Genomic DNA, 72,089 nt, shown 5'->3' with positions numbered 1-72,089 from the left:
CCACACTCGGTCCATACCGGCCCCCTCCGCACGGACCCGGTTCGGTCAGACCGGATGGCAGCGTGAGAATAATAATACTTTAAGGCCTGCATTCAATAGTGGGGAACTGCTACCATCCTTGGGACAGGGCATTAAAAGTGGAGCTGATTAAATATTGCATTATTTTAAGAGAAATAGGATGATTAGTGTCAGTTTTTTGGGTTAGTAGTTGTTCAAAAAAGTAGGTTTGAAGTGTACTTATGTGGATTTGTGAGAATGATTGGATGCTCCTCTGATACAATTATTGCTCGTCTAGCGAATAAAAATGATACCTTTTAGTGTCTAGCTCATAGGCATTAGGGGATGGGGGAGGGTCATCCATGGCTGTCTCTTTTGGTGGTGCTAGTGTGGACGTGATGATCTCCAATAATGGAGGCAAAAAATTTGTAGGGTTTCTAACTTGAGTTATGATGCAGTTGGTGCAAAAGGTAACTCAAGTTTGATGAGGTTGAACCCAATGAAAGGTTGTTTAATTCCTTGATTGGAGAGAAGCTTGGCCTATAATGAGTAAAGGGTGCTCATTATCATACAAGCTACACAAAGTGATTGGTATTGGAACTTGCTTAACTTTAGATTAAATAAGTATCCTTGTTGTTGAGCCATATTTCTCTTAGCCACCCAAGTAGCTCTCTTTAATAGTGTAGAAATTGCATGCTACTTAAATTGGATTTCTATCGTGCATTTCCATGGGGGATTTATTTCAAATAAATAGACTATTAATCAGTTGTTAAAAGGTAAACTACATGTAGAACCATGCTTGCAAAGGCATCGCCTATGTTTCTATCAAAAAAAAAAAAAAAGAGCATCGCCTATGGTCCTGGTCCCCAATAAATGGTACTTGCATCTAAACCAAGCAAGGCCAAAAAATATTATTTAAATTTATATTTTTATATTTTCTCAAAAAATAATTTGTATTATGATGTAACAATGAATAAATGAGGGTGCATTTGGTTAGCCGTAATATATATATATATATATATATATATATATATATATATATATATATATATATATATATATATATATATATATTTACTTTTTAATTTTTAAAGAATAAAAATCAAAAAATAATATTTGGTAACACCATAAAAAAGTAAAAATTAAAAATCAAAATAATCAAAATAATTACTTTATATGCAAAATAAAAATTTTTTACTTTTCAAAACTTAATTTTTTACTTTTTTTGCTTCCGCGCATCTAAAATAACAAACGAAAAGGTAAAAAGCCCGAACTTTTCTCCCTCATCGAGCTCTTCACCTCTTCTTCTCCTTCTCCCTCCTTTCCTGAATCCTTTTTCCTCATCGAACTCTTCACTTATTATCTCCGGACGTTGTTTTTTGCTTTATAGCAATATAGTTATCAAATATATTTTTTATTTTTTACTTTTACTTAATAGCAAAAATCAAAAAAAATATTTTTTAAAAATTAAAATTCAAAAAGTGTAACCAAATGCACCCTAATTAAGCCTATTGTTGAATCTATTTAGATACTAAAATAACAACTTAGTTGCATCCCATGTAAACATAATAAAGCTTTTTTTCTCCATATTCAATATAAATATCAATATTTATCCATATTTGATGCACAAGCTTACACTTTTTTACACAACCTACGTCATGATTTCAAAGTCTGAAAATTTTGATCTATTATTGCTGCATGAACACAAACCAGATAATTCATTTGCATCAAATCTTTCATAGTTATCTCATGATCCTAGTAATTTAAACCTTAAATTATGTGTACACATCATGGAACACTTTATTAAATGCCTAAAAATGAGTGATGATAATATTTACCTCTAGTGTATGCTTGATGTCCGTGTTTTGTAGTATTATATCTATATTTAACTCCTATTTGAAAAATATTCCTTTTTGATGTCACAGTTTTAACACAAGAACCCAATCTAATGTGAAAATTATATTGAGGTTTTGCTCGCAGTTGTAATGTGGATGTGGTGATTCTAATATGTTAAATAAATTTAATATTTATTAATCTACATCTGGGGTGATTTCATATAAGTCGAAGATATAGACAAATGAATTCAGGTCCAATCTTCAGTCGATCTTAGGTCCCCCTTGTCGGATCTGACCTAATTTGAAAATTCTACATCTCTTTCAAAATTCAAACGACCATGATATAATAACTAATGACAGGTGGATAAGGAAGAAGATAACAACTAAATCTCTCAAGATAAGTCAAGACTAACCGCCTGATTCTCCTTCCTCCTCAAGATTCTTCAACCTCAGCCTATAAATAAAGACTCACAGGAGACCCCCATGGTATGCAATCTTCTCTTTCCCAATATGCTCACTCCTTCCCTCTATTGTTTAGAATTTTAACTTAAGCATCGAAGGATCTCCGTCAGAACCATATTCGGTTGGAGATTTTTCTTGTAGGTCCTGTCATCACCGACCTGCCGTTGCCGTCTAACTCCAGTTAATTCAATCTTGAGATGAAATTCTGCCACAACAGAATGGCATTAGAGGAAGGGCTCAGGCCCCTTTATAGAAAGGAATAAGTATTCAATGAGAGAAGTTTCATCACACTGCTCTGACATCGATCGGATTTGATTATCCACAGGACGATCAAATACAAATTAGATCCGACAATCTACAGATCGGCCAATGTCGATCGAATCTGACTGCCTTCAAATCAACTAAATACCAATCGGATCCTCTCCAAATTGGTCATATACTGATCAGATCAGATCTTATCAGTTAACAGCCCCCGAATACTATCATAATTGGACTTGAAGTTGGGGGGCTTCGGACGAAAAAGGAGATCGCAATCAGAGAGAAAATATTGAGGATCTCTTGATTTCTAAATTGTTCACACTTTCTCATTTTAAAATTTAAATTTTGAATTTTTGATAGGATCCAAACGGAGAAAGAGATCATAGTAGCCAAGCAAGGAAGGAGATCGCAATATTCAAATAAAGAAGGTTGCAAAAATCCTTCAATTTTTGCTCCCTAAAATTAATATGAATCCATGCTCCCTCACCCATATTTTGAAATTTGAATTCTTGTGAGAATCAAAATAAGAAGACTACAATTAGGAAGGAGGTTATGGGAATCTCTGTACTTCGATGTTCAAATCACGGACCAAGAAGATTCCAAGAAAACAAGCTCTAAGAGAAAAAAGAACTCTTAAAAAATTCTTACGATAAAAGGCTGCCAGACCCCCATCCATTATTTTATTTGCTCTCTCTCGTACGGGACCATAAGTTTATAAGCATCCAAGGTCGAGGTAAAAAAATTTCCCAGTTTGAGAATGCCATGGACAAGAGCCAGCCCGATGCCTAGTCGGAGCTCTTCATTCACTTTGTCTAAGGACCAAAGATTTTATGGAGGCACTTTATGGCCGAAGCCAATGTAAGCATAATTAAGCCGCTTCGAAGTGGTATTCTACTATACATACTTTGTAATTGAGAAGGTGGTAGAGACCATAAAGCATGATGATGAGCAGCACACGCGGGAGTCCCTAGTTGCAGCATGGCCTCCAGTTTCATTGTTGCAATCAGTCTGCCAAGGAGGAGAAGCCTGAGACACCAATCGGCACCATAGAGAATGATCTTCGATCGAAGTAGCAGCAGCCGATGGATCCCTGATGGTAACCCATCCCACTACCTTCAGTAAAGAATTCCTCAGCACTGGCAATAACTGCTGATTGGCCAACATACAGCCATTTGCCCCAGCGACCCTCATAGGCACCAAAACCTCCCGACCTCTCGCTCTCGAACATCGACAAAACCTACCTCCACCTTTGCTATGGTGAATCCGGACTTTCCCCTACCACCAATTCGAAACCACCACCAACCCAAGATCCTTTGGAGCATCCACGCATGCCTCTGATGCGGCCAAAGCCGCTTCCATCGAAGCCAAGGCAACCAGCTATCAGTCCCAAAGCCTTCAGGCATACCTAGCTTGCTGACGGGACCAACCCTTGCCGGATCTATGGACCCAACATCTTCCTCATGCGTGCCCTCGCATCTGTCAGTGTTGAGGCCGTCTGCAAGTGGCCTCGAACTCCCCGTATGCTCTCTATGACCGATCTCTCCTTTGCAAGCTATCGCAGCCGATCTTGCTCCCACAAACTCAGCACCGCCAATTTTACCCTCCATGGACGACATCATGCTCCTCCTACAAGCCCGACTAAAGTAGGCCCGATAGAAGTAGATCCAATCGAAACAGATCTTCATACTGAAACAACCCATTGGTGACCCTAAGATCACCCCTACGCATGCATCACATCCTCTGCTGGAGCCGAAGCCACCACACCTGCTGAAGTCACCAATCTCACCCAGGTTCAAGCCTTTGAAGCCGTCATGCCCATCGATGTCGTCGATCTTGCCAGCTAGGAAGACCACGGATCTCATTACCCAGCATGTGATCATAGTGAAGGAGTCAGAGAAGATGCCCAGGCTTGAAAAGCTACTCGGTGACCTCGATGATAAGACAGCCATTGTGTTCTATAACACGAAAAGACTGTGGATGTAAAGGCCAAGGACTTGGACAGATTGGGCTATAGGGTGACAATCGTTCATAGAGGGAAGTCGTAGGATCAACCTTGAGGAATTCAGGAGTAGGCGGTTCAATATTCTTGTAGCAATGGATGTGCTAGGTTGTGGGATTGATATCCTGGATATTGCTTATGTTATTAAGTATGATATGCCAACGTTGATTGACATGTACACTCACCGCATTGGAAGGATAAGATGTGTTGGAAAGATAGGAGTTACGATGATATTTTCTATAATCTGAAACACATGTTTATATAGAAACCAGAATCAAGGCCTGATTCGAAGCAAGATTTAGGTCAGTCTGAAGCCAAATCCAAATCGATCCAAAGCTCAGATCAAGCCCATCTAAAGTCAAAATAAAGATCAGTCCGAAGCCAGATCCAGACCTATCCGAAGTCCATACTGAGCTAGTCCGAAGTCAAAATCAAGCTGATTCAAAGTCAAAAATAAATCTGAAGTTAAAATCAAGATTGAACCAAGGCATAAAACAAGGCAAAATCGAAGCACAAATAAAGCCAAACTGGAGCAAAGCTCAAGATGAAACAAACCAAAACAAATAACAATAGGAATTAAGTGTAACTTAAGGGCTCTCAAACAGAACTCTAACTCTCATAATAAGAGGATCCTAAGCCCCTTCCACTATTCTATTTTTTTCTTGCAGGACAACAGGTCCTTGAGTACATGAGTTGAGGCAAAAATTAAACAAGACCACGGTAGATATCAAACCCAAAGATGAGGTGAAAATCAAGCTGAAGTAAAGACCGCCCAAGGCCTAGGTTATCAGAAGGTCAACCTCAAAAGGTCATCAAAAGGCTGAAGTCATCAGAAAAAAAATCTGAGCAAGATCAGGCTATCAAGCAAAGAGCCAACGGCCCATGACGAAGGCCCCTTACTTTTCAGCGAGTCAACGATTCATGATAGAGGCCACTCATTTTTCAGCGAGCCAATGGCCCATGGCAGAGGCCCCTCACTTTTTAGCGAGCAGAGCCAACGAAGATCTCAGTGATCAAAACTGAGATAAAAGAATGTGCCCCACATCTTCAGCAGCTTCGACTCGATATACTCCTTTCGTCCGAATCAATTTTGGCTCGAACTTAAGAGTAGGGCTTATATTGAGGATGATTTTGTCCAAGCCGAAGATATAGATAAATGAATTCGGATCCGATCTTCAGCCGATCCTAGATCACCCTTGTCGGACCTGACTTGATTTGAAAATTCTACGTCTCTTTCAAAATTCAAACGATCATGATATAATAGCTAACGATAGGCAGATAAGGAAGAAGATAACAACCAAATCTTTCCAGGTAAGTCAAGGCTAACCATCTGATTCTACTTTCTTTTCAAGACTTTTCAGTCTCTGCTTATAAATAAAGGCTCACAAAGGACTCGCATGGTATGAAATCTCTTCTCTTTCAACACACTCATTCCTTTCCTCTGTTGTCAAGAATTCTATCTTGAGTGTCGGAGGATTTCTGTTAAAATTACATCCGATCGAAAATTTTTCTTGCAGGTTCTGTCGTCACCGATCTACCGTCGCTACCCAACTCCAGTCAATCAAATCTTGAGACGAAATTCTACCACAACAATCTCTAAGGACAAAATAGGCATTGTTCATATTAACTTATATTTAGGATTAGGCAATATTATTAATTTATCAATGCTGTGCTTCTTAAAAGACATTTTTACTGATTCAATTATCATACCGGTGCCATCACTACTTTGATGCATATTTTATCACATCATTTTCAAATAAAGCTCTACAATTCATATTAGTTTGTTCAAAGTGTGTTGTAGTACTTTGAATTTATTTCCAAATTATTTGTCATCTCTATTTCCATCTAGAAAACCTTATGAAGTCAATTCGGTGACTTATAGTCAACTAAATTATCATTGAATTGCATAATGAATTCCACTCATGTAGAACTTTTATAATTATCTTGTAGTTTAATGCATGATTTTATTTTTAATTTTTTTATTTTTTTAGTCTTGACTCGGCCAGGCGTTCCAGTTCTGAATGGCACAGTATTGAGTTTTGTTTTTTAGTTACAGACTGAGATGAGGACAAGGATGCTCCTCTAGAATCCAATGCTTACTATAAATTATTATTATTATATTTGCAGTAAGAAAAGAAAATGGCCAGTAATGAGTTGATATAGGATCATTTGAAAGGAAAAGAACATGTCTAAACAATATAAGCCATGCTTAGTCGTCTTTTGGAAGGAGGCTTGGTGTGGGGGGGCGGGGGGGGGGGGGGTTAAGGTACACATGAGACAGTGTTCAGATAAGATGTAAGAAAGGTAAACCTGTCACCCATCACCAATCGGGGCATTGTTTGTCCACTTTTAAAGTGTGGGCCTCAACCCTAATCAGGGGAAGGGGGCATGAAACTTGGTTGGTTAGGAGGGTCAATACGACCATTATAACATGCAGATTAAAATATTCAAGGAACAGACTAAGCATGACAACATCTAGTTAGGAAAGTGAGGGCAAAAGTAGTCAAGAGATGGGAAACATGTCATCATGATGACTGCAAATGGGTGGGACCTACTTGTCATGGGGCCAACTGAAATAGCTTGTGGGTCTTAACTCGACTTTTGGCCCCATTAATATAGTCGAGTTGGGTGAAACCTGCACTGATGCATTCAGCTTAATCAAACTCATACACTATAATATTAAACCTAGATTTTAGATTCTCATGGAACCTATGAATCTAATTTTAAGTCTAGTTGGAGCCTGAATCAGGTTGGATGCTAATCGGATACCTGTCTACAAGACTAACCGCAATTCTAGTTGTCATCATGGGTCGCATATCATTGCTGCATTAGATGGAGTAAGTGGGCTTAGCACTTGCATTTCATCATCATGATTGCTTGAGGGAATCCATTCACAATGGAGTAATTAGAAAGTCATATGAGCCTCAACGCTTTGGTGAATGACAACTGAGATAGAGATGGGCAGGAGGACCCCCTGTCCCCTCCAATTTGGTATCTTTTCTCCAAGGTTCAAATTTTTCGGGCTTAATCTTTCCGGAGGGGCTGATGGGCTTTCTAATCAAGCAAAAGTGTGGCCCATCATGGACCACTTCAGATTGATGGCCATGTTATCTTAAATAATGAAGGATGATAGATGGGTCCACAATTTGTAAGAATAATGTGAAATTGAGTCAGTTAACATGCACAAGCACTCTATAAAGCTCATACGGCCGGCTCCCGAGCTTAAAAAAGTAGAGGAAAACCTCCTATAGCGACAAGTTTGCAATTGCATGGCCCCTCTCTTTTTGTTTGAGTAATGTAAATCTATTTGAAGAAGTTACCAATTATTCTGGTTCTCTTTTAGACACAATTTGCGTTATAATATAGGTTATAATTTCATTCAATTGATTTCTAAATATCTTTATTATACTTTTGAGTAGTAGTGCAAGAAAAAGCTTGAGCTCATTACCGAAGAGAAGAAATGCTCATGCATATGCATTGTGATACAAAACACACGCATAAAAAAAAAAAAAAAAAAAAAAAAAAAGGGCTATCTGTTTTTTTTTTTCTTTGTTTAAATAGAAATATGGAATATAATCTAGAAAATATATTTGGTTATCTTGTTTTTGCTTTTTATTTTTTAAATAACTTTTATTATTTTTGAAAAAAATAGAAGTGAAAAATTTTCACTTCCACTATTTTTAAGGGCATGTCAGCAGGTCTTTTTCTTTCTATGGGATTTGGGCTGGTTTGCTCCAAAGGCCCTTAGATTTTTATAACCCTAGCATAAATAGCATACTTACATATGCTTATTTTAATTCGGATAAGTGGCTTTGTTTACTCCCTCTCAAAACATAAAGAGTGCCATTGCCTAATCTTTCATGCAAATTGTGGTTACTTAATTTCCCCTAATTGACCCTAAAGGCCCACACTTCCTCTTTTCAAAAGGAAAAAAGAAACGGATAGCTAGGGTTCCTCCTTTTTTTGATGGTGCCTATAAACAACCTGCTCTAATAGTCAGTAGATAGGTGCTACAGACTCTTGCCTTTTCATGTACATTGATGCTTTGAGAATTTACTTAGTGCTCATTTCCTCACATAAAAATCCCAAGATTTTCCTCACCTATGTTTGCATGATTCCCTCCTAATTCCATTGTTGCACATAATATTTTTATGGTGTCCAATTCCATGGGTGCTATGTTTGTCTGGTAGGTGGTTGCCACCATGCTTCTTTTGTCTCATATAATCACATCAATTTCCAATAGGAAAAGGCTACTGCCCCCTGGTGTGGTGCCTAATGTCCTTGAAAGACTAAAACCGGCTTCCTCTATCAGCTTCATGTGAGCTCATAGAAAGTCTCCTCTCATTCAATAATATGCCTGAGCTTGAGCTACTCCATCTCCATGCTCCTTTATCTTTATCCTGTTCAATTGAAGCCCCCTTTTAATGCTTGGATGCATACCTTTCAACTTAATGGCATATGTTAGAGAGGGCAGGACTGCACCCGGTTCCCCTCTCCTTTAATTGCAACACGTGTCTAGAGCTTATTAGCCCAAGCTTCCAATTGTCCCTCCACTCCATGACCTAAGGGCTTCATGGGACCTACCTTCAACTGCCCAAATGGATGTCTTTTCCAAATGAAAAGTGTTGGGAGCCACATGAGGCGGGGCATCACCTCTCACCTTCCCCCACCTTAATTTAATTAGCCGGCATGCTACGTTCCAATGAAAAATATGGCCTAGACTTCATAATAGTAGGCCAAGGCTGCAATAAGAAGTGACTCCCATTGCTTCTAAAGGGAGATGATCTCCCACCGAACGACGATCCCCAGTGGCCACCTCCACATGGATCCAGGATTTTCTGTGACGCACAGTTTGTACTATAAAATATAATACGGTATTCGATAATTATCATCAAAAAGTGGACAACTATCAACAGCGACGTGCCGTGTATGGCACGTAAGACTATCTTATTTGATAACCGTTCATCTCTTGATGATGGTTATCGAGCGCTACACAATATACTATAGTACAAATCATTTATCACAAAAGATAACGTGCTCTTGCACGTATCCACATTGTTAACTACAATGCAAGATCGCCTATTAAAATGGTGCTTCATGTGGACCCTATTTTATCTGGAGCAGGCAAGGAAAGGAAATGTATGAGGTTCCAAATCACATATGCAAAACCTTTTTTTTTTTTTTTTTCTCAAAAAAAATTAATAGTTGATATATTGGACATAAAAGAGGGGTTAGTAACTAAAGAGAGGATTAGGTTAGGTTCAATAGGGCTCAAGTTAGGTCAAGTGCGAGTTCATTTGTAATTGGCGAAATAAATCAACCATTTTCAATCCATTTAATTCACATGAATCCATATTCAACTTATAAATTCGATTAGGATTCCACTTGCCAGCCAAACATTTTAAGAAATATTTTTTTAAAAAAAAAAAAAGGTCAAGAAGGGTGGATCCAGGATTGGAGATTCAAAAATGCTGGAGATGCTATAAAAGTAGCGTGAAGGAAAAAAAAAAAAAAATTCCTAAAAACTTATTCACTCTGTTTTATTCTCTAGAATTTTTTGCTTTTAGCTATATAATCTCTGATACTATTTGAATGAAGTCTTAATTAGTAAACCACCAATGCTGCTACCAATATCTTAGGAGTCTCTCTCTCTCTCTCTCTTCTTCTTCTTCTTCTTCTTCTTCTTCTTTTGGGGTATAAAGAAAACAAGCACATTACACCAACCAGAAATCTAGTTTGTCCACCTTGAGTTGCCTCATCAAATTTAAGTTCAAATAAAACTCGACATATCTATAATTAGTTTAGTCTTAATTAATCTAAGTCAACCCAATTAGACAAAATCCTTACTCAGACCTATTCATTTTAGATATATTCAAACGACTCAACCTTTTTGGGTTAGAATTTGCAACTCTTGGTGCTGGCATTGTTGTCTTTGGTTTGAGAACAAGCAGGGTGCGGTTGATAACTGCAACATCGACATATAGAGTGCATGCACTTATGGACTCCGACATATTGCTATCTTGCTACCTGGGAGAGTGCAGGAGCTCTAGTAGACTTTCTAGGCTTTGATATTTAGAATGGACGTCTGGAAGGGAAGTGTCACGCCCCCGACCCGAGATTTATGGATCGAGGGTCGCGGCAACCGCCGCATACTCATGAAGAACTCTCTCCATAAGCATGCAAGGCATCTCATCACGATATCAATGCATCGCAGCGGAATAATTTCAAATAATTATTATTCAACTGTAATTCAAGTAATTAAATCAAATGTCTTACATCCAATAAAATTTTTGCTAAAACAAAACAATAGATCTAAGTTCAATGAAGTGTTGACAATCTAAATCTCGCCTCTAAAAGCTCTGTCCCAAAATTTCTTCCCACGCTCGAAATTAATTATCTGAATCTGAAAAATAGAAAGAAAGGTAATGAGCTAGACAGCCCAGTAAGTAACAAGCATCTCTACCAGATATTTCAGATATTATATAATTTTCAAGAATAATACTGCAATAACATAAAAATATATTTCATGCTGATTTAATGCAAATCCAATATTTTCAAAAATTCACACATAATATAATCATAAATCCGATTCGATTCAAAACACTCGTAACTCAACAGCCTCGACTATGACCAACGTTTAACCTCCATTGGCGGGGTCCACAGAATACCAGCGCACAACCCCCACTGGCAGGGTCCAGAAATACCAGTGCACAACCTCCACTGGCAGGGTCCATAAATACCAGCGCACAACCCCCACTGGCAGGGTCCACAAAGTACCAACGTATAATCCCCATTGGCGGGGCCCACTGAAACATAGTTAGGCTGAGAGCATAAATCCGATCTATATCAAAACACTTAGTACCACAATATATATCATAATCTTTCACTAAACATGTGCATAAATCGATATACCATAACATTTCAAAAGCACTTTTCTTTCAAAACATAATTTCATAAATCATGCATAATTTCAGAGAATAATTATTTATTTTCAGAATAAATATGGAATATCTCGAGAAGATGATTCATTACTTACCTTTCATGGAGCACTGAATGAACGGATCGACTAACTTCTAGGAGATTCTTCCGTGCCTATTATCCAAAATTATATTTTTACATTAATTTTAATTCAAAATTAAATCTAAACAAATCCCAACTCAAAACCTCACTTAAAATCGACTCTTTCCTAAACTCGATCAAAATCATCAGATGAGACCTCCCACTACGCTAATCCTAGAGGAATAACTTTAGAGAGAGGAATCCATCAAGAGAGAGAAATATCCTAGAGAGAGAAAATTCTAGAGAGAGAAAGTAGAGAGAGAAAGTCCAATTTCAGAGAGAGAAAGTCAGAGTTCAGACTGAAAAGAAGAGAGAGAAGAGAGAGAAACTCTCTCTCTCATCAATTTCAATTTTTCTTTTTATTTATTTATTTATTTACTTACTTATTTGTTCATATATATATATACATATAAATATATATATATATATATATTTTATTATTATTATTATTATTATTATTTTCTTTTCTTTTCTTTTCCTTTTTTTTTCTCTTTTCTTTTTCTTCTTTTTCTTTTTTTCTTCTTTTTTTCTTCTTTTTCTTTCCTTTTTCTTCTTTTTCTTCTTTTCTTTTCTTTTTCTTTTCTTTTCTTTTTCTTTTTTCTTTTTTTCTTCTTTTTTTCTTCTTTTTCTTTCCTTTTTCTTCTTTTTCTTCTTTTCTTTTCTTTTTATTTTCTTTTCTTTTTCTTTTTTCTTCTTCTTCTCGGTTCTTCCCGCGCCAGAACAGGGGACCGGCGTCCCCTCGGTCTTGACCGACCGTTCGGGCCACGGCCGCCACGACGGAGGCCGGCGGCCGACGGGGGCCACTCCCCCGGTCACGGAGGAGCGGTGGCCGGCGATCAATTCCGATCGCCGGCGCCGGAAACTTCAAGGAAAAGAGACCCAAAAACAGAGGTCCCTTTCCCGACCGAAAATCGGCGACTTTTGTCGCCGGCAGTCGTGCACAATTGCACAGGGAGGAAGAAGAAGAAAGAGGAGAAGAAGAGGGGAAACTTACCTTAACCTCCGGTGACCTCGCCGGTGAGAAAACACGGCGAGAACCCGAACGATATCCACGGCTTCGATTTGAGAAAAACGGAGAGAAAGAGAGAGGGAGGAGGTCGATCTTCAGTCTAAAGGGGAAGGGGTCTTCTTATAGAGAGTCCTAGGACTCCGAAGGGTCCTAGGATTCCTGATTCGCTTGGGTTTCGCCGGAGAAGAAGACTCCTATCGGGAGTCTTCTTCCCAGTTTTGCATCCCCTGTTTTATTTTTTTTCGTTTTGGGCTATCACATTCTTCACCCCTAAAAAGAAATTTCGACCTCGAAATTTTTCATACCTGTCACCATTGTATTGGAAACCTGTGGATTCTGTTGAGTAAGCGCATAGACTCTTCCCTGAGTTTATTATGATGCTCATACTTTAACGTCCCAATATTCCTAATGTCTACCCACCTACACTCATATTATGTTAAATTCTATGTGTCATAATTTATCCACTTATGCTCTGATACCATATTAATTGTCACGCCCCCGATCTGAGATTTGTGGATCGAGGGTCGCGGCAACCGCCGCATACTCATGAAGAACTCTCTCCCATAAGCATGCAAGGCATCTCATCACGATATCAATGCATCGCAGCGGAATAATTTCAAATAATTATTATTCAACTGTAATTCAAGTAATTAAATCAAATGTCTTACATCCAATAAAATTTTTGCTAAAACAAAACAATAGATCTAAGTTCAATGAAGTGTTGACAATGCTAAATCTCGCCTCTAAAAGCTCTGTCCCAAAATTTTTTCCCACGTTCGAAATTAATTATCTGAATCTGAAAAATAGAAAGAAAGGTAATGAGCTAGACAGCCCAGTAAGTAACAAGCATCTCTACCAGATATTTCAGATATTATATAATTTTCAAGAATAATGCTGCAATAACATTAAAATATATTTCATGCTGATTTAATGCAAATCCAATATTTTCAAAAATTCACACATAATATAATCATAAATCCGATTCGATTCAAAACACTCGTAACTCAACAGCCTCGACTATGACCAATGTTTAACCCCCATTGGCGGGATCCACAGAATACCAACGCACAACCCCCACTGGCAGGGTCCAGAAATACCAGTGCACAACCCCCACTGGCAGGGTTCACAAATACCAGCGCACAACCCCCACTGGCAGGGTCTACAAAGTACCAACGTATAATCCTCATTGGCGGGGCCCACTGAAACATAGTTAGGCTGAGAGCATAAATCCGATCTATATCAAAATACTTAGTACCACAATATATATCATAATCTTTCACTAAACATGTGCATAAATCAATATACCATAACATTTCAAAAGCACTTTTCTTTCAAAACATAATTTCATAAATCATGCATAATTTCAGAGAATAATTACTTATTTTCAGAATAAATATGGAATATCTCGAGAAGATGATTCATTACTTACCTTTCATGGAGCACTGAATGAACGGATCGACTAACTTCTAGGAGATTCTTCCGTGCCTATTATCCAAAATTATATTTTTACATTAATTTTAATTCAAAATTAAATTTAAACAAATTCCAACTCAAAACCTCACTTAAAATCGACTCTTTCCTAAACTCGATCAAAATCATCAGATGAGACCTCCCACTACGCTAATCCTAGAGGAATAACTTTAGAGAGAGAGGAATCCATCAAGAGAGAGAAATATCCTAGAGAGAGAAAATTCTAGAGAGAGAAAGTTCAATTTCATAGAGAGAAAGTGAGAGTTCAGACTGAAAAGAAGAGAGAGAAGAGAGAGAAACTCTCTCTCTCATCAATTTCAATTTTTCTTTTTATTTATTTATTTATTTACTTACTTATTTGTTCATATATATATATATATATATATATAAATATATATATATATATTATTATTATTATTATTATTATTTTCTTTTCTTTTCTTTTCCTTTTTTTTTTCTCTTTTCTTTTTCTTCTTTTTCTTTTTTTCTTCTTTTTTTCTTCTTTTTCTTTCCTTTTTCTTCTTTTTCTTCTTTTCTTTTCTTTTTCTTTTCTTTTCTTTTTCTTTTTTCTTCTTCTTCTCGGTTCTTCCCGCGCCAGAACAGGGGACCGGCGTCCCCTCGGCCTTGACCGGCCGTTCGGGCCACGGCCGCCGCGACGGAGGCCGGCGGCCGACGGGGGCCACTCCGCCGGTCACGGAGGAGCGGTGGCCGGCGATCAATTCCGATCGCCGGCGCCGGAAACTTCAAGGAAAAGAGACCCAAAAACAGAGGTCCCTTTCCCGACCGGAAATCGGCGACTTTTGTCGCCGGCAGTCGCGCACAATTGCACGGGGAGGAAGAAGAAGAAAGAGGAGAAGAAGAGGGGAAACTTACCTTAACCTCCGGTGACCTCGCCGGCGAGAAAACACGGCGATAACCCGAACGATATCCGCGGCTTCGATTTGAGAAAAACGGAGAGAAAGAGAGAGGGAGGAGGTCGATCTTCAGTCTAAAGGGGAAGGGTCTTCTTATAGAGAGTCCTAGGACTCCGAAGGGTCCTAGGATTCCTGATTCGCTTGGGTTTCGCCGGAGAAGAAGATTCCTATCGGGAGTCTTCTTCCCGGTTTTGCATCCCCTGTTTTATTTTTTTTCGTTTTGGGCTATCACAGGAAGAAATGTTCCTACTTATCTTCAAAATGACTAGATGCGAATATGATGATCGAGTACTGAGATAGCAAAACCTATGCATGCATGCGTAGCTATGACACATAATTCAGGCAAGTCCATTTTATTGCAAGGTAAAGAGATATGGTTCGTCGGTAGACACAGCTAGTCGTCAAGCACATCGAATCAATTCAGCCCATGTTATGTGCTGCTTTTCTTATCAAACCTAACGTACTTCTTTATTTTGATGGCTTTTTCCATCTAAATGAGTGGGAAACTTCTAGTCATAAAAGAGGGTAGCAACCTAATCCAATAGTTTAGTGGACGAGGTTATCGGATCACTTAGGATTCCGATCCATCACAGTGCATGTGTTGCACCGTAGAGAACTTTACGACTCTGGATAGCCATGATATCATCTATTTTGGAGACCTATGACTGTCATTCCATCTCCAAAACCAAGCAGGGCATATTTTTCGATTTGCAGCCAGTCCACTGGCTGGTTTGCATTTGGACAAGCAAGTTAGGAAGTTATTAGACAGAAGCATTTGACTTATTAATGCTAAGAACTAAACTTTCATAAAATTAACTGAGTCAGTAGATACAATTGTTTGACTCCTAGATTGAATCTTAAGTTCTATAGAAGAAATGATTATTGTAAACTTCAGCATTTCTCAAAAACTTTACACGGCTTCATCAATTATACCATACTTATACTCTTATGAAGTGCATATTTGACAAGCAACACCTATATATATATAGGGTTTTGTTGCTAACGAAACTTTCCTTTTTTTTTTTTTTGGTACAATCAGATTATCACATATTCATGCCTTCTAATTGATGAGGCATCTCTACCATGTTCAAATTGCTCAGGTATCTTGAGGGAAAGGAATAAGACAGTGGCATTTTAGGTTTTATTTTTTTCTAACCTCTGAACCATGACCAATACTAGTAAAATAAGATTAATCTTTCTTTTAGTTCAATGCCATGTCAGCTGTGTTTTTAGCTTCTACGGAAGAGTTGATGGTAACGACCTAATTGTGACCACCCACAAGCCATGATTCACACCGCATAAGTTGACTTCTTTAAAATTAAAAACTATATCCAATTCAAATTAACAACATAGTGTGTAAGCTCCGGCAATTAAGTTGTGACATTTATAAGCATCATATAGTGCATACTTTAATGATGATTACGGTCAATTGATGAAGTAATTATGGCTTAATGAAGTTGAAAGATTTACTTAATGAGGTCCAATAATTAGTGAGCAAGTCAGTGCACAGAATCAATGATATGTGGAAAAAGAAAGCAGATTAAACTAGCCAACAGTCCCATGATTAGGAAAACCAACAAGAGAAAGCCATTCGCAGAGACTGTGACATAGAATTAGGACAATAAAGTAAGGACCTATGTAATAAGATACTACTTGGATTTTGAAGCTCAAACTTCTGAGGTTTGAATACTAGCTCCCAGCCCTTTTTGCCGTACAGTCCTCTATTTCCATCTTAAACATTCAGGCATGTCACGACTGCTTGTGGTCCTCCTTATCAAGGGGACAAGAGAAAGTTTGTGATCATTGTAGAATTGCATGAGGGGAGCTGGCATCTTTAGGTGAGCAAGAGGCCAGCAGACTTGTCATTGTCCAATGCCCATTTGCTTTTAAGTTCAGCAGTACCGCACCTCTTTTTTCTTCACCCATGCCTTTCCATTCTCTATAATCCAAGTGGAAGAATTTATACATATATACATATGGGATCTAAAGGTCTATATAGGCTCTAAGGTGGGGCAATCTTTAGAAGTGGAATTTGGTTCCAGTTTTTGGAGGACTGACATGGACTTGGGGACATGAAAATCTGCTATGGCTGACATTGTTTTGATAGGACAATGCTTGGATGCATAATCTAAACTTCTAGATGGTTGATGTCTTAAATTTCTCAACCTCCAAATTGATGATCCTTCCCACCCCCTTTATTTTTGTATGAGAAAATCCAAACTGATGATTATTAATCTACTCGTACCCTGAAAGATAACCTTCCTATATCATCATGTTGTACATGCAGCAATCACAATTCTCATGCCAAAGATCAACAATCTCAAGCTTTACCAACCAATAATGAATGACTCTGAAATACAAAATACTTGAGCATCAATGTTAGCATAGATCTTGACTCTAAATGCAAACTTAAACCCAAATGCCAAGGCCAAATGCCATGCCATCCATAACATCATTTGCCTCCCTGAATATATGTTATATATATATCTTATTCATGAAAGACATGCACATCTCTTCCCTTCTCAGGATAGAGATCAAGGCGAATGAATCACTCTCGACAACGATCTGTTGCATATTACTTATAAGGACTGATTGAAGAGCCTTCCTAACTGCACAACCCTCCACAAACAGAAGAGAACCAGTATGAGATCTAATAATAAAACCAGCCCCATCTTTACTAGAGGCAGGGCCATAGGAACCATCTGTATTGGCCTTAGCCAGCCAACAAGAGGGGCATGCCATCAAATCCATTAAGGATTCAGCTTCGTTACAGTAACCACTGCTTGTATCTCCTGACCATCAAAGATTATTAAGTTCCCACTCTTTCAACTTTGCCGCAACATAGAAGCAAATAAACAGTTCGTATATTCTTATCCTGTACAGGCTCGGAGAGCCAATCTGCTCAAGTCTACGAATTAGGTATTAGAAATTCAAACCCCATTCAAGTTTCCATTTCTTGTCAAACTCTTGTAGTATACCTGCACTCAAAAAATAGGTGAGCAAATGCTTTCTTTATGCAAATATATAGTGGGCAAATATTATCAAGATAAAGACCATTTTGATGCAAATTAATACATCTTCAAAGGTAACCAACCACATAGCGATTTCAATACACATATTTAAACCTATGACGCAATCAAAATCTTCCTTGCAACCTTTCTAAGATTCCTAGGTGTTTATAATTGACTGCAAAAGATCGAAGAACACGTATCTTTTAACCTCCCACATCCATGGGTATCAAGAATACATACCCATCTGCATTCGTCGAATCGTGTAGATGGCAATTTAACAATGGTATCAGGAAGCATAGAACCAAAATAGATATATGCAAAAGCTTATAGTGGAGTTATATGAGAGATGGGTTTGCAAGGGCTTGACATGGTCCAAAGGTAAAGAGGAGGACATTAGGAGTAGGGTAATGTGATTTATTTCGAGACCTAAGTTTTGGTGAAAGGTTATTGCATTATCCATTTTTTTGTGATTTCTATATGGTTATAGTTGACTATCTCTTTTCGTATGTGGATATATGCAAAATTTTGTTGAATTGCATTATCATTCGAAGTAATCTTCTTGATGGGCTGATTGAAGCACATCTTGCTTACTTTCTAAAGCACAAATAGTAGGCACCATTTTTAGCTAATTGCTCCGAGACTATAAGTATAATTAACGGTAACATGATGGTGGGACATTAGATTTGTTTGACATGGGATTAAAGTGAAGTGGACATGGAAGTGCTAAAAGAGTACTTCTACAAAGAAAGCAATTCTCCATCTTCGATGTCTATAGCTGAAATAGACCCAAAATTAAGCAATCTTATTAAAAAATGAACAACAGAAAGAGTTGCTTTTTGCCAAATATGGTCCAGGCCAAGAAAACCTATGAATTTTCCCCAACCCCAAAGCTACTCTTTGTATGAAAATGTACCACCTCATTTAAGATGTTGGAAGATGTACCTTTATATTTTTAAGATATCTTGCATTCCTTCTACGGGTAAATATGGATTTCGATCGACCCAAGAACCAAACCATTCGGTTAATAATAGGATTGCATAGATCAGACTCTAATTTTTAAAAACCCAATTAGATTGGATCAGATTTAGGTCATAAGATCGGATAACCTAAACCTCGACCAAGCTAATCCATAAATGCACATATATACATATATGAAAAGTTAATATATAATAATTATATATTATATGATAAATGGCTGATTTTTCTAGATTCTTTTCTATTGATTTACTTTAACTATCTATATTTGAATAGATTATAGTTTTTCTGCTATTATAATTTGTAGCATGTTATATTCTATATTTTATTTTTTAAATTTTAATATTGTAAGATGCCTTTAAGTATATATTTCTTTCAGTAATTTAACTTCTATTATCAATTTATTTTGTTATATCAAATTAATGTTCACTTTTTCAAGCAAAAGTGTATTACCTATCTAAACCAACTCAATTTTTTGATCGAGTCAAATGGGCCGGTTCCTAAATTGATCAGCTCAGTTCTAGTTTTGAAAATCAAGAACCAATTAGAATTGGATCTATTCTAGGTTAGCCTCTAACCAAAACTAACCTAAATCATATACATGCTCAATTTGGCCAAGTATGTTAATATTCAAGTATTGCTATTTTTCCCTTGTCATCTTTTTTCACCTTCTTTTGTTCTTGGATACAACACACAACCAAGGAAAGAAGAAACCTCATTCATATGGATTTGAAGATGCTACATTTTGGAAGTTATGTTAAATGAACCCTACCCTTGACCAAATATCTTAGGACAGCCATTCGTGTGATATCTAAACCAACAATCTTATAATAAAAGTTAAGTTGCTTTTTCACTGATTATCCTCTTTCTAATTATATAACTTGTGCTAACAATAATTAGATTTTCCATACATATTTAATGTTACAAATTTATAAAAAATATCACACTTGCTTTCAAATTGATCTATATGACTTGATCAAGTTATTAATCATAAATTTAGAATTTATACTGATGCATATATTGCAAATAAACCAAGATTTTTGAAACAAGTTATCTTGGCCTTCCCAGTGCGTAGTCAAGAACAAGATAGTCTCGGTCTATCCCAATCCCCAATCAAGAAAGGAAATTTCACCAGATTGGGTAAATAGGAATTACAATAGGAATTATAGAAGCTGAAATGTTGGAACCTCGATCAAAATAGTAAACCAGTAATTAGCTATTATATTAGGGAAATGTGTTAAACTTCTAATGCATACAAAAAGTAAAATTATAAAAGACTTGTTAGAAAGACTCAGCCAATATTGTCCAACCATGTTGCTAGGATTATCAAAAATATATCAATGTGCATCATCTAAGATAATAAGGGCCAAGATATCAATACAAAGGCCTGGCATCTTGATTCAAATGAAAAACATGAAATAAACCAATGCATTAAGATTTTATTTATTTATTCATCCATTTTGATAGAATAATGTGGCATAGAACTTAGGACTATAGAAAATATCCAGCTCTTTATTAGAAATATTTATTGAAGAACCATAAGAAAGTCCCTACACCACATCATATATTTCACCCTAAAAACCCCTAGTTTGGAGAAGGAATCTTCAAACAGCGATGATTAAGCAGTCATTAATTTGTTTATAATCTAAATATTTTTAACTGCATGATTCACTTAGTACGTTTAAAAAAGTGGAGATATGAAGAATATTATGATATTTTTACCAGGGCTTCGACAATACTAATATTCCTAGATAATGGACCCTCCAAAGTCCAAAACCATTTTTTACTAAGGGCGCGTTTGGTTACATTTTTTATTTTTGATTTTAAAAAATATTTTTTATTTTTTTTATTTTTGTTATTAAGTAAAAGTAAAAAAGTAAAAAGTATATTTGGTAACTACATTGCTATGAAGCAAAAAATAATATTTGAAAATAGCAGGTCAAGAGCTCGACGAGGGAGAAAGATTCAGAAAAGAAGAGAGAAGGGGGTGGAGAGGTGAAGAGCTTGACGAGAGAGAAAAGTTTGGACTCTTTATTTTTTGATTTAGCGTTTTAGATGTGCGAAAGCAAAAAAAAATAAAAAAATAAGTTTTGGAAAGCAAAAAATTTTATTTTACATATAAAGTAATTATTTTAATTTTTTTGATTTTTACTTTTTGCTTTTCTATTTCATGATGTTACCAAATATTATTTTTATTTTTATTTTTTAAAAATTAAAAAAAAATTATAACTAACCAAACGCACCCTAAAATAATAACATTTCTTGCCTAGTCCAGCCTCAGATATTTACTAAAACAATAACCATTAAAATTGGATTTTGTAGTCATTATTCAAAAATAATAATGGTGACAAAACGAAAGCGTCACGTGATTAAGTCATTTTACACATAATAAAGTATTATTTATCAACTACGATTCAGTTTTAATCATAAAAAAAAAAAAGAATTTAGTTTTTCTAAATATATTAATACATAAGCAAATAAACACTGGAAATATCAAACAAGGTCAGAAGAAGCACCTATTCTTTCCCATGGTTACCGATGGCAAGCAGTCCTTCGGCCTTTCGGATCTAATTTACCGCAATAATAGCCCAGATCCATCCTGCCACGTGGTTGATTTTCCCTCGCCGCAAGCGTATGTCATCCCTTCTCTGTTGACCGTTGTAGAATTTAAATTTCAAACCCCTCTCCCTTCCCTTCTTCTGAACAACAGAGCACATTGTATATGCTATAGAGAGAGAGAGAGAGAGAGAGAGAGAGATTGCAAGAGAAAGGAGGAGGACAGAGAGAAGAAAGGAAAGGAGAGATGAAGAACAGTGTGGACTTGACTCCAGCCTCAGCCTCATCGCCGAAGGCAAGATCGGCCACCATCCGAGGCCGGTCGGAGGGCCGGGGGGACAGCTGCTACTTCCCCGGCTGCCGGAAGGTCACCAACTGCCACTGCGAGATCTGCCTCGCAAGCATCAACGCCACCCTCGATCTCATCCCATCTGCCACCAAGCTCTCTGCCAAAAAACCCGTTCCCAAGGGAACCCTGCCGCTGTCCGACTCCGAGACACCTCCAGCAACCTCCGAAACCGGCTCCACCCTCACCATCCCAGTGACCCCACCGATCCAATCCACCATAAAATCTAGGCCGTCGAAGAAGGCAGTCATCGAAGAGGAGAGATCTCGGGTTCTTGGGGACAGGGTATGGAGAATTCTTGCTGGTCTGTGCTTCTTGTGGTTGGTCAATTCGGGATTTTCAGCTGTAGTTTTGAGAGGTTATGGTCCTAAACTGACGGCCGAGTTGGTAAGGAAGGCTGGGGAGGAATCTCGGGTTCTCTTGGGAGATTTGAAGGAGGGATTGGGGGTTTTGCAGCAGAAGCTTGAGAGGGTGGTTGGTGAGGAAGTCTCCAACTGCAGCTCTGAGGATTCTCTTTGGGAATTGAAGCAGGTAAGTTTCATTCCAGTTTTTTGTGGATTTCTTTAAAAAATTATATTGGTTTTAAGTTGAATTGTGCTATACTCATATTATATTACAGATAAGCTTCAGAAAAAAACTGCTAAGTTATTAGATTTAATCTTAACTTTCTGCTGGTTCGACATTCATGGAAGAATTGTTTTTTTCCCCGTTTTGCCGGTTTTGAGTTGATCATTTACCAAAAGGGTTCTATTGTTTAATTTCTTGATGATTTACCAAATCCAGAATATTTCATTTACAAAAATAATGGTAGCTGACAAATTTATGTAACTGTTTTTTTTTTTGTGGATCATATATAGGATCTAAGTTAAGGAATCTGTTTTTTCTTTATTAAAATGGTTTGTATTGTTTTTGTCAAATTCTTCTGTCAAACAAAGCATTAGTGTAAAATTCTTGCTTGCTTAATCCAAGATTCTAATTTTTGAACTATAAGAACAGTATCTTGACAGGAAAAAGATGTAGGAACAGTATTAGTTATGCTGTCTCATAAAGTTTGGAAATTGTTTAGGATTACTTTCTGATGTTCTAAATTTGGGACTACTTGTCACATATTTCTTTAGAATAATATATGCCATTGTCCATCAAATTTTCATTGATGAAGTTGGTAGATTTATCCATCATATCTATCTTCCATTGCATCTGCTTTTTCCTCAAAACTATATGATTTTTTTCCTGAGAATAGCTTATTTGAAATTATATGTGTTGTTGTTGTAATTAAGGTTAAATGAAAAAAAATGAATTTCAGGAAGGTCAGCTGTTCTTCCACTGGAGGTGTGTGTTGTACAAATCCATAGCAGAAGAAGTCAGTGTTTGGGGAACCCCACTAAAGACCTCTGGGCTGCTTACCACTGGGTTTAATCTAAGATCTCTAACGCTTCTCTCGGGCAGAATCACCGAGGTATCCAGTGCTCTCTCCTCTCCCACTACTTCCAGGTTTATTTGTGTATGCCTAGAGTTACTGAAGATTCTTGTGTATTTCCTCTAACTTGTTTTCATATTACCACTATTAGTGGTCAGAAGGAAAGCTCATTTCTAATCCAGGAACAATCAAGAGCAGCTCATGGAGTTACAAGAAGTGGAGCTTGGCAGCAGTGCAATTGGATGCTGACACTTGGGTTTTGGAGTACAGAAGAAATGCTTTTTTTGAGGGCTCAGGTTTGATTCCAGCTACATGGGAGGTGTTGACACTGAGAATCTCAAAGTTGGTGAAGGAGCTGAAGCATAAGCCTTGGAGGCTGCTGCTGCCCAATGCTTTCCCTGGCTTTTATCACCACCGTCCAGAAGTGAGAAGCTTCAAACACCCAACTTAACCAGCTACTTCAAAGTGTTCTGGCTGTGTAATCTCATCCCTTGTGAGATATAGTTGTTGTTCCCTTTTAATTGTCCTGTTGCACTTCAAAAACACAAGTAGGTTGTAATGAGACTCATAAACTTAAAATTTTATTGAAGAGAATCGTTGGGGTGCGAGTCATCTGAGTGAGCCATTTTTTTACTGACTAGAGTACCTCAGCTTGGGATCAAAATAATCTAAACCATATCATAGCTCTAGCACAAGGAGAAATGGTAGCAAGTCTATGACCCCAGGCGGCAACCAACTTCATCACCGGATGGACATTGATCTGGCAAATAATAACTGCAATCATTAAAAATTAACCCAGACGTCAGCCAATGCCCTTCGAAAGATTATGACCTTATACATACTCAAACAATCCCGAATACATACCAAGGTGGCACCTTAGTGCTATGCTGATCTCAAACTACTAGCCATCTCAATGGCAAGATCGATTTGCTTCTATCTTCCAACGACTTGTAGAACGCAGACAAAATCTACAATTGACACCCATGACCAACAACTGATTTATAGTTTAGTAGACGAATTTCTTATCCTAACAGTCTACTCCTGTGTGCACAAAGGTAACAAAGAGATCCAAAAATAAGCAATAGAACCGTGCCCACACTACTTCACTCTCTCGTCTCTTTCCATTTTTCCTCTCCCCTATTCTTAGCTTCGGCTAATTTAACCACTATTCATAACATAGCAATACATCATGCTGGAACCATAATACACAGAATAGCATCGATCATGATTTCTTGACGCATGGAAGTTACATTTGGCATGATTAAATAGTGCTGCTCCAGCCTCTTTTTCGGTGTCTATTTTAATCGGAAAGTTTAGATTGCTAACTTTACTGTGATCGTAATGCCTCTCTACAACATATGAAGAGCATTTTATAAGATTGATTGCTCCACATGAATCTGTCTCTCGAGCATGATTCTGGGTATCGATGTGATATTATGACAGTTTGTCTTTGGGATCTTATCCATCAACCTAAACCATCCAGACCAGTTCTTTATATGTTAGAAAGTCCATGCCTTAAAAGAACGATACCAGAAACAACCTCTAAATGGGGCATGGGGTATATTATGTCCCACGTGAGCCAGTGACGCAAATTTGGTACCAGCTTTCCATGTGGCCAAGCGAACGGTAGAAGCAACACAACATGGATGAATCAACGATACTGTTTCTTTTGAGGACGTCCTCGACATTTGCCCTACCAAATATGAAAAACGTCATGGACATTAACAAACTTAGATTATATGATACTTTTTTCAAAAAGAACAAAGAAAAGAAGTTTATATAATACTTAAAATTTAGTAGCATATACATAATTCCTCAAAGAAAAAGTAGGTTAAAGGAGTGGGCATCTTCTTTCTTTTTTTAAAAAAAGGAGTGAATGAGTAAAACCTGAGACATTCAGATACAAGGACGCTCTGTTCTGGTGAACAATATATACTTTGAAATTTCAAACGGATGCATCAAGCTACAGTAACATACCGTGAGATTTATTTGAAGAAAACGTCAACAGATCATATATATGATCAATTACATGATGTCTTTGTCTCCAGCATTAGACATTAACTTCAGTTCTTTTTTCACATCAAATATGTCTATTTTCCTCAATATCTTGCACAAACTTAACACACTATGGTAAAGCTTTTATAGCTTTCATAAAGAGTCAAACACACTGTTCCTACCATCTTCCAACAGGTGGAAGATTCCGTGCGCTAATAACGCATCAACGAGGACACTCAAGCCAAGACCATTTACTAAAGTTGTCCAACGACAAATAAGACACCACCAGTCACGCTCACAGGCATAATCTTTACCCAAAAAAAAAAAAAAAAGGTAACAAGCATTTTTTTTTTTCCCCACCTTTCGTTCACACCAAACAACACATAGACACCAACCAAAACCCTGAACGATTACAATCACAATAATTACAAAAGGCGATCTAAACGCATCCAAATCCATAAATCTATTTTGATTTTTAAAGTGCGAGACCAAAGCCGATTAACAAAAGGAACTCGCATCACAATCGCCAGACCTAAAATATCTAGAAGGCTCCACAGTCCCACTTTAATAACATATGCGTAAGACACTGACACGTGGCTCGCTAAAACAAAAAAAGAGATAATATTATAATAAATAAATTAATAATTAATTAACAAATAAATAAATATTGAAAGGATCAGCGTTTTGCGCGCGCACGTACCTGGCAGGAGTAAACTACTGCCATTGGGCAGATCTTCCATTAAACATACTTCATATCTACTTTCTCTCAACAAATATGTGAATGCAACAATGTTAAGTCATAGAACTAGACATGAAATCACTGATCAAACAAGATGCAGCAAATATTTATATTACCAAATCATGAAGTTTTATAGAAATACTGATATAATATGATAAGCACTACTAACCAAAGTGAAATACTACATAGAATAAGCGACTCATGTCTTTGCCCCAGTTTTCTACTCGACAGCCAACACGTCTTTACCGACCGGGTCATAACGACTCCGAGACAACATTTTACATCACACAGAAGCTAGTTGTGGAGTGCTGGCGCTTACAGAAAGAAACCAGCTTTGACGAATTAAAACATCTGTGCTGAATAAACCATCTGTAGAGATGTCAGCAAGCTCCTGAACGCCATACCAAAATATAACTGTTCCAAATATAGCAGACATGGAGAGAAGGAAAATTAGAGCATGCACCAAAATACAACACAAAGAACTCAGCTTTGGAAGAACATAAGATAAAAAATTTCAGGGCATGAGTACCTTGTTGCAGATCACCAGTTCAGATGCCTCCAATGGATACCATTCATCTACTTCTTCATGTACGCTATGCTTCACTAAACAACTTTTGAACTTGTTGACAACTTACATCATATGTAAGACTCTACTACCAGACTCGGCACCCAACACTAAAGATAAGACAACCAAGTGGAACTTAACACATACAGATAACATGCTAAACAAACAACACCTTAAACCTGCACGCATTGAGATAGACAAACAAGTGACAGAAGGGATAGAGGAGGAGTTGTCCTCCTAGTTCTCCTCCCAACTTCTTCCTCCAAAAAACCAGAAGAAGTGATAAGGCGAACTCCAAAGGACCAGAGTAAGTCAGAAGTTAGACAAACAAAAGTAGAGAAAAGATCCAAAGTTCAAATGTTGAACAGACAAGTGCAATATCTCTAGAGAATGCAGGCTCTTCCAGAACAGAGAAGCAGATAACCTAAAGACACAACTTAATATATGTAATTTGTAGCCCAGAACCTAAAGCATATACAGCATACCTATTAAAAGAGCAAAGGACAGCATCTAAATTGAACTTACCTAACCAGATACTATAACTAGTCCAGAGAGAGAGCTAAAAGAGTCAACCCAGAGAACAAAGAACACCCAGAAAACAGGCAGCACTGAAGTAAGAGTAGTGCTTAGCCATTCAGTCCCAATAAATCCGATTAGCTTCATAATCCAACCAGTAACTGAACTCATCACCACTCTACTTCTTCCCAGCCTTCCTCCAACGCCTACCTTCCCAAATGCCAAATCATATTTGATTACTGCCATAGACAGCCTCACTTTTCTTCATCTCCAACAAGAGAATTCTAAATTATCTTCCTCTAAAGACACTATCCAGAAAGTTATTCACTACCCTATAAAAGTAAACAAACAACGAAAGCCAACATCAGCAGATATTTACAGAAACCCCCAAGTCCTCCATCAGATTCAGTCATCAGCGATATCCAAATGGAGAATCCGTCTCAAATTCTCCGTAGCTGCGGTGGTGCTGAGAAAGAAGTCATCGTCAGATGAACCAGATTTTCTGGTGGGAGAAGAAGGTGCCGACTTGGACAACGGATGGAGAGTGATTTCAGATGGAGGACCTGGCAATTCAAGAGAGATGCTTCGTTTCTGGCGAAGGGAAAATTTTGGGATGGGTAGAGAACTCGGAGGGGGTGAATTTGAGTAAGCTGGCCCTGCCCAGAGCTCAGCGTAAGAGAGTTCATCATGGAGGCTTGCTCCTTTTGGAAATGGTGAAGGACTTATCGGAATGGGTTTGCTTCTTCTACTTTGTTTGGGTGGTTCCGAGTAAAAGCACGGCGATCTCGGCTCGGGGGGGCTCGAAAACGAGAGTGGCGGTGGCAGAATACCGGCATCGGACTGGAAAGTCCGGCAATTGATCCCTTGGAAGCCTCTGGAAGGAGAAGCACCGAACCTATCGGAGATCTGAGACTTGCCACTGCTGTAATACTGATTCCGATGCTGAGCAACAACAACCAGTGTCTCCATCTCAAAACCCCAAAACCTCTAACAAGATCCAGAGGGGGGGGATTTTTTTTTTTTCCCGAATCAAATCCAGTGATCTTGCGATCAGCTACAGCAAAACCTAAGAAAGTAAAAGGAACGCAAAAGTCAACATGGGAAACAGAAATAAATAGCACCAATCTATAGGGAAAGCAACTCCATCAGAGCTCAAAAGATCAAAATCTAAGGATCTGACGACATACCTCGCAAAATCGCGTTTCTAGTCTAGATCCGAGGGTAAACCACGGCGGATTTGGGACACACCTCGAGCTAAACACTGATTACCAACAATAACAAGCAAATCCAAATCACAGCACCTTTTCTCCTCCTCTTCAAACAAACCCCATAAAAGAAGACCTAAAACCACAGATCGTGCACAAAACCATAAGATTACCCCAAAAACAGAAAAAGAAACATGAAAACAGACTAAATACCAAGCTCAACCCACCGGTTTATCGGAAGAAAAGGAGAATGCTCGCAAAGACGCTGATATCCTCCGCCGTGGTTGAATCCTTGGGATTCGATCGGAAACAAGCCAAGATCACCATTTCCAGGACGGAAATCCTCGTTGAAGCGGTCAAAATCTTAGCGGAAAAAGCCAGCCCAATCGGCAGGGCGAGATGGATCGATCAAAGAGGCAATCGAGAGAAGATGGAGGATTTGTTCAGAAATTTTTGCAAATTCTTTTGGGGAGTCAGAGGTACGGTTTTGAGCAGCGTTTCGTCTTCTTCAGAGGGGAAAGCGAGAGCTTCAGACTCGGAACCAACCACGGATCTGAAATGACTCGCAGTCGGATTTAAGCATTCGGAGAACCAGTGCACGCATTCCACCACCCCCCTTTGGGACCAAAACGGAAAGAGACGCAACTTCCCCTGCAAATGAGCGTACGAAAACTTTTCTGCGGAACTAATATCACCCGTCCACGTTGCCTCAACTACACGAGATCTGAATCTCGCATACAGGTGATGGACCTGATTTTGGGAATGAAATTACGAGGATTGCCACTGCTCGGAAACTTGCCACGAATTTAGATAATATAAATGAATTAAAAAGACGCTGTCGCTTTCAGAGATTTATACGGAGCGAAGCACTGTATGGTGAGTAGGTCGGTGGATGGCGTACCATGTGCTTGGTCTCAATCTGTCGGTTCTTGCAGGAGCATCCAAATTATCCCCATTTGGATGGTTGGATCCCACCACTAGGGTTGGAGTTGTTGGACTCATCACAACCTTCCATGCGTCATGTGCTTGCACCGTACACTCGAGGAGCATTGTACACGTGGTGCTTCGAGGACGAGATTTAAAGGGAAAATTCCAAGCTTTAAGTTGAGCCGAATGAGACTTGAAGCTTTAATATTATTTGATTCAAGGAGTTGACTGGCTAAATGGTCTAGACACGGCAACTAACAGGCTGAGTCAGACAACTATCAGATTAAGAGGTTGGGCGAACTGATTCGGCCCGATCAACCATGCCGAATAAAAGATCATCATCCATTGGCCTAACATGAAGGATTGTCGCACAATAGTCAGCTATTAAAAGTGTTATGGGACTGGTGGTTAACAATATGTGGCAAGGGAATGAAAGATATAGTTCCCATGGTAAGAGGATGTTGAACTTGGGCAACGGTCACTGGGAGTGGGCGGTTATCATATTATTAACTATGTTGTATAAATAAGATGATATAATGAAAGAAAAGCACATGCTCCCAATCAAACAACCACTTATTTTTATCTTTATTCTTAATCTAATAGAACTCTTATTTACCAATAGTAATAAAGTAGACTCATAGCTCCAGTTGAATCTTACCTTATTCTCTTCTCAGGAGTTGGCATTATGGTAATGAAAATCCTGGAGATCAAAGAACATGAACCCATGCTACTATCCCTTGCTCTTATCTTTCTTTCCAATAATCTGACATCGGTGGTACACTTGTGCGGTTACTCGATCTAGTTGCAGACTTGTGATCGTGTCTCTCACGAGGGAGCAAACACCATAGTAATACCACGATGTACGTAATTTGCAAATAATAGGTTCCACTATAAATACTCTTACCATGATCCATAGAGTGATAGTACGATATATAGCTAAGGACGAGTAGATTTGATTTGTCTAAGGGCTAGCCCATGCCAATCTAACTATCAAGTTATGATATCTTAATTTTGAGTTCAAAGATACTAAATTATCTTTTTTTTGATAAAATAGATAGACCATACACATCTTATATAATTATATCCAACAAAATTAGAAAATAAAAATATCACAATGAGCAACCAGAATAATTGATAAATTGGGTCATAATACTCCAGAAAGCTCCAATAAATAAGAGGTAACCGAGATCCACAGCCTTGTATGCCTCCCGAAGGACATTGCAACAACCTCAACTTCATGGTTCTAAAAAAAAGCGATGGAATCAAAATAAGAAATAATTTCGAAAGTAGTAGTTGCCTATATGTTTAGAATTGGCTCATGGCCTCCTTTGCAAATCGATCTTGATTCAAACTAGAGACAACTTAATTGTCCCAAGCTTTAGCCTCTAAATATTGGTCCAATTCAAATTCAGCTATATGTGTGTGTGGATAGTTAACATTAACTTAAGAACTATATTCTTTTCTTTTACAATCATCCATCCGGTGACAATTAGCTATATGCATCATGTCATACAAACTTGACACAAAAAAAAGAAAAAACTCCTCTCTCTCTCTCTCTCTCTCTCTCTCTCTCTCTAATGGGAAGAGAACAGGAGATGTCTTGGCCAAGCTGGAGGACAGACTTCGATCTAAACCCTTCAAGGTTTGATCCCCACCTCTTCCCTTAAATTCTAGGGTTTATCTGAAGCCCCCACTCTATTCTCAAATCTCTTTTTTAAGCTTGTATTAGGGTTTCAATCTTAAATTTTATGGAATAAAAATCATTCTTTGTTGGGTGGATGTCTGGCCAGGACACCACCTCCCAAGATCCTTTCAGTACCACGCGATGCAGCAGAAAGAAAGAAGAAACAAAACAAAAGAAAAACAATCAAAATACGTGGATCAGCCGCTCGCCTCCACGGGCATGCAAACTTCACTATGAAAAAGAAATTTTATAAGAGGAGACCTCACCCTCAACCCTTGTACACTCAGTTCTCTCTCACCTGAAGTTCCCCTCACAAAAGCTCTCTCTCTCTTGGAGACCCCCCTGAACCCCTGAAGAGCCTGGCGACCGCTGTTCAGGAGCCTCCTGCTCCTTCTCTCTCAGCACTCTCGCCTCTCTCTCTCTTCTCGGGTTCGTACGGACTTCGTACGGCGAGAAACCCGAACCACCACCTTCTCTGTTCGTCTCAGGCCCTTTTTAAAGGGTTAAACAGAGCTTAAAACCTAATTAGATTAGGTTTAAGAGTCCTAAACAAGCCAAATCAACGTCCCAGACCGTCGGATCAAGACCGAGAGCCACCTGGGCCGTTGGATCGCGCTCCGATCCATGGAATAGTACCTCGGACCGCGAGAAATGCGTGGGAAACACCCACGCGGTCCACAGGTCCCGCCGTGGACCGCCCGGTCCACGGTGGACGGGGCAAGGGGGCCAGCAGGCCGCTGGCCTGGGCCGGCCCGCGCCTGCGCGCGGGCCTGGTGCACCTGGGCCGCGGGCCCCCTCGCGCGGGCCTGGGTCGCGCGTCCCGCGCGCCGCCGCCTGCGGCCGCACCGCTGCCGCCCGCCGCCGGTCGCCGGCGGTCCTCCACCGCCTCGATTCTCATGCCGACTTCAAAAGCTCGTATCTCCTCCATCCGAGCTCCGATTCAGGTGATCTTGATCTCGTTGGACTCCATTTTTCGCCGCGAACCTCGCTGTGGGCTCAATGTGGGCTGAATCTCGAGACGTCAAATCCTAACATTCTTTTTCCTTGAAAGATTGTTATTATTTTGATTTGTGTTTTCGAATAGGGAATTGATGATTAGTCGTAGAGATTAAGATGGGAAATGAGTAAATGAATCCTAGAACACTTCTTTAGGATAACATAGCAAGAGATGAGGAGTTGGTTCTTCAGTCATGCAAGGTGAGATCATTCGAGATTTTATATTCAAGGCATGTGTTCATCCGTCATTATAGACTAGTTTTAGTTTTGTTTTTTCACTCTTTATATAAAACTGTGGACTTCTTGCAGGACCCATGGATTGCTGATCTCCGGCTAAGTCACTGGTTGACCTTCATCTGCATAGAGATTGGAGAATCCATATGGATCTGTGACCTTTTCCACCTTGATGAGAAGGATTGTAATACTGTGTTGGAGACCCTTCTTTTTGGTGCTCAACTGAAGAGGATCCTATCCCAGGCGGTTCCAACTCATGGCAACCAAGATGTGGAGGTTTGGAGATCGTCCTATGGTCCGAGGGTGGTGACCAAAGACCTCTACGACCTATACAAAAGGGAGCTAATTAGAAAACTAGATAGTGCTTGAATATGGAGGCTTAAGGTGCATCCAAGAGTCAACTTATTTGTTTGGAAGGTTGTGTAGGATCACCTCCCTATCAGGATGATAATGAAGGATAGAGGCATGGATCTTTCATATATTTGTCCTTGTTGTAGGATGGATGATAAGACAATGGGGCACATCTTGTTTCAGCATCCAAGTACTATACAAGTATGGCATCTAATCAACTTTCTTCCAGCAATTGCCCAATTGGAGGCATCAGTGCAGACGTTTGTTGAGATGTTGGAATGGAGTGCTAGCACCAAGGCTTCTAGACTGTCTAATGTCAAAGCTGTCTTATTGCTTACCATATTTGGCTAACCAAGAATCACATTATCTTTGAGTCGAGAAGACAACTAGTGAGATTCCTCTAGGAGAAAGCTCTGAGGCAACACTGAGATGGTTCACCATTGTCAACTACTCTGACCATGTTAGACCGAACACTTGGGACTCTACAACAACCCATTTGGTTTTCATTACCTTGGAACCCTACCTCCGAGCCTCCTTAAGGTCAACTTCAATGGTAATATGGGTGGCAGCAATGGTGGAGCTGAGTTTGTGATTCGTAGACCAGACTTAAGGTTGCGTTTGATAGCTGGCAATCTATCCAGATTGCTGACAATTTAATATAGTAATATGAATTACTGTGTTTGGTATGCTTTTTGGATGGTAATCCAAGTTATCTTAGCAATCCAAATTGCCTCATGAGAGGCAATTTGGATTGCCTTAGGAAAGGATGGCTATCCAGATTACCACTTCTTTGGCAATGTTGCAATAAAAATTTTGGACAAAATTATCTCTCAAAAAATTCACACAAAAATCATTGTCCAACCCTCCCCCCTCCCTCCACTCCCCTCCACGTGCGTCCTTGGTCCGCGGCTCCTCCATCTCCTTTTGCCTGCCCTCAGCTCCTTCGCCCTTGTCCCCCACCCCCTCCCCTCCATGGCTCCTCCACACTAGTCCCCACCACCCCTACGGTTCCACACATGCCTGTCTCCTTCCCATCCCTCAGTGTTTGTAGTTTTTCTTGGCCTGCCACTTCTCTGCACTACCACTATATCCACACTACTCCTGCCATTTCTCATCAGAGAAAAAGAAAAGCATCCAACCAAAATTATTGAGATATTTAAAAAATTTGATTTCATAATATTGATATTCTGATTGTCATACCAAACATATCAATCAAGATTTTCAGTAATTATACTACAACATTACCTGTATATACCAAACACAGTAATCAACATTACTAACAATTTAATGATGACAATCTATCCTGAAAGTAATCCACATTATCTTCCAAAATTGTTTGGTGATGCACCAAATGCAACCTAAGATTAATGAGTATCGGCAATAGCCATCTCTTTGATGCCACCACCCTAAGAGTTGAGCTGCAGGTAGCCTGAGTGGGCATTTCGTATACGAGGCTAACCCCAAAGGCCAACCACCTTATCATAAAAGGGGATTCAGCTACAATGGTGGGTTGAATTCATGGGCAGATGAAGGCTACTACCACACATCCGCTCCTTTGCAAAATCTGAAGATTATTAAGAGGGTGTGTTTCTGGATGTCAAACATATCCATTGTAAAGTGAATAGTGCCATCGACTGGATCGCCTCTTTTCTTATGGAGTATTCTTTTCTTATGGAGTATTCGAAAGATGTATTATGGACCAATACAAGGATGACTCCAATAATTTTTCATGGTATTTTCTCCTAATTCTCTTGATTGTATTCATGCTAAACTTGTATGAGTGCCCTGCTTTATCCAAAAAAAAATAAAATAAAAAATATTACAATGATCTTCAACCTTTGAGACGAGCAACGAAAGAAAAATCTAAAGACTCAAAAGAAGCCTCTTGTTTTCGTACCTCTTGGAGCTGCAAGGTTCATACAAGCTGCATGAAATTCATCAGGTTAACATTTGTATTTCACCGGAACGAGTCATGTAATAATTACTTCATCATGTCATCCATTCATTCCTTTTTGGATTGCTGAATCAAGAGAATTTTGGGCCATTTCGAAATGAAGCAGGTTCCAAAAGATTATATGCCATGACGCCACTGGGAACTACCATTCGCAACATAACAATACACCGTGCTGAACTATTACTCACAGAATAGCAACCATTGCACACGATTTGTTTGTACCAAAAAAAAAAAAAGATTTCTTGATGCATGGAACTTCTATTTGGCATGATTAAATAGTGCAGCTCCAGCCTCCTTTTTGGGGTCCATTTTAATCTAAAAGTTTAGATTGCTAACTTACTGTGATTGCAATGCCTCCCTTCTACAACATTGGAAGAGCATTTTATAAGATTGATTGCTCCTCATGAATCAGTCTCCCAAGCATGATTCGGGGGATTGATGTGATAACACGACGGTAGGTGTTTGGGATCTTATCCATCACCCTAAACCATCCAGACCAGTTCTTATATTTTAAATGTCTATGCCCAACACATATCTGGTCATAGGGTATATTATGCTTCAGATGAACCAATCACGCAAATTTACTGCCTGCTTTACATGTGGCTAAGTGAATAGTTGAAGCAATACACCATGGATGAAGCAATGCCTCAATTAAAAACTCAAGGATCAAGGGCACCATTTCTTTTGACGATGTCTTGAACATTAAACCTACCAAATATGAAAAACGTCTTAGATATTAACAAACTTGAAGAGCTTATATAATACTTCAAATTTAGTAGGATATAAAACCTGAAACGTTCGTTTTCCGATACAAGGACGTTCTGTCCTGATCAATAATATATAATTCGCAATTTCGAACGGATGCATCAAGTTACGATCATATAACATGAGACTTGTCTGCAAAAAATGTGAACAGAAAATATATGATCAGTTGGATGATGTCTCATATGATCAATTACATGATGTCTCCTCTTAGACATTAACCTCAACTTTTTTTTTTTTTTTTTTTGCATCATTTATCTGTGTGTTCCCTAATATCTCGCACCAGTTATCCGCTCAAACTCTACATACTTTGATTTAAGTTTTCATACCAGGTTTGGAAAGCCTGTAGGCTATTTTGCCGACAAGACACAGACAATTAAACACACTGTTCCTACCATCTTCCAACAGGTGGAAGATTCCGTGCACTAGTAAAGCATGAACATGGACGCAAAAGCCAAGACCATTTACTAAAGTAGTCCGACAAATAAGACACGACGGGTAGAGGTAACAGGCACAACCCCCCCCCCACCACACACAAAAAAAAAAAAAAAAAAAAGAAGCTAACAAGCTTTCTCTCTTACCCCCTCCCTCATGCATTCAAACAAAACACCACAGACACCAACCAGTCCCCTGAACGATCGCAATAACAATAATTACAAAAGGCCATCTAAACGCATCCATACCCATAAATCTATTTTTTTAAAAGTCAAGAAAAAAGCTGAATTACAAAAGGAACTCAAATCACAATCGCCAGATGGCCCAGATCTAAAGTATCTAGAAGGCTCCACTATGGGAACGAGTCCCACTTTAATATCATATCAGTTTGACGCTGGAACAAGGCACCCTAAAAACGATAATGACAATAATAATAATAATAATAATAAACATTGAAAGGATCCGCGGTTGGAGCACACACGCACCCGGCAGGAGTGAACTGCTGCCATTGAGCAGATACATAAAACAAACTTCATATCTATTTTCTCTCAAGAAATTTGTGAATGCAACAATGTGAAATCATGGAAACAGACATGAAAACACGGAACAAACAAGGTGCAGCAAATACTTAGATTACCACATCAGCATAGACAGCAATGAAGTTCTCTAGAAATACAGATATAATATGATAAGTACTACTAACGAAAGTGAAATACTACATAGAATAAGCTAATCATGTCTTTGCTACAAATTTTCTACTCGACGGCCAAGAAGTCTTTACCGACAGAATCATGACAACTCCGAGACAACATTTTTACATTACACAGAAACTAGTTGTGGAGTGCTGACGCTTACAGAAAGAACCAGCTTTGGCGAATTAAACCGTCTGCGCTGAATAAACCGTCTGTAGAGATGTCAGCAAGTTCCTCAACGCCATACCAAGATATAACTGTTCCAAACATATCAGACATGGAGAAATGGAAAATTAGAGCATGCACCAAAATACAACACAAAGAACTCAGCTTTGGAATAACAAAAGATAAAAAATTTAAAAGGCATGAGTACCTTGTTGCAGATCACAAGTTCAGATGCCTCCCATGGATACCGTTCATCTACTTCTCCTGGACGCTATATTTCGCTAAACAACTTTTGAACTTGTGGACAACTTATATGATATGTAAGACCAGACTATACCACCAGACTCGGCACCCACTACTAAAGATATGAAGACAACCTAATGGAACTTAACACATACAGATAGCATGCTAAACAAACAACACCTTAAACCTGCGCGCATTGAGATAGACAAACAAGGGGGAGAAGGGATAGAGGAGTTATCCTTCTAGTTCTCCTCCCAACTTCTTCCTCCAAAAAACCAGAAGAAGTGATGAGGCGAACTCTAAAGGACCAGAGTATGTCAGAAGTTAGACAAACAAAAGTAGAGAAAAGATCGAAACTCCAAATGTTAAACAGCAAGTGAAATATCTCTAGAGAATGCAGGCTTTTAGAGAACAGAGAAGCAGATAACCTACAGACACAACTTAAAGTTCAAAAACATGAGTCATCTATGTAATTTGTAGCCCAGAACCTAAAGCATATACAGCATGCCTATAAAAAGAGAAAAGGACAGCATCTAAATTGAACTTACCTAACCAGACGCTATAACCAGTCAAGAGAGAGAAAGCTAAAAGAGTCAACCCAGAGAATAAAGAACCACCCAGATAACAGGCAGCACTGAAGTAAGAGTAGTGCTTAGCCATTCAGTCCCAATAAATCCGATTAGCTTCATAATCCAACCAGTAACTGAACTCATCACCACTCCACTTCTTCCCAGCCTTCCTCCAACGCCTACCTTCCCAAATGCCAAATCATATTTGATTACTGCCATAGACAGCCTCGCTTTTCTTCATCTCCAACCAGAGATTTCTAAATTATCTTCCTCTAAAGACACTATCCAGAAAGTTATTCACTACCCTATAAAAGTAAACAAACAACGAAAGCCAACATCAGCACGGCAGATATTTACAGGACCCCCCAAGTCCTCCATCAGATTCAGTCATCAGCGATATCCAAATGGAGAATCCGTCTCAAATTCTCCGTAGCTGCGGTGGTGCTGAGAAAGAAGTCATCGTCAGATGAACCAGATTTTCTGGTGGGAGAAGAAGGTGCCGACTTGGACAACGGATGGAGAGTGATTTCAGACGGAGGACCTGGCAATTCAAGAGAGATGCTTCGTTTCTGGCGAAGGGAAAATTTTGGGATGGGTAGAGAACTCGGAGGGGGTGAATTTGAGTAAGCTGGCCCTGCCCAGAGCTCAGAGTAAGAGAGTTCATCATGGAAGCTTGCTCCTTTTGGAGGTGGTGAAGGACTTATCAGAATGGGTTTGCTTCTTCTACTTTGTTTGGATGGTTCAGAGTAAAAGCACGGCGATCTCGGCTCGGAGGCGCTGGAAAACGAGGGTGGAGGCGGCCAAATACCGGCACCGGACTGGAAAGTCCGGCAATTGATCCCTTTGAAGCCTCCGGAAGGAGAAGCGCCGAACCTATCGGACATCTGAGATTTGGCCCTGGTGCAATATTGATTCCGATGCTGAGCAACAACAACCAGTGTCTCCATCTCAAAATCCCAAAACCACCAAGATCCAAAGGGGGAATTTCTTTTTTTTTTTTCCCCCGATCTAATCCAGTGACCTTTCGTTCAGCTACAGTAAAACCTAGGGAAGTAAACGGAAGACAGAAATCAACAGGGGAAACAGGAATAAATAGCTCCAATCTACTGGGAAAGCACTCCATCAGAGCTCAAAGGTTCAAAATTTAAGGATCTGACAACATACCGTGCAAAATCACGTTTCGAGTCTAGATCTGAGGGTAAATCACAGCGGATTTGAGTCACACCTCCATCTAAACACTGATTACCAACAACAACCAGCAAATCCAAATCAAAGCACCTTTTCTCCTCCTCTTCAAACAAACCCCACAAAAGAAGACCTAAAGCCACAGATCGTGCACATAAACCATAAGATCACTCCCACAAAAGGAAAAAAGGAAAAATGAAAACGGACTAAACACCAAGCTCAACTCACCGGTTTATCGGAAGAAGGGAAGAATGCTCGCAAAGACGCTGATATCATCCACCGTGGTTGAATCCCAGGGATTCGATCGGAAACAAGCCGAGATCACCATTTCCAGGGCGGAAATCCTCGTAGAAGCGGTCAAAATCTTCGCGGAAAAAGCCAGCACGATCGGGGGGGCGAGACGGATCGATCAGAGAGGCAACTTCTTTTTTCGAGAGGAGGTGGGAGAGGGAGAATTTTATCAGAAAGTTTATTCTTTTGGGGAATCAGAGGTATGGCCTTGAGCAGCGTTTCGTCTTCCTCAGGGGGAGAAGCGAGAACTTGAGACTCCGAACCAACCACGGATCTGAAATGACTCGCAGCCAGATTTAAATATCCCGAGGACCGGTGCGCGCATTCCACCCCTTACGGACCAAGACGGCAAGAGACGCAACTTACCCTCAAAATGGGCGTACGAAAATTTTTCTGCGGAACTAATATCATCCGTCCACGTTGCCTCAACTACAGTAGATCATGATCTCGCATAAACGTTTTATGCAGGTGATGGACCTGGATTTTGGACTATAGAATGAGATGCCCCTGTCGGGGATCGAAATTACGAGGATTGCCACTGCTGGCAAACTCCCCACGAATTTTGATAATATAATTGAATTTTTGAAAAAAAAAGTAGTTGCTTTGAGATATTTATACGGAGCTGTGCGGTGTTTGGTGATGAGGTGGTGGACGGTGGATGCTGTGCTTGGGTTCAATCGGTCGGTTCTAGCTGGAGCATCTAATTGTTCCCGTTTGGGTGGTTGGATCCCAGTCCACTACCAGGGTTAGGGGTTGCTGCACTCGTTATACTTTTGGATGGGAAAATTCTTGGTACACCGTCTGTAGTGCAGGAAATCCTACGTGAAGCGCACTGTTCTATTTTATTGGATCATATAATCATTATTTTTTAATATATATTTAATATTTATAATATATATTTAATATTTATAATTTTATTTTTATTTAAAATTTTTAATAATAAAAATATTTTTTAAAAAATTTTATAATATTCTATTTCGATACAATGATATTTTATATTAAAATTATAATTTTTTTACATAATATTATAATTTTTTTATAAAAATATTTTTATTATTAAAAAAATTTAATTTTTTAATATAAATATTTTTTATAAAATATTATTTAATTTTTTTAATAATAAAAATATTTTTAAATTTTATGAAAAAATTACGAGATCTTATACAAAAAAAATTATAATTTCAACATAAAAATTATAATATAGATATAAAATATTATATTTTTTTAAAAAAATAGTTTTATTATTTAAAATTTTAAATAAAAAATAATATTTTAAATATTAAATTTATATTAAAAATAATAAATATATGGTCCAACCAAATAAAATGGTGCGTTTCATATCAAATTTTTTACGCTGCAGCTGGTGGACAAAGAATTTCTCCTCTTGGATGCGCATGCGACTACACCGCACGCCCAAGGAGAATTGTGCACGTGGTGCTTCGAGGACGAGCTTCAAAGGGGGAATTTTCAAGCTCCAACTTAAGCGGAACGGGATCGAAAACTTTAATATTATTATTTTATTCAAGGGGTTGGGTGATCGGACAGTCTAGAGTCTAGATACGGCAACCAATAGACCGAGTCAGGCAACTACCAGATTAAGAGCTGGTCAAAAAGGTTGAGTGGAACTGAGTCAGCACGATGAACCATGCTGATCAAAAGGTCTCTCCAACCTAACATGAAGGTTTCTGGCACAGCAATCGGTCATTGGAAACGTTATGGGGCTCGATAGTTAACAAGATGTGGCAAGTGAGTGAAAGATGCAGTTCTTTTTTTTTTTCGGTAAACAAAAGATACAGTTCCAATGGTTAGAGTTGTTAAAAAACACGGAACTTGATCTTGGGCAGCTCTCAATGGGTGTAGGTTGTTATCATATTATTTATGTTTTATAAATAAGATGATGTAATGTAAGAAAAACGCATTAAGCCAATCAAACAATCAATTATTTTAATCTTTATTCTTAATCTAGTAAAGCTCTTATTTACCCATGCTAGTAAAGTAGATTTGTAGGTCCAGCTACATTTTATCTTTTCTCAGAAGTTGATGTTATGATTGATGGCTAAACTGGTTGTCATTCCGAGACATTTAAGATTTGAATTTTAAATTTCAAATCATAGTCATTGTTGATAGCAATTTTAATCCATGCAATCATGAGATATACCACTATGATTATTATTTTCAATGTAAATTTCAAACATCAATTATTGATAGTGTGTTTGATTTATACATTCACAAGATATGTCAATATGATTTCAATTTCTGCTGTAGTTTAAATTTAAATTTGAATTTGAGTTTTGAACTTCGTAATCTAAATCCAAATCAATTGGATCAAATTTTTTATTTATATTTTTATAAAATCATGAGTCTATAAATACAATATAATACAACGGTGGCAAAGTGTGACTACTATTCTCATTTTTAAAAATCTTCTCTTCTTTCTTGATATCAAATAAATAATGCTCGTCGTACATTCAACAACTTTCAACAGCAATGCTCCAACCATTATCAACAACAACAATGTATATTTAGCATTCTAAATTAATCTTAGCAGTGTTATAAAGAGCTTAACTATCAGGAAAACAATTGTGCAGCACTAGTCTAGCAAAGCATTATACGGTCTATCTATCAAATATGTAAAAAAATTGGACATATAGTTTTGAACTACAATCATGTTTTGATCTTGCTTTCTAATGTCAACTTCCTTTTCGATGCCTACCTGCAATGACGACTATATCACATCCCATAAATGACTGCATGATATATTAGCGATTTCGAAAATTTGACCATCAACTCTCTATATCAAGGCTCACTACCCCATTGATCGTTGCTTAATAAATGAATAATGTATTTATCTTTAATTTAATCCAATCTTTTGATCTGCTAAAAAGTAACCTACTGTAGGTTGATCATCTTTGAAAGTTGAATATAGAACTTTTGTGCTAAATTGAATATTTCTCGTAGGATAAATAAATACATAATTATAAGATGTTCAGATTCTCTGTCTTTGAAACTTGAGCCCTTATCTTCATTTTGATTGGCAAGTTCATCTTATTTTTGTTTCTATAAAAAAATAGAGAAGAAAAATTAATGATGTCGATATGCTTTACATAAATACCTCCTTTGGTTCAAAGCTGAACCTAGAACATTGGAAGCAAGAAGGCGGTAAGAATCATTCACCAATGCTAGGCGATGGGATCCGTGGCATACCTTACGCAACTTTGCTCGCACTCCTCAAGATGGCCTTGTGGAGCTCACCTTTATTACCACGAGTTCATGGGTCCCAAGTCCGCCAATCGACACCAGAACCTGCCACCTGGCTGTGCGCTTCTCCATCTTGCGCTTTAGATATATCTCAATCGGATCTTGAGCTGAGTATAATGGGGAACAAGACCTAATGGCGTGCGAGGTCAATGCATCGGTCGCTGACAACCTCGGTTGATGGGGGCCAAAGAGGAAAGATTTGCAGCAAGGGGACAGTATGATGATGGCGGTCTGGGCACCACGGGGGAGATTTTTTTGGTGAGATTTTTTTTTTGATCTCCTACTGCCTTCAATAGTCATATATTAAATTAAAGTTTAAAATTTTTCATATACGAAAAAAAATAAACAAGAAACAAAGCATTAAAAACTTAATTTTAGTATTTAAAAAATATTTTTTTCTTTTTTGTGTGTGCATGGATTTTTTTTATTTGAATATAATTTAATTAATTTTCTTTTTTTCTCCCACTAAAATCAAATTTCCATGTGTGTGTTTTTTGCGCATGCATGCAATTATATATATATAGTCTAAGCATGTGAAAAAAAAAAATCCTTTCCTTTTTTATGCATGCAAGCAATTTTTTTGGATAAATTTTTTTTGTGCATACAAACCACTAAAATACTAAAATTAATTTTCTTTTTTGTGCATGTATGTATTTCTTTTATAGTATGGTCTAATTAATTTCTTTTTTCTACCACTTAAAATCCAATTTTAGTATAGTCTCTTACAACTATTAACTTGTATTTTAATTTATTAAAACTATGCTAATTTTAATATAATAATTAGTATAATTTATTTTATAATATAATTATAATTATTTTTAGTTATTATTATATTATAATACTAGCATGGTGGCCAGGCAATATTCGGACTTATTAATTTTACAAATGCAAAAGAATAGCTACCATAATAATAGGTTTTAACATAAAACAAACTATAAATATAATAATTTAGTTTGTAATTTAATTGAAACAAATATGAAAATAAATGAAACATTCAAAGTAATAGTTTTGATCAAAATAAATTGAAATAATGAAATTATTTAGAATTAACAATTTATGATATTTAGAATATAGTAGGTATGGTAAGTTATGGAGCATAATTTTAGGATCTTAATATATAATATTTTATTTCAAATCATTCAATCTTTATTAGAATATACGATTACATTCTTTCTTGATTATTTGAATGTGGTTGTTTGATTGCTTTCTTCAATTTTATATTTCTGAAAATGCTGCCTAACATCGTGACATTCTTCCAACTTTAAATAATTCTATGAGGTTTAAAATTTTTCAAATAACCTCACCTATAATTGATGCTGGCAAGTAGACCATACAATTGAAAATACGATCACGTGAAATGTGGTACCACAAAATTTTCTCTTGCTCTTGTAAAACACTATCTATATTCGAATAATTGGAAGCAAGAAAACCTAAATAATTTTCATCGAGTCTATCACTATCAGCAACTCATAATATATTTTTTTGGATGTTAAATGCTCAAACCAAAAAGGGAAAAAATCAATTTTTTTGTAAGCCAACCAAAGTTTAGATGAATATAAAATATTAAAAATATAAAAGATGAATAAAAAATTAAGAAAATGATAAAACATAGAATAATCCTACTATTTTTGTATGAACTCAACTAAGTAGAACCTGATGAAGAACAAAGAAATTAATTGACAATATATATTACCCCTTCCATCAAAGCGATACGAGGCTCTATCGCATCGCATGCCTAAACCCAAACCTTCTCCACCCAGGGATTACATCACACGGCAGCGGCCACCACCACCTCCTCGCATGCAAATCAAACATCAACACAGTAGCAGAAACAAACAACCCCCATCCGAGCTACCCGTCCAGAAATGATCGAGCTTCCATCGGGCATGAAGCATAGCAACCTCCATTCTTGAATGCAGGGCCCTGGGGCTCCACTCCGCGTCTGGAGGCGATCAGAGCAACCTCCATTCTTGAATGCAGGCCTGGCTCCACTCCGCGCCTGGAAGCGATCTTCCAGTTGCTACAGAGAGAGATGAGGTACACTTCGCTGCCGCGCTCCGCCACCCAGTTCCGCAAGATCTGTCGGGGGAACCTGGTGGCGATCTGGAGCTTCCTCCGGTCTGAGCGGACGGTCATGACGGTGCGGCAGAATATCACCGTCGGTGGATGAGGGAGTGGGAGGAGGAGGAAGAGGGAGAAGGGAAGTTTGAGGAGGGCTCGTCTTTGGAGGCCGTGCCGAGGAAGAAGATCTGGCGGAGGAGGAAGCGGAGAAGTGAGGAACGTGGTGAGGAGGCGGCGGAACGGACTCGAGGAGGAAGAGGGAGAAGGGAAGTTTGAGGAGGGCTCGTCTTTGGAGGCCGTGCCGAGGAAGAAGATCTGGCGGAGGAGGAAGCGGAGAAGTGAGGAACGTGGTGAGGAGGCGGCGGAACGGACTCGGATGGTTGAGGCCGCCTGGGAGGAATTGGAGCGGAAGAGGATGCTTGACGGGAGGTCTTATGCTGGGTAAGGAATTCAATAAAGAGGAAAAAGAAGAGATTTTTCTTATCTATCCATTTGCTTGGTTTAGCTTCATAGAGAATTTTCAAAGTTAGGACACCGGTAGTAGATTTGCAGTGTGTAATCTTCTTCCCTCATTGGTTCTCTTTGCTGAGAGAGCTGAGAATGCTACCGGCGAGTGAGGGCGGAAGAAAAGTTGAAAAGAAGCCCTCCCGATCGGACTCCCAAAAATGGGAAAAAGAAAGAAAAATACTTTATAATCTGATGTTTCAACACGAAATTTTTTTTTAATACCATTTATTATTTTATTATTATTATATAGATAAATTCTAATATTTATTATTATTTTTATATTTTTAATTATTATTATGTTATAATAATTATATTATAATCCTAATTTATTTTTATTATTATTTTTTTATTTTTTAGTGAATTTTTTTATGCATGGGATTTGTTTACGTTATCTTTTGTTTTTAATTTGCTACTGGGATTATTGGGATTTAATTAAAATTTTTACTTCTTGGACACCTTTTCTTAAATAATTTCCTTTTTACCTGAGTCTTCTATTTTTCTTTCTTCTTCTCTGGTATTTTTCTATGAATTTGTTTTAATCTTTTCTGAGTTTTAGGAAGGGCTCTTTTTCTCCGCTTTCCATTTGATAGATATATAGAGAACAAAAATAATCCGCAAAAAGGTTACCTTCTAACTTTGGACCACTTAACCAGAACAAAATTATTCAGCGAGATGGTTGGATAATTTATTGAAACCAATTCCTCCGGTATTTCTCCAACCTTATTACATTATCCTGGATAAATCTACTCCCAGAGCAAACAGGGCACGGTAGTTTAGAAGTGAAGGACTGCCTCCTGAAGCCCAAGAAGATGTTAACATCTTGGAAAGAACTCGTATCAAACTTCAGTGTCTATTTGCCCTTTGAAGATGAAATTAAATGCCACTTACCGAACTGCGTCTGAACATGAAGTTTACACCAAGATACACCACATAGATAATGATTCTTTTTATTTTTTTCTGTCACTCAATAAGAAGATCCAATTGTTGTATAATAATACACTATTTGCATCCTGACAGAACATTAATATCAAATGCTTTCACCAGAACGAGCCATCAGTGACATAAAATACACCTCCCCCCTATTTCAGGGTACCATTCCCTAAAGCTGGCCGGTTTCTGGCGAGCACACACCTAACAAAAAGCCCTACGCAATTCTCTTTTACATGACACAAGGTTTGGACTTCAAAATGCTATTGACACCATTTCTGTACAGTCACTGCCACAGATCTTAGGCAGGGCAGGAACAGGGACAGTCAAGTACTCCTAGCCCAAAGAACCAACAAAACAGCATTCACATTTCCAACTGTTAACCCAATCCTACAAAAATCACGTCACTCCTTTTATTCACAGTCCAAGAAGCTCCTAGGGTGTAGAGTTCACCGATATCTCTTGCGCCACCGGTGGGCTTTGTGTTTCTTGATAGGAAGGGATGACAAGCCGCTGCAAGGACTTTAGAGCAGTTGTCAGTTGTGCAAATGACGGACGCAAGCTTGGATCTCTGTTAGCAAAAACCATTCATGCCACAAGTCAAAACAGCTATAAACCAATCAAACAATTGCATAGGTAGATATTAAGGAACCAATAATCTATATCAGGGCATTATCAAAGTGCACCTAGAACTCGACCACCATGGCCATTAACTTGAGAAACATTTATTCTCATCTAGAAACAACTGGATTGTTTTGAGTTATTAATGGTGATCTGTGCACCTAATCATGTTTTCATGTCATTCATATCCATAACCTTAATTATAGTGAGAAAGGCCTGGTATATGATTCCATTATTAGAAAGTTAACATAGGTTTTCTTTTTAATCACTCACGTCTGCCAGCATTCCCAAATAATCCTTGCAACCAAGGGATCAACTTCTTTTGGGATATCAAGACGTTGGTCCTGGAACCCAACAGCGCCGACCACCTGCATTGGATTCATCCCACTCCATGGCATCCTCAGTGTTGCAAGCTCCCATAAGATCACTCCAAAGCTATAGATATCACACCTGTACAAATTAAGATTTGATTTATAAGGGGGAAAACAGTAGCCTAATGTGCATCATTTATTTGAAAAATAATAAAAAGAATCATTTATTCTACCATACATCTATTATGTTAAATATCTAAGATTAAATTTTCACACAATACAAGTTCTTATTTGTCAAGTTTGAGAAAATGCTGTAAACTGTTCTCAAAATCAATACTTGTTCCTATCATCTGTCACACGGTCTGTAAAGTAATTTTATAGGCATGAAGGTAGCTATCCTCTTTTTTTATCTTTTCGTTTTGCAAGAAGGTAGCTATCCTTCACACCATTTATTCACAGACCATGGCCTTTAGCAAGAATTTTTAATTTCACGATGGCCAATAAAAGTAGTCTCTGACTGCTTTGCATCAATAAAGCACATAAAATGCAATAAACACAACCACTTCACGCATTAGAATAATTGTAACCAATGTTTGCCGAACCAAAGCGAACCGGGTGGTTGGGCCAGAACAAAACCGATCTAGTAGGAAATCAGGATGGTTTGGCTATTCAGATCAACTCGGCATGTAAACTAATCCGATTGGTTTACACAAATCCCCCCGCCCCGAAACTTTCTTGATTACACTCTCTCATCAAACCAATGCGCAAGGCTATTGCCCTCAAACGGCACTGAAGACAATGCCGTCGCGCTTAATCAGCGCCATAGGGCCCTTCCCAACATCTCTCCCTCTCTACCTCTCTCTCTTCCTCCCCATCCTCCTCCCTCACCCCTCTCCACTGGGACCCATTCCTCTCTCCCCCTCTCCCTCTCTCTTCCTCCCTCTCCATAAGCACCCCCCCCTCTCTTCCCCTCCCTCTCCCTCCCTCCATCATCTCTCTTCCTCCCTCTACTTCTCCCTCTCCCTCCCCTTGGTTTATTGTGCCAATCTCATACCAAACCATTCACCAGCCAATATGACCCCTCATGCTGGTCCGATGGAATCTCGATTGTATAGTGGTCGATAAAGGTCATACTAGCCAATAATGATTATACATATGTTGGTGTATTCATTAGAACAAATAGCATTCATAACATTGTTAAATCATCGTCACAACCTAGGATCTCAGATGTTACAAGAGCAACAAAAGCCGTCTTAGGCAAGATATCAGAATTCTTAATTAAATATATATTGCATTTTCTAATGTGTTGGATAAGATTAAAAGATGTCTATCTTATGCAACCAACATGTAATTAAAATCATAGTGTCCCTCAACATTGGCAACTCTCCAATCTACGGGATATAATACATCAGTGACACTAATGGTAGCACTATCTAGATCGAGGTTCGCCAAATCGGAACTAAACCCCATGCCAACCGACCGATAATACGGTTTCCCATACCAAGCCCAAACCAACACGATAAAGAAAGCAGAGGAGAGGGAGAACCAGAGAGAAAGAGAGAGAGATGGGAAGGAGAGAGAGAGAAAGGTTGACCGACCATCGTGATGGCCCTCGGAGGGTCGTAAAGGGCTGCATACGACCATGGTGCACAAGATAGGATGAATTGGAGAAAGAAAAGGAGAGAAAGAGGGAGGAAAGAAAAGGGAGAATCGGCCGTGGCTAATGATTGTCGTGAATGGACGAAAAAAATAAAGAATTGCAATTTTGCAATCGAAATAGAGGCATCTCGCCCCTATTGCAAGACAGAGGGCCCTTTCCCGCCCTCCAGTGGCCACCGCCAGCCACGCCAACTCTCCCTCTCCTTCCCTCCCTCCTCCCTCTTTTTCCTCTCTCCGGTTCACCCTATCCCATACATCACGATAGTCCATAGTCCTCCAACCACCTCCAACGGCCTTCCCAGCCTTTCCCTCTCCTCCCCCCCCTCTTTTCCTCTTTTTCCTTCGATGTTCTAAATTCTACGTTGGAATCATACCGATAGGCCATCAGTATGGTTTGGCATGTCCTGAACCATTCGATTTAGATTGATTCAACAAATCTTGATCGAGATCACATGCTACCCCACTAGCTCAATCACCCCTCACAAGGTGATCAAGAGCAACAACTCGAATATGGCCAGTGCCCAACTCCATCAAAGAAATAGGCCATCGCATAATACCAAGCATCTCGTGAATAGTCACTAGGTCTACGCCAACTCCAGTAGGGATTAAATCATTGTATGTATTCATCAATTTATTGTTACAGAATCATTCAACTAGGGGCAAAAGTTCTAAATTCCAAGGAATTTTTTTAAAAAAAAAAAAGCAAAAAATTCAAAAAGACTAGACATAATTGTAAATTTGAAGAAGAATATTAAAAATATTCACAAATTTATTCATTTGAAAATAGGTAGAGGAAAAAGAACAATAAATTACACTAAAAACACCATCACAACCACCAATAAATAGCATCATTCATGAGTAAAATGTCAAATATGTGAATTATCCAACAATTCTCAAATAATAACACAACAATAATATGGAGAACCATTCAACAGAGGGAATAAAATAGACAACAATTCAAGAATTTTTAATCATTCAAGCAAACTATTACTATGTCCACTAAAAGATTTGATTAGAATTTTTCCTTTTGTTGGCACTGAACTACATGATCCTATAAAGTTTATCAGAATCACCTTGTAATGATGGCTATACATGTGACTTTTAAACCTTCAATCTTAGCATTCTCAAATCTGAGCTATACCGGTTTTCATCCATCGCTTCTACTTCAAGAAGAATTTAAGCTAGCAGTATTATTAATTTATCCTCATATGCATCATCTAGTGCTTTAAGCCCCAAAGAAGCGGTTTCTCATTCGAAACCCCATGTGAGGGTAATACCACTGCCAGCTAGGGCATGCTTAAATCATTTCGCCATGATTTGGGTATTTCAGTGGTTAGTGAGCAGTTTTGGCTTGGTTTAGTAGTAGTTCAAGTATGACTTGGCATGCTACAAGCCTACAACAACATCTTGGTACAGTAGTTGTTTGGACACAAATTTGGTTCCAAAGCAATTCTTGACACAGGACAGAGGGAGAAGAAGAAGAGAGGAGAGGAGAAGAGAGAGAAGAAAAGAAGTAGAAGAAGAAGAGAGAAGGTAGAGGGAGAGAGAATTCTGTGACCTCAATAATTCAAGTTGTATTCTCAATAACATCGCAAGATTTATATAGACAACTCAAAACCCTAATAAGAGTCCACAGAAAAATAAAATACTAGAGTCTGCAAAAAAATAAAATACTAGAGTCTGCAAAAAAATAAAATACTAAAATCCGCATAAAATTCTAATTCTAGAGTTCACAAAATTCTAGTTTTAGAGTCCACATAAAAATAAAATTTCCTATTTCCTATATTTGCACCTAGCACAAGTCTGCCTAAATTCCTTATGGATGGACAGTCCTCCATCAGTTCAGGCACAGCATGTGCCCAGTTCAAGGGCATGGTTCAATGGTAGATGGGCTACGTATTATTAATACCCCAAAAGTACCCCGATCACCTCCTGCAAATTACAAAATGCTTCAAGCTCACATTCCTACTATCACAAAACAATGCATCATAAGATTGCTAGTCTGATAGATCACACTTTCTCAGAGAACCAACCACATACCTAGTCCAAATTAAGCTGATGAGTCAACAGTATCTGTTAGCAAAGCTAAATGCAACAACACAACAAAATACTTTATTTCTCATAAGTGAAGCCCTGAACTAGTCTTACAATTACCATAACTTCTAGGCTGCCGTTTCAATAAAATGTGGGATAGGGAGACCGAAATCTGAACTTCCACTGTCCCCTACTTCAAATTCTTTTCTTGACTAAACACATGGTGTATAGTAATTGTGACAGAAAATAGTTTCATAAATAATGCATCTTTTCTGGAAAATTTTTGAAGGAAAATCATAATTATTTTTTCATTGGACTAAAAACCTATTTTCTTACTGCTGACCAGTGACCAGAATTAGAGCTTTACAAAGCCCCCTGACATCTAGGCAAAAGCCAATAGACCATCTTGACCAAAAGAAACTGAAACTTGAGGCATTTCATGCTACTGATTAAATATCCAGATTCAGGCATCCTACATTTTAAAAATATTCCAGGAAAACATTGTTAAAAGACAGTCCTGCTAAATCTTTATCTGTATGCTGCTTTCTAGTAAGCCATAATTGGCATCATTACTTCAGGACACTAGAAGCATGTATCAGTTCATCAAGCACCTAGTCTTTAAAAAATGGAGAAAATTATTCAATTACAGAGCACTTGCTGCAGCCTGGAAGATATACAAGAAACTAAAGCAGAGAAAACTGGATAAAATCTACCAAAATAAAAAAGATGACCAGCTAATAAGAAAATAAACATATAATTAGAAAAGGGCCTTAAAATAATAGTAGATAGGAAACTCACTTTTCATTGGATGGTTCATTGCGTAATACCTCTGGTGCCATCCACTCAGGCTAAAACATCAAACAAATAAATGCAGAGATATGGTCAACAAGTGACCACAAATTATAAACAGATTTTCTCTTTTTTGATAATAATCACATACCGTGCCAGCAGTAGACTTGGATGATAAAAATGTATTATGCTTCAAGCGTGAAAGTCCAAAATCACAGACCTGCAGTTTTTTTATGACCAAAAGTGTAGTACAAATTAAGACATATGTAGTTATACGTGACACTATAAAAGACAAGTATTTTTTCAGCTGGGTTATAATAGCTCTGTCTATATTTGAGAGAGTCAAGCAGTCCAGTTTTAGTAAACTTAACTGTATAATTATACTTTCAGTGTGCAGCTAAATGATTTATAAATTCCAAAAATTTGGTCTCATGCGATGAAAATACAGAAGAGAAAAGGAATAATATGATATACAGGAAAATGGCAACTAGCCTCAGGTAGGGTTGGCAATGCTTAACTGTTTAACCTGTTTAACTTGATTCAAACCATTGCAAGTCGGGTTAGGTTACTTGTTTAATAAAATAGTCAGATTGGGTTTTGGACTTTTAAACTCTTTAATAAACAGTTTGGGTTCGCATTGACTGATTTTCAATCTATCTTGTATCCGGTGCAACCCCTATGTGGACCGACCCGACACCCCTAGTTTAAGGTCACAATATGTACATGGTCCCTTTACAGCAGGCTGGTACTGGACACTAAGGAAAAAAAAAAAAAGAGAGCTAGTTCACTTGGTTACAGGTTTATTTTAAAAATCAAAATTAAGATAGGTTCCAAATCCACTGTTTGGTCTCTTTAGTGAGCAAGCCCTACTTTAGATCATGTAATCGAACCGATAGCCACATATTCATTGGTCAGGAATGTGGCAATTCCCCCTGATGCATCGAGACAAAGTTAAACGAGTCATAAAAATGTTATCATATTAAGAAATACATCCGATGACACGAATCCGGAGTGGATATGTGATATAAAGCTTGGAGTCTTGGACAGTTCAAAAAGTGGTTCAAGCTCATTTAATTTTTTCCTTTATTCTTGATGAAAAACAAGTAATGTTTCACAAGGGAATTCCCAAGGAACTATACATTAGAATAGTGCTCCATGGCACTGATAAGTATTGGAACTATACTAGATAAGGATTCAAGTTCCACAAGCAGTGCGAGTGGTCTTTGCCTTTTAAAATGCTAAGATGTGATCAAACAATGAAGCTTGTCCACAATAAAAGTAGACAAGTAGGCAGTGATGACCGGGTATCTAGTAATGTAAAAAGAATATTTATGTTGAGAGGGTAGACTAAGTGAATAAGGTTGGAAGTATTTGAGTTTTTGGGAAAACAAGAAAGAAAAGAGTCTAAAATACCTCTGTCTATCTAGTAAGTGACCCATACACTCATGCACACACAGACACAAAAAGTACATGCATCCACATATATGCATACCCATATACATGCACAAGTACAGAGGCTTCAGATTTGGGAGACACAAGGCTTCAGTGCACTGAGTCCACCCAACTATGAGCTGTTACAACACCTGCTTTCCATACTGATAAGCAATAGGAAGAGATCAAAAAGCTCCATTTCTGCAAAAGTGGAGGAAAAAATATAATAAAAGACATCTCTTCCACTCTCACTGTTCCGCCTTTTGTTATCCTCTCCCAACCACCTTCCAGAAATGTCCAATACCCTGCCCTCATCCTCCTCAGTCCACAGGCTTCTTCTCATGCACAGAGGAAGGAAATCAAGAAAAAAAATGCTTGTCTTTTCCCTCTTTTGTTCACTCTATCTTGCACCTTCTTTCACTCCCACACTCTGATAGATTGGATCATCAAGGGAGTGGGTTGGCGAAGACAGTGGAGAGGACTCTTTTGACTAGTGACTCCAGCAGCCTCCAACACCTGCCTTCCAGATGAGTTCCCAGATCACGCAATTCATGGCGTTGCAGAGAAAAAGAACATCCGTAGGGTCCCAGTCACTTGAGAGATATAAATGAGTCTTCATGGCTGAGATTAGAGAGGTGGACAAAGGCAGTGCCAAAACTGAGGGGAGGGATCGGCTATGAACTTTCTTTTTCCTTTAATGTTTCTCCTCTTTATTTTTCATTCCTGATAGAGTAATGGAACAGTGCAAGATGAATCCCAACTGGTAAGCAGATAAGAGAGTGGGAACAATCATTGATGTTGAAGGGATATGAAGATGGTTCAATCAAGGATGGATAAGGGGTCGGAGATAATGGAAGGTGAGGGAAGGGATATGGAGCAGCTGTGCAAAGAACAGCTCCATTTCCAGATATTTTCACCCTCAGCATAGTAATTGAATGTGCTCTCACTATCATCTGATGACATAGACTGGTAGCACATGTGGCATGCCTCCTAGTAAGGAGATTTCATGGAACACAAGCAGCAGGGTCCACAAATACACACCCCATGCACACCCATAAAACACATGCATGCATGCACCAACAAGGGGCTAATGGAAGTGTGAAGATTGTTCAATCATGGAATTATAAGTGAACAGAAAAAATAGAGGTTGATAAGTGCGCCCCATGCACCCCCAGAAAACACATGCATGCATGCACAAGCATGCAGGCACAATACCTCCACTGATCCGCCCACCCACATGCCTCTTAAGGGGCAATTTCAGTGGACAGCCTCTTATCAGGCAGTTTCAGTGGACAGCCCATGCGGTCCACCAAATCACACCCTGGCATGCACAAAACACACATATGATAGACCAAATCACACCCCACATATTCACAAAACACCCATCCATGTGCATGTGTGCACATATAAAAAGATGCCTTAGCTAACCCCCAACAATTTCTAGCTAACTCCAATCAATTTCTACCACAATCAGGTTAGTTTATGTTGCACATTGCTTTAGGGAAGGAATGCAGTTTGTAGGGAATCCCAAGGCTTGGTGAAATTCAACCCTCCTAAAATAACTAGATAAAATTTCAAAGTCAACCATTGAGACACTAATTCTTAAGAGCTATTCTTAGCTAGAAAAATTTATTAGGGGACAATCCTCAATTAAACCTAAAAAAGGTCGTCTTTCCTATTTGCTTTTTGTCAACGGAATTGCACAATAGCTGACGGGACAATAGTTACACACCTACCCTAGTTTCCTATTAAAGAATACATGAATTCCAAGTGTGCAATTACTTGCAAGTAATTTCAAAGGCTAACTGAATTTAAATCAATTTTGAAAAAAGACCATCTATTTTATCTAAATAATTTAGTCAAATATATTTGCTTTAGTTTGCAAAAAAAATAGATAAATGAATCAGTTTTGGATTTTAACTGAAGTGAGTGTACTGTATACTTGTATGAAAGCAAAACACAATATAATAAAAAATAAGGTGTCCTAGTTGGTCACTGCAAAAGCATGTAGAAAAATGTTTGCACCAACCTACTTTGCCACAATTAAACCATTCTCTAGTTGACTCACATCAACTGGCACTAGAATTATCTCTAAACAACTAATAAAATGCTATTACAATGTATCATAAAATGGTAAATATGAATAGGTTGATAAAATTCAGCATTGGCAAGACCACTAAATACCTTAACCGTCCAATTTTTGTCTACCAATAAATTTGGCGATTTCAGATCCCGATGAACAATTGTTGGTAAGCTAGTATGCAAACAATTCATGCCCTTGGCCTGAGAGAGAGAGAGAGAGAGAGAGAGAGAGTTAGTAGCTTGCAATAAGAAGGGTTATCAAGAAGTTTGTATACAAGTTTTCAGCATTCATACCACATCAAGGGCCATCTTTATCCTACGCTTCTCATCAATTTGGCAATTTGGACGATGAAGAATTCTGTACAAGCTTCCCCTGAAATTCGAGTACATAAGTTATGAATGAAACATGCTGAGTTAATATACACATAAGATAAATACAAAATAGTATTTACAAGAAAAATTGGAACAGTGAAACTTCCTTAATCACCACAAGAGAGTACATTTGTTCTTATAAAACAATTTGCAGAGAAGTATAAATAGCACATGATCAGTTGCACCCAAAGCAAAGAGCAAAAACAGTTCCAGATTACAAAGACATTACAGAAAAGTTAAGTCTATTAGATAGAACAAAATTTTCAAAAGTGCAGTATCAAGGAAGATTACTTCCCCTCAACTGCTAATCATGTTATAAGATATGGATAAAAGAAATCTATCACCAAACTAAGATAAACTATTCTTGTTCCAACAACAATCATCCTAAAAAATAAAAAATAAAAAAAAATAGTAATACCTTATATACTTTACATATCTATATCATCAATAAAAGCACCCATACATTTTTGTCCATAACCGATTACAATTGTTGAATTTAGTTAAGAGGATCATAGCCATTGAGATCACAACTCAAAACCTAAAAGAACTAAGTCCTAGAAATTCTTAATTTTTAGATTTAGAATGATTCCTGATGATCATCCAAAACTGACTATCCAAACTAAAATTATATTCAAATTATTTGCTCAAAGCTGTCCAACATGAAACCACTTCTAATCTCAACTGATTAAGTTTCTTTACTTCATTTCCCTTCCAACACCATGTTTGCATGCCTTTGTTTCACAGGAGGAAGCATAGACAAGAAAGAATTGGAAAACATGTTTTCATGTCTCTGGTCTATTGAGAAAAAAGATTAGAAAGATTTGGGAAAAAGAAGTCTGATACTCCATACTCTGGTCCAATTCCCTTATATCATCCCATTCCCCCTTTTTTTTTTTATTTATCTTTCCCCCTTCTTTTACCACCATCTGTCCAAACCAGATACCTCTTTCCCTGCCTCCACGGTTCAAAGTTGAGATATGTCAAGACCTTCACCATTAAAATTTTTATATTTCTTTGTTATTTTAAATGCTTTTCATATTTTTAATATTTTGTGAACAAATCTTCCGTAAGATAACATGGTGCTATATAGTCTACTTGCAGGTTTAAATTAAAATCTACCGCAACAATCTCAGAAGGAGCCCTTAATTTTTATATATTCAATAACATGAACTTGATTACTGGTCACTGTTTAATGGTTATTATTTTAAGATGGCCATTATAAATGAAACAATGGTTATTATTTATCATTTACACAAATAAAAAATTCAAAATTTTGATTCAACTGAAAATTATTTTTTTTTTTTGGTGGAGAAAGATTTGGGCAAGTAACAGGATTGTAGTAACATTGTAGCCATGCCCACATATAAATAGAATAAAATGAAATAAAAAATTGTTAATCAAGGGATTGCTTGTGTTTCTCTCCAATGTAAGGCCACCCAAAAGTTAAGAGAGAGAAGGGAACCTAATCCACTATCATATGGACTACAAAAGGAATGAAATCTGTAACTGTAGAAAGAGAAGGCAAGAGAGTGCCATAGCCACCCTCTCATGCCATCATGACTTTGGTGCCATAAATGCAAGGATTTGGTGTGGGGGTCTTGTAGCCACGTATTGCTCAAAAGCAGACTTTGAGGTACAGCTTAATCATAAGATTCCTTAGCAATTAGCATAAATCTTTTCCTTCTGATCATCATTTGGTTTCTTCTTGCTAAAAAATTAAACCTATTTACTGTTATGGATATAGTCTGGCCAAAAAAAAGGATAAAACAAAATCAGTGAGAGTTTTTTAATGTCCACACAGCTCATAGTTTACCAGTGGATGATGCTTGCTGAACCTAAATATACGACAGACTGAGGAGCAGCTGATATATTATCAATTTTTTCATCCACATGACATCAACAGGGCCACAGGTACATAAAAACTGTAAACCAGATCAGCTTTCTCTAAATCTATCCTTGTTTTTATGTTTCGCTAGCCTCATAACTCAATCAACTAAAGGATGTCAAATTTATGAAGAATAAAGATTTTTTTTCCCTTAAAAGAAAAATAGATTCAACAATCCTAACACGAAATGCATCTAGCCCGTGCCCGCTAACTATAATTACTACTATTGACTAAAGATTATATTTTTAGTTGTTTTTAATTGGATGCAAAACAAAACAAACCTAACCCTGATCCAACATATTCTACAACAATTTAATTAATATCATCTATTGAGATAAAAGCTATGCTCAAAATACAATGCATTGATCCACTTTATATATGGCTAGTTGGGCACATAAAACTTGATAAAATTGATAATCTAACACACACACACTCTAAAATGGAGGCTCTGCTTCACCTGATCACTCCATTCACTGCCTGTTCAAAAATAAGAGCTCACCGTTCGCCATGTGTCCAAACATTATTTACTTTCATAGGGAAACACTCGTCGCATGCACCGACTGCCATCCACTCGCTGGCACATAGAGCAACAGTTTTGGGAATATGCCATAAAAGGGACGGTTCTTGTTGGCATGGAAAGTAACCGGCACACACGCCATGAGAAAGCAACCTACCCAGCATCTGACTCCCCAGGGGCCCCACATCATGATCCACTTCCCACCGCGACTCACCTTGGGTTTTAATTACCTAAATAGCCTGAATAGCAACCCAAATATCCATCAAGATGATAGGGCAAATCCATTGTTAGAAGGGCCTATGAGGGTCATTTTAGGAAGTGAGGGTCATTAGGCAGATGATCACAAGATCTCACACGTAATCTTGGGTGGAGATGATGTGCACATATAATTATGTAGATGCCTTTATGGGCAACATGGGCAGGGAACCAACACGTAGTTTTGTCACATAATACACATCAATCATCACACCCATCCTCTCCTTGGTAGAGATTCTGTATTCAAAGGCATGAGTGGTACTTCCTCAAAGAAGGCAATCAGCCAGCTGACTAGCTGGCCAACAGAACAAGCACCTGAGGGAGCCAACAGAGAAAGCACCTTGAGGGAGATTATAATTGTTGACTTAAGAGTTTTCCATCTGATTTAGTCAATCAATGCTTGATGCCTAGGGATCCTTAATCATTCATCAGCAGCAGCAGCAAATTCAACCATAGAATCCTGAATGTCATCGATATCTATAATCATTGGAACTCTTAAAATCTTGAATAAAACCTCTCAAAAGTTTTATAGCATATCACTATATGTTTGCATTGTTTACTGGTCTGTCGTGCAATTATCCCCATCAAACAGCCAAATACACTAAAAATCATTACTTGTCAGTCGAGTATGGCATATAACAGGAGAGGGGATAGTGTCAGCTAGATCCCCATGCAAGAAAAGGATTTTATTTGGATGATCAAACCTTTATAACAGTGGTTAGTGTGGTGCTGCTGGAATTCAATCAGAACCAAGATAGGTCACTCAAAAGTCACATTGATGAAAAATGAGGCTCTGAATCAATGACATAGACTCAACACAATAATCTCATGTACCACCATAAAATCAAAGACGAGTAGACGAGCTTAAGGAATATGGTAATCCACTACCAGGAACAATAGCAAAATACCTATTGGTTACACTACATCCACATGTCACAAAAGAGACAACAAACATTACATATAAACACAATGTATATGGTTGAATTGTACACGAATTACAACCATCTACAAAAACTTTCTCATACCAAGCACTTATTAAGGAACACATTGAACACAACATTCATACCCAGAATGACCAAAATGATGAAGAATCGAGTTCCCATAACTATCAATCCATGTCCCAAATATTTCGGATTACCTTTATAAGTCCTTCATTGTCAGTCATGTTAAAGAAGATGGAAAGTTTTCAGATCAGATTGACCATAATTTGAAGTTTCAGCTGAAATCAGAATGTCTTGGTCTTGATTGGAAACAATCTGAGACTAGGGCCATTTGGACTTTTATGGAACAACAACTAATGAAGCCAAATCCATTTTATCTCCATGTGTTATTCTTCATTTCTTAAAATTCTAAGAAGCATTTCATGATATTTAAATTTGTATGTGTTGTGCGCTAGCAGGCACATGTGCATGCATGCGTTTTTGCTTCTCATATACATATAGAATAATTTGTTAGATTCTTATTGAATAATAAATGATACATGACACCTAAAATATCCTAAACATTATTTTTTTTCTTCTGTAATATGATTCATTATAAATAAATTTTGGGCGTTTTGGAATGAAACACTGAAAACAGTACATCCAAAAGTCCAAACCATACAAAACGAGGTTTCCTTGATTTATATTATATCTTCCATTTTGCTATATCTTATTTATTATAAATCTAGCTTTCTGCAATTAAATATCCAAATGAAGCCAAAACTCCCAAATTAGCTGAAACTGCCAAACAGAAACTCACATGGTAGCTTGGAAATACAAGAAAGATACCAACTTTTCAAATCTTGAAAGTGAAGTATCATCATAATTGCCAGAAATAAAATCAAAGCTGGAAAGAAGGCTAAGGTTCATCGCACTTAAGGAGGACAACAAGTGCTTGAGAAAGAATTCACGAAAAAAGAGTGAACAGAATAATCTTTTTTTAAGACAACAGTTGTCATTCCTGACTTCAACAGCTCCATCATCAGCCCTTTAACTGATTGAAGTGAAGAAGAATTCCAATATATTTTTGACAGAGGAAGGCAGACAAAGATGAAAATGCCATCTTTGGAATATGGAAGTTCAAATAAAGTCAAAGATAATTGGTTTTCAAAGCAATCATATAACAATGCTTGGAATGCACAAACTAAAATAGAATAGCTGCTTGAAATCAACACGATGAAGACTCAGTGTATATTCATATTCAGGTTTCACCAAACTTATACTGTTAGATGAGCTGCTAGAGGTCCCAAATTCAGCTAGACAATAGCTGCCTGAAATCAACACAATGAAGAGCTGGTGTGCATGCATATTCAGGTGTTAAGAAACTTGTAATGTTAGACTAACCACTGTGATCTTGAACTCAGGAAAAGCTATGGTGCCATTTACGAAAGTAGACCACATGCTATGCAACTTGAGTCAGAGCCCACAAAGGGCCCACTTCATGCTAAGGCTTTAAATATCAATTACCCCTATATCTCTCCACGTGTCTCAGCTTCAGTGGTTTTTCTATTGGTTAATTAGACCCATTGCAATTTTCAGTGTCTCCTTATCCAGCTTCAGCCACCACTGTGTTCCCAATTCTCTCCCCAAGTATAGCTCTAAATTCTTGGAAACTAGCATCTAGCTGCTCCATAGTTGCTCGATATACCCAGCTTATCTAACTAAATTACTCAATCAGTTCCTTGTTCTAGCAATTGCCAGCCACCTTCCCAGACCTCCCCCCCCCCCCTCCCCCAGGTTATTATGGAATCTCATCCACAACTGTTGAAACATTATCAATTGTCCACCAGACAGAAAATAGACTCCAACCGCTTCCAAGATGGCAACAGACCCAGTAACAATATATCTTATGTACCTATATGGGGCATTTGGTATGAGGTGATTCATCCAAGGTCAAAAATAATATAGGTGGAGGTAACGAGATCACCACATTTGGTTGCACTATGGTGATCCTATGTGGCAGTGATTCCAAATCACCCCTACTCAAATCACCGTCCAACCGAGTGATGAGATACCCATCTTTAAGATTGGAAATCCAAAATTATCCCGGACAGTGATCTTGTGTTGAAATTTAAGGACAAAAGTACCCCTCAATCTTGCGAAAAAATTGGCAAATCAATATACCATTCATATATTATATCAATATTATATATCTGATATTATATTATATTGATACTATATATTATATAATATATATTACATTATAATATATTATTAATCATATCATTGTCATATTATGATTCAATGGTAATTTTAAATTAGAGTAGAAATATCTTATTGTGTTTTATATTTATATAATAAAATATTTAATATATTACTTCTATTTGCCTTATTTTTCTAATCAAAATAAATATTCGTATTAATAAATAATATATGATAAGTATAAATAAAAATATTAATTGTATAATAACAATTAATATATTTATATAGGATTCATAATTTATAAGATCAATAAATCTATTTTTATAGAATATATTAATTATTAATATATTAAAAAATATATTAATATTTTATTATAATATATTTTATATGATTAATAAATATATTTTTATGGAATATATCATGGATAGTTTTGATATTATATTGTCAGTGATCTTGGATTCCTATGGAATACTAAACAGATTACTCAAGTATCTGAGGCTCTTTAATTACTGGACCATGGCCTGCCAAACACCGTGATCTTAAATCACTGAAGATCATATCACTATAGAATTCGGATCACCAATGATCTTAAATCACTATGGTGATTCTTTTTGGATCACCAAATGCTACCATACTGACTTCTCCAAATTCAAACCAAAAACTAAGGATTCACTTGGCTTAAGAGAGACACAAGTCCTACAGATCCACTCCGTCAATAGTAAATAGATGGTAATGTGAACTATGAGTTTACAATTGATACCAACATGGGTTATATGAAGACCCTGCCCTCAATTAATCACAGCCAGGTGTGCCATTGTTATATGATCAAGGTGCCACAAAGACCGACCGGTTCACAATGAACAGGAAAACCTACAACTTCCATTGAATCATATGTCCCACCATCATGCGTCCATCCATTTTGTGTCCCCCTACTGCGCATCTAATAACTTAGATAGTTAAGCCTGGAAAAGGATTTTACCTCACACCCGTATTTACTTTCAGAAATAAAACAGGCACTACATCATTATTAATCTATCAGACAGATCAGACGAGGTTTACTTACACTAACAATGAAGCCCATTCGACATGTCTCACTAAACAAATTGCCACTACCAAAGTAGGATGGTTTTACCAATACTATTCTGTTGGACATTCATCAACATGTTAAAATTAAAATGAAATGGAGATACAATTTTAATGTTAGGTGTCCAAGGATTTCTCTTTTGTGATAATGAATATGATATGGTGCTGTAAAGGAAAAGGTCCTCAAGTGGGGTTCTTCATTTTCAGGAGTGCAAAAAGGACAAGGTCTCCATTTGTAGAAAACTAGAGAAAGCTAAAAGCCAGTAAAAAATGCCTAGAACTATAGAATCATCTTGCCTCCCCAGGTGATCTTCAGCAAACCAAAGTTAATACAGGACTAGGGCTATCTTATCTTCGGTGTCTAGTAAATGTCTAGACAGTTCAATTTAGCAATTTAAGTTATTTCATAATACTCTCCATTCAAGTACTATAAAATACAACAGACATTTGTCTTACCTTGGGAGAAATTCTGTAACAATGGAGAGATTTGGGGGTCGAGTCACAGCACCCATGAAAAGAACGACATTTGGATGACGCAACCTGCGCATTATCCGCACCTAACCAAAGAAAGTGTCAGATTAGTAGCAGATTATTCATGATTAATGTATAATAACAATTGAAGCAGAAGACCATGGAAAACTTCAAGATGAATGTTCATTTGGAGGGGGGAAAAAAAAAAGGACACCTACTTCACTCCGGAACTCATCCAAAGCATCTTCATAGAAATCTTGATCTAAGAATTTCTTTACAGCTACTTCCTGTCATTGAAAAACGAAAGGAATGCATGTCAATAAATAGATTGCATTGGCATTAAAACTCTCACAATATCATTAACTTTTTCAGAAATGATCCATGAAAAAGTTATGATGAAGTTTAATGTTTAGGAATTTAAGATAGCTAACCATTACTGATACATGAAGAATGTGCTTCAGTGCTGCCTATTATGAGACTATATTTCAGATGTCCAAATTCCAGAACAGTGTAGTCAAAGTGTTTCCTTATAATCTATCTTGAAATGCCATAAAGAAGAAGTATTTTACTAATGAAATACAGTCAAAATGCCTAGCAGCCAGCAGAAAAGACATGCCCATTTGTTTACTCTCAATCAAGCAATTCAAAGAAAGAAACGATCATTCTTCACTTAACTTGAGTGTCTCTACCATTCAAACCAAGGTTCAAAGTCCTGGTTATGATTCCAGTATTGATTGGGGACCAGGTCAGTGGGGCACTAAGATGGTACTTTACAGACACTTGGGACACATTGGCATCCCAGTAAATACAGGGATGCCACTTTTTCTTTTGCTTTTTTTGTTTTGCTTTTCAGTGTTTTGATGTTTTAAATTGCTGTTTGCACAGCATTTTATGATATTTTTGGTCATAAATTAAGGTTAGGTAAGATTTTGGTGTTTTCCTTCATTTTGATTCTGTAAATTTTTCTATTGCTGCTTTTTCCTGTGTTTCTCCTCTCTTTCTCTCTTCCCATTTCATCCCCCTGTTTGAACGCCAACAGAAAGCAAAAAGGAAATAAGGTGCCTTTTCTGCATATTTCAATTGGTATCAGTCACAATGATTACTGTCACTTTCCATCCTACTTGGTACCAACTGGTACCAACCGATACCAACTAGAGCAGCCCAGTATAGGGGGGCATTAAGGTCCAAAGTGTGTGAAAGGGCCCAGACAATCACACATCTGATCCAGGATGCCTGGTACAGAATGGTAACTGTCGTGCCCAAAATCATTCCCTCCATGATGGTGCTCAGTGAAAAGGAATCTGGTGCAACCACTCATAGAAGTTCAAGTCTAGTACTTTTGGTTACCAACACCCAAAATTCAACCACTTTCTAGATAACCTTTACAATGAGTGGCGGGTATAAAAAGGTGCCAAACTATGTAAGGAAAACTGCCTGTACATTACAAAATCACAACTACTCATCTATTAGAGGATACAGATTAAGAGGCTTGATGGTGGCGAATGAAAAGAGAGCACAATGAAATTGCATTTTTCTTAAGGCGACCACAAACACTGAAACTCATTCCAGTTCAGCCAATTAGAAACCAATCATCCATTTTCATCTTCTGTTCTATGATTCAATTAGTGCAAAGATAGAGTACATACCACAAAATCAACATTAAGTCAAAGGTAATGGTACTATGATAATACAGTTTTGAGAAGAATGAGAAACAGAATTAGCACAACCACAACCAAGTGTAGCAAAATCACTTGTGCCAGTTAAGACATGTCCGATGTTAGCATAACTGCAACGTTGCCACTTATACGGTTAACCACTAAAGCCTTTAAAAATGTAACTACCTGCCTATCAGGTACAACCATATTCGAGGATTTAGTTCTAAATAATTTGAAATATCTGAAATCATAATAGAAAATGAAGAATATAATCAGCCACTTTTCAATCAACGACAAAAAGACACTGCCCTTTCGTCCTTCTCTTCTTTGTCTGGTGCTTTTTCCTTTTTTCTTTCCTCTTTTCAAAATTGATTCAACAGATAAAGAGAGCAAACTATTACGTAACAAATTTGGTCAAAAATGGAAATGGAAAACAAGCTGATCCTGCAATCACTTTCTCACAAAGAAAAGATCAACTGAGAAAGAACAAGAAAATAGAACTTATATGATTTTCCTCTCTGTTCAAATCATTTTTAGGAGGGTGTATCCTGTTACAAATCACTACACTCAATACAACAAAGACTACTTACCGTTCCATTCCAGTCAGCACGATACACTTCCCCATATGAACCTATACACAAAATCAAGAATGACATTTCATTAGTTCCTCGAGAAGAAGAAATTCTTGAATGTGAAAGAAAAGCTGACTCCCACCTATATTTTTCCCCTTAGGCAAACAAGATTTAAGAATATGAAAAACATTACAAAAGCTATAGGAAGAAATTTTATGCAAACGATAGGGGAAATCTCAGAAAATATGACCTCAAAGTGGTTAAAAACTAAATTACCATATTACTAAATTACAACATCCCCGGAAAAATCTAGTTTGGGAGTTCTGGGTTAATATACTTCGTATGAGTGATGCAACTTTCAATAAATAAAAGTAGAGAGCAATCCAAGAAGAGGTATCTATCAAAATTTCCTCATTCTAAGCTCAGGTTAAGAAAATACCTAATCCAATCCTTTCACCTATAACAAGGTCTTCCCAAGGGATTTCCAATTCCGATACATCATCTAGCATAGGATCAAGCCTTCTCGGCCTCATTTGTGATGAAGAAGCTGAGGATTCTTCATCCTTTGATTCCATAATTGTTCCCATAAATCTATCATATTGGCACTTCTTCAGATCGTGTCTGCCAATGACATTCTTCCCATCTTCCTTTATTTGGCATAGCAGGTTACTTTGCAAAACCAACCCACTTGCATGATCTTGCCCTCTATGTCTCTCTGCTGAGGACTGAATAAGTGGTTTATTTGCTCGAGCATTAACATAGCTATGATCCAATTCACTATGCTGATTCTTTTCTGAAGCAGTACTTGACGTACTAAGCTCAAAGGAAGGACAGCCTGTAGTTTGACTAGAAATAGTAGTCATCTCATTGCCAGACGTAGCTACACCAGCAGAGCATGAAATACCAGAAATGCGAGCAAAATTGTCACCAGAAGCTTCTGAATGTATATTTTTAGCAGAGCTTGGCACTTGACATGATGATGCATTAAGATCATAATTCTTCCGTGGAAAGAGGCCCTCCACAAAATTGTACTGCTTTGTGTTAGAAACCTCATTGCATGCAGACTGGCCTTTCCAAACCAGTGGACGTTGAGGTCTTCCAGGGCCTGAGACAATGTTCTCTCTATGTCTCTGGTATCCAGAGTTTCTAACATCAGTAGCTTTGAAAGGTGTAGAACTTTTGCCAACTCCAATGACCTGGAAGGGGTTCAGATCTGCAAAAAGGTTGCTGGAGTCCACAGCATTTTGTGAATCTGTAACTGTGCTCAACTTTGCATTCCTTGAACTATCACCATCCGTGGGAACCTCAATAAGCCCTTTCTGCTTTGAAGACGTTGCACTAGTAGAACATTGTAACTGATTTGATTGGTCATGTGAAATCAAATTCATATTACTACTAGAACTGCTTCCACCGGGAGTCGATGATGTACCAGTATAGGCACTTTGAACAGAAGGTACCAGTATTTCTTTTTCTTGTCTAGTATCTCCAAGCTTATTGTCATTAAAAGCAGAAGTTCCATTTCCACCTGAAAATTCACCAAATGAAGATTCTGCTCTAGATAAGTCCTTACCTGAACTATTTTCTGTCCAAGGAGTTACATTTTTGCTTAGTATTGGCTTATAAGAATTCATGGCAGCATCTTTAGCACTGAGTACATCTGCTGGAATTAGGGTGCCTGGGGCAGCCATAAGATCAACCAGAAACTCCCTAATACAGAATAGTACAAATTAATAATGATGAGTGGCACTTAATTCTGTCAATTATCATACATGCATCTATTTGAGTGTTAATATGAGAACTACCATGCTTTTACATTTTCATAAAACAAAGAATCAGTAAAACAAACTGTAAATTCTATGTCAACCATGCACAAGATTACGCAAGAAGAATATCGTCTAGATACAATTCTTCTATCAATTATTATGTCTTAGCAACAAAGGTTTAATTGGTTCTACACAAATAACCGCTAAAGAACCGAAACAAGGAACAGAATAGTCCAAGGGTTGAATCTAAATAATTGATTGAAACTATTTGAAATAAATAGAGAGAATATCGTGGACAAATTTTTTTTTGCATTGTTGGACAAGTGAGCAAAATGTTCAAAAAAGCAAAGAATATGGAACATATATTTATAAGGAACATGTCATTTTATGCCATGTGGTTTTAAAAGCCTATGATACTTTGAGTAGGCAACATAACCCAAAAATTGCAGGCCCATAATGCAGGGCTCATCATATTTTTCTTTTACTCACTGACCAAACTTGAACCAGGAATATTGACAATAATAACATGATGGTTAACATTTCAATGTAATAACATTTACAAAAGAAGTACTCGACTAGTCTTAAGTTGAAGACCAAAAACAAGTTAGTCACCCATAGGAGCAAAGCTATCAATAACAATAAAGAAAAATGGGATGTGCAGCAACCAGGCATCAGCCAGAAAACCCAAACAACTGAGAGCATAATAAATTTCACCAATTACTTTTAATATTCACAACCTAAAATCAAATAATAATTCCAATTCCCATATTTCTTTAATCCTGCAGAAAGAGACATTGAATTAGATAGGTTTAAAGGTAACGGTTTCATATTACTCAAGAAAACAACCCATTATTTTCAAAAACTTGATATTCTTACCAATCTTTAGTAACTTGGGAACTTTATTCTCTTCTCATTCCAAAAATCAGTGAAAAGCAGCCTTCTGCAACCATATTTTAATATAATATATCATATATGTACCTATATATGTATATTGTGTATAGATATGCATATATGTATGTATGTCTAAGTGTGTGCACACACACACACAAACAAACAACATATGTACATACATACAAAAATTTACAATGTTTGCATCTCTATCAATATGAGCAGACAAAATATTCAATACAATAAACTATTTTATAACTATAATGCCGATGACATATTATTTAATTTATGAGATGCTGTGCATCTTCAAAAGAAAAAAAAGACTAGGATAAAAAAAAGGATCTTGGGCAATACAAAATACTAATGACACTTCCACGCTCTAGTAAAGAAAATATAAAGAATGGTTGAAAGATGTCTGTATCTTGGAGCTATCATTCTTGAACTTGAAATTAAGTTAGAAATGTTGCCATTATGAGAAATAAGTACCGTGCAAAGATACTTATTTTCAGATAGGAAAACTTCCAAATGATATATTACACATCTTTGAAGTAACTAAGCCAATGAAGTAAATGAAGAAGACATCATAGATGCAAGTACAAACCTTCCATCACCCAACTTAATTATATTGACAGCATCATCATCAACACCAGTGTAGTGGCTCCCTTTAACCAGTTTGCATGGTATGCCAACATAATCTGCAAGAATCTGTATTCACGTGTGGTAGTAATCAGATAAGATTAAGCATCCAGTAGACAATGAACTATGAATGTGAAGATAGTTGGCCAAAACATCTAGTTCCTAACAAAAGGATAGCTTCATCTTTATAGACTCATAGAAACAAAGATCCTTCTTGAAACATAATTCCATATTAAAAAGATGTAACACTGCATAACACACAACAAATAACAAGTCACTTTTCCCATCAATGTGAGCTCTGCTGGCTCTGGAATAAATGAAGACCTTCCAGTGTTGCTGTCCCCTTAATGACTTTTCTTTTCTTTTTATCTCAATGTTACAGTTGTTGTAAATGAATGACTCTAAATTGTTTTTTGTGCATAGAAGACAAAATTTGTTAGACGCTGTTTTCTTTTCCTTTTTCTCAATCCATGATGTCCTCATGCTCTGAACTATAAAGGGACAGTTCAGGATTCCGCTATGCAGCAATATATACATATCCGCTGCACAAACAAAATTACAAAAAAAATCTGGAGACATTTGTATTCTAGAATTTGATTCCAATTTCTGTTATAATGGCCATAACATGCAAACCCTTCAAAAAGGAAATGGATGAATGATCCTTCTCATCGAGTATATCGTTTTAATGCATATTTAAGCAATGCAATGTTATAACAGGCACAAAAAGAAAAAACAAAAATGATGTCAAAGTAGATCCTTAGTGAAACTTTCTAAGGCTGGCACAATACCATTTCATTTGGCAGTCATCTAAGTCAAACTATAACTTTTCTGTTTCAAGTTATATAGGTGGTACTTAAAACTCTTGTTCTTGGCCATGGCATGCCACGGTACAAGCCTGTAATAGCACAAAGGCCCCAGCTACTATATCCAGGGTGTATGCCAATGCATTAATGCATCAACGTCGTTTCCTTTGTTGCAACTTAAATGCAGGGCTTCTTATACTCTGAAATTACTAAAATTATTTTTGTATATAACCTCTTAACAAAGTTAGGCTATACTAACAAATTCATTGCATTTATACATAATATAACACTGACTATGCAATCTCTCATGTCACCATTGGTTATTCAATGACAAATATACAAGCAACTGATATTCCAAAAACTGGTGTAAAGTGACTCGTAGACAGGGGAGCACCAATGTAACCTAAAGAGTCCATGAGAGAAGGGAATACTAACCTTGAAAAGTAGTGCACGATGACGAGACAAACCTACTTTTATGCAACCAATCGGTAATAAACTACTCTGCTGTGACGTCCGTAACTCGATGCTTTTCTCCATCCACCTAGCTAACATGTCACTTGCATCCCTTACAGGACCACCCATGTGCTCCATAACAAGCTCAGATATCCTTTGCACCAAAATCCCAGTCTCTGAAACAGGGCAGCCTAATGAAATGCACTGTGCAATTTGCTCCAACTCCACGAGGGCAGTATCTATTGCACGGTTGACTATAATAACTTCAAAACCAAGATCTCCAATGCTTGTTTGGAGATCCACAAGTGATGGCATCTTTCTTTGACTTGAATGATCCGGCGTGAGCAAAAAAATGTCATAGAACCCATCAGCAACCTTCTCATTATAGTCAAGCACATTATAGTCCTAGAAGACACAGCAGATGCAAATCAAACTAGCAGAAAGTGAATCGATAGAGAAGAAACAAACAAAATTCAAATGGGCTGGCAAGTCAAAATATTGGAAAAGTAACTAGAATTATTTCCATAACAAGAAGAGCCCTATAAGGAACAAGCAGTTCATAGATGTCCATAAAACAGCGATACACAGCAATGCATCCATAGACAAACAGATATCCATATGCACACCAAGAACATAAGTGCCAGTATTGTAATCAACAGTTGATTTCAAAAAACTTTTAAAATCAAGAGAATGCTCCATTCATTTGAGCATTTTAAAAAGAAAATCTGGCCTCAGTTGGTATTGCTGTCGATAGTAGGGCTTTTGTCAGTAGAGCTTTTGATAATAGAGCTTTTGCCAGTAGAGCTTTTTTAAAAATGTTGTTTGCTGTTTCCTAACTACATTTTTAAGTGCCCTAACATTTGTCTGGTACCCAAACTAAAAGAGTAGTTTTAGTATTAGAAAATGACGATAAAAGATATTATATAATACTTTCAATTGTCTAATTGTTTATTACTATCAAAAACAGTTAAAGTATTCTTAATTTATGAACTATTTATTTTCATATTTTCTAAATAAATAATATATAACATAACAATATAATAATATTTGTATGATATCATTATAAAAATAATATTATTATAAAACAGTAACAATATTATTATTTCATATAATATTATAATAATATTATAATATATAATATTATAATAATATTATAATATATAATATTATAATAATGTTATAATATAATATTATAATAATGTTATAATATATAATATTATAATAATGTTATAATATATAATATTATAATAATATTATAATATATAATATTATGTTCTTAAAAATTATTATTATATTATGATAATAAAGTATAACATAATATAATAATATTATTGTAAAATATAATATGATTATATAATATACTGTAATTTGATATAATAAAATATTTTAATATATTATAAAATCATCATATTTTTTTTTTTACTAATATTATTATATTATACTACACTGTACTATAATATATTACTACCATGAGTATTTTGTTCTCTGTGGAATTTCCACTAAAATGAAAACAACTTCCCTACATGTCATAGGTAAAGATTTTGCCCAAAAGCTCCGAATTGGAGATTTTTTCTAGTAGGTTTTTTCAACTTTGGAGGAAGTAGAAAATTGTTTCAAAATTTTTACCAGACACCTCACAATCATCCAAAAAAGCATTTGCCCCTCCAAGAGCAATGCCAAATGGCATTTTAATGTGCTAGTAGCAACCACATATCATATAATGAAAAGGGATGTGAAGGCAGAAGTTTCGATAGACCTATCCTGTTCTGATCAAATTACTATAGGATCTTTTACCGATCACGTTCTTATTTTACGTTCTTCAAGCACATATATAATGGTGTTGTCCTTTCTTCTTGTCTAACAGCATGCTAAGTAATTAAAAGAACCCAAATTGGCAAGAGCTTGTACAAAGTTTATTTGAATCATGCATTAAAGCTATCCAACATGAAAACGTGAAGCAGTATTTCTACTTCCATCAATTCCAGCTCGCTATATCATCACCAAGAGCACAAATTAACTGCAACAGGATGTAAATAAGTAAGCAAAACTTAAAACCTAAACAAAATTTAAATTATAAGGCGTGATATCATAACCAAATCCTTTGTCAGACTCGAGGTTCAATGGAAAGAGGAGTGTTGTTAAATGTGAAGAAACATCTCAGAAACGCAAAACTGTTCCAAAAAGCTCCAATTGCTAGCCACAAGAATAAAACTCTCGTTTCTTCAAGAATTACGCAGTGAATTTCACCCAAAGCTTCCATCTTTCCCTAATTTGTACTAGCAACCCCATCCCAAAACCCTAATTCGAATTGGTAGTTTAGACGTCCCCCCACGATGCGAACAATCAGAAGGAAAGATTCAAAAACTCACCCAATACCGCCGCGAGAGCGAATCCGCGGTCCCCTCCTCCCGATCTTGATCCATCCCGTGCCTTCCCAGGCTCAGCAGCTTCGCTGCGCGGATCTGATCACCATCGGGATCATTCCTGAACTCCTCTTTGGACGCGCTGATCGCCAGGGCCAGCTGCACCTGGAACTCCTCCTCCGACGAGAAGTAGTCCTTCCGGTCCCCAGGCGGAGGCCGCGTGGCCTCCGCCGCCGGAGGGGGCGACGGCTGGGAGGGCGTCGCCGGCGGAGAGGCGTGCGGCGCCGCGCGGTGGTCGGAGGCGCATGAGGAGGAAAGGGCGGAGGTCGACGGAGACGACGGCGAGGTGGCGGCGGTGGAGGGCGGAGTCTCGTTGGATCGGTGGGGGCTTTTTCTGTGGATTTTGAAAATGTTCTTCATCGGGTTCTCCTATATTTTTTTTCTCCGTTTTTTTGCTATTTTTGGGAGCGTTGGGGTGATCGGGGTTGAGAGGGAGGAGAGAGGGAGGGGGGCAGGAAAATGGCGAAGAACGTGCTATTAGACCGCGACAAACTGGAGCTAAGGAAATGGTCTTCGCTTCTGAGTAAATTACTTAAGTAACCACCTCAACTTTTTATAATCAACGTGCAACATGTATTTCAGACCCATTCTCCCCCCAGGACGTTGACCATTATCCACTACGGTGAGTGTAGGAGGGTTGGTTGGGAGATTGAATGGGAGGGTGTGTCACCGTAAACTTGAGTGTTTCTAGTTCG

General features: G+C 37.7%; 4 protein-coding genes and 1 long non-coding RNA gene across 5 annotated transcripts; 1 reads left to right on the top strand and 4 right to left on the bottom strand.

The window, feature by feature from the left end:
• Positions 1–21,409: 21,409 nt before the first annotated feature.
• On the top strand, positions 21,410–23,902 carry LOC105053365 (uncharacterized). The gene is made up of 3 exons (XM_010934469.4): positions 21,410–22,422; positions 23,195–23,347; positions 23,460–23,902. The coding sequence occupies exons 1-3, from the start codon at positions 21,793–21,795 to the stop codon at positions 23,757–23,759; spliced, it is 1,083 nt and encodes a 360-aa protein (XP_010932771.1). The 5' UTR covers positions 21,410–21,792; the 3' UTR covers positions 23,760–23,902.
• A 2,222-nt stretch (positions 23,903–26,124) lies between these two features.
• On the bottom strand, positions 26,125–28,893 carry LOC105053362 (uncharacterized). The gene is made up of 4 exons (XM_010934467.4): positions 28,556–28,893; positions 28,311–28,464; positions 26,572–28,189; positions 26,125–26,456 (listed from the first exon to the last, which is right to left on the bottom strand). The coding sequence occupies exon 3, from the start codon at positions 28,090–28,092 to the stop codon at positions 27,529–27,531; it is 564 nt and encodes a 187-aa protein (XP_010932769.1). The 5' UTR covers positions 28,093–28,189; positions 28,311–28,464; positions 28,556–28,893; the 3' UTR covers positions 26,125–26,456; positions 26,572–27,528.
• A 5,698-nt stretch (positions 28,894–34,591) lies between these two features.
• LOC140851934 (uncharacterized) lies at positions 34,592–35,789 on the bottom strand. The gene is made up of 2 exons (XR_012134748.1): positions 35,264–35,789; positions 34,592–35,182 (listed from the first exon to the last, which is right to left on the bottom strand). It is a non-coding gene; the product is annotated as an uncharacterized lncRNA (long non-coding RNA).
• A 531-nt stretch (positions 35,790–36,320) lies between these two features.
• On the bottom strand, positions 36,321–39,104 carry LOC105053363 (uncharacterized). Its single transcript, XM_010934468.3, has 4 exons — positions 38,754–39,104; positions 38,505–38,658; positions 36,737–38,384; positions 36,321–36,620 (listed from the first exon to the last, which is right to left on the bottom strand). The coding sequence occupies exon 3, from the start codon at positions 38,285–38,287 to the stop codon at positions 37,724–37,726; it is 564 nt and encodes a 187-aa protein (XP_010932770.1). The 5' UTR covers positions 38,288–38,384; positions 38,505–38,658; positions 38,754–39,104; the 3' UTR covers positions 36,321–36,620; positions 36,737–37,723.
• A 6,519-nt stretch (positions 39,105–45,623) lies between these two features.
• On the bottom strand, positions 45,624–71,868 carry LOC105053361 (serine/threonine-protein kinase EDR1). Its single transcript, XM_010934466.4, has 13 exons — positions 71,341–71,868; positions 68,954–69,376; positions 67,681–67,784; positions 64,868–66,135; positions 64,447–64,487; positions 62,420–62,488; positions 62,187–62,287; positions 54,791–54,869; positions 54,599–54,697; positions 51,135–51,203; positions 50,993–51,042; positions 46,464–46,640; positions 45,624–46,140 (listed from the first exon to the last, which is right to left on the bottom strand). The coding sequence occupies exons 1-13, from the start codon at positions 71,752–71,754 to the stop codon at positions 46,005–46,007; spliced, it is 3,030 nt and encodes a 1,009-aa protein (XP_010932768.1). The 5' UTR covers positions 71,755–71,868; the 3' UTR covers positions 45,624–46,004.
• Between the last annotated feature and the right edge of the window lie 221 nt (positions 71,869–72,089).

This window comes from Elaeis guineensis, chromosome 10, assembly GCF_000442705.2.
Source record: "Elaeis guineensis isolate ETL-2024a chromosome 10, EG11, whole genome shotgun sequence".
NCBI lineage: Eukaryota > Viridiplantae > Streptophyta > Magnoliopsida > Arecales > Arecaceae > Elaeis > Elaeis guineensis.
The sequence above is the reverse complement of the archived record's forward strand: the minus strand, read 5'-3'. Positions and strand labels throughout refer to the sequence as shown.

Bases quoted from the DNA above. Each gene is read 5' to 3' on its own strand.
- LOC105053362 (XM_010934467.4), bottom strand. From the start codon at position 28,092: ATGGAGACACTGGTTGTTGTTGCTCAGCATCGGAATCAGTATTACAGC.
- LOC105053363 (XM_010934468.3), bottom strand. From the start codon at position 38,287: ATGGAGACACTGGTTGTTGTTGCTCAGCATCGGAATCAATATTGCACC.
- LOC105053365 (XM_010934469.4), top strand. From the start codon at position 21,793: ATGAAGAACAGTGTGGACTTGACTCCAGCCTCAGCCTCATCGCCGAAG. The intron at 22,423-23,194 runs GTAAGTTTCATT...AATGAATTTCAG, and splicing joins CTCTTTGGGAATTGAAGCAG to GAAGGTCAGCTGTTCTTCCA. The intron at 23,348-23,459 runs GTATCCAGTGCT...TACCACTATTAG, and splicing joins TCTCGGGCAGAATCACCGAG to TGGTCAGAAGGAAAGCTCAT.
- LOC105053361 (XM_010934466.4), bottom strand. From the start codon at position 71,754: ATGAAGAACATTTTCAAAATCCACAGAAAAAGCCCCCACCGATCCAAC. The intron at 54,698-54,790 runs GTATGAATGCTG...TCTCTCTCTCAG, and splicing joins TAAAGATGGCCCTTGATGTG to GCCAAGGGCATGAATTGTTT. The intron at 46,641-50,992 runs GTGAGTTTCCTA...TAATTTGTACAG, and splicing joins AATGAACCATCCAATGAAAA to GTGTGATATCTATAGCTTTG.